The following is a 72,089-nucleotide window of genomic DNA, read 5'->3' as shown; positions in this document are numbered from 1 at the left end:
CACCCTACGCCCGCTGGCGCCCGCCTGGCCTTGGTCGTAATGGCTCACGTCATGGGAACCTCACGAGGTTCCCCTTGCCTTGATCTCTTTGCTCCTCACGAACCTGTCTAGTGAGGTTTCCCCTGAGGAGGTCTTGTGTTGTCCGCCTCGCGAGGCTTGGCCCCTCGCGAGGGTCTTGAGTGTTGGTTGATGAAGATGGGCCGTACCAGGCTGCTAGTGCAGCCACGCCCTGGGCCGCAGGCAGGCAAGTCTGGGTACCCCCATTCCCAAGACGCCGACAAGGACACCTGGGATTACTGTCCTACCCCCGAACCGCAGTCGGTCCGAAATTTAAGAGGGGGGAAAAGTTTGTACTTACCCCAAATTTCAAACACGCGCGTCCAATCTGTTCAAAAAAATCCAAAAACAAGCACGTCCTAGACCGGAACATGGTTCCCCCTTAGCTCCCCCCGCCCCCATACAATTACCCATTCGTACTATGTGGGCGCCAAAACTACCTGTCCACCAGCCACGAAATCCCGACGTCGTCCGTCTGCCACCCCATCCCACCCATCAACCGCGACCCTCCTCCATCACGCTGGAGCCGATACCCCGACGTTGTCGTCCACCGCAACCGCAACGCCCTCCACGGCTAGTAGTTGAAGCCAAGGCCGAGCTGCCTCTGGGACGCCGACGTGCACCGCACCCGAGCCAGTTCAACCACGCCGTCCTGCGCCTCACCGCTGCCACTCCAATGTCGCCACTATCCACCGCACTAGAGTTGTTCCTGCTACACTGTCCTTCACCGCCTCGAATCTGCTTCCCCTCCGCCCACAGACAACACCACAACATAGTCAACAATTTGGCCATGGGTTCGTCCAAGGCTCCACCCTCCTCCAAAACATCGGTTCCCCAGTAAAAAGAAGAAAATCGCCGCGACATCAGGATGACACAACATTGGCAACCAGAAATGGTACTCCTCTTCCCTTATTCATGCAAATCTTACGTGTCTGCTTGCACGATATTCATCCCATAGAAGACACTAGTTGACCACTTCTTCCTACACCTTCTTCCTGATACTAGATGTTCCTAGTAACTCGCGATGCACAAGGTTTCTCCTCATGTACCATTTCACCTTAGCTAGAGGTCCATCGCCCCCTGGATTTCAATTCCTGGTCAGTTGATTCCCAATTAAAGGAAGCATTCGCCGGCGTAACAGGCTCTAGTCCGCCTATTACACCGGGGAAGCAGCGCCTCGGTGTTTATCTTAGGGGTGTGTGGGGCCTAGGAGCTGCTAGCGCCCGATCTGGAGGTCGGACGGGCTTAAAGGGATGATCGGGAGGGCGCTGCCAAGCACGACAGTGGTGTGAGGTCGAGGGGAGGGTGGCGCGGTGGAGGCAGGGGTCTGGGTCGGTGGTCCCTGGCGGTTCAAGAAAGATCTTCAACAGTGACTGGCGGGAGGTAGACGAAGGCCATCTGCCCGTTCCTTGTAGATCGGACGATTCATAACAAAATCGACTGGCCTATTTATTTTTAGTCGACTGTTATTTTGATAGGACCACATGTGGTGGTGTGCTGGTGGAGTACCTACATTTTCCAGCCATCCATGTGCTCATATATTACAAAATCATACGGAGTAGAATCTAATTTTGTTTGCCATGCAATGAGCTGGCGAAAGGGGGATGTGCTGCAAGGCGATTAAGTTGGGTAACGCCAGGGTTTTCCCAGTCACGACGTTGTAAAACGACGGCCAGTGAATTGTAATACGACTCACTATAGGGCGAATTCAATGCCCAGAATACTCCACAAAAATGTTCACTATTTTTGGTTTCGACCCAAAGCCTTGCCAAAATTACCAAACATTGATGAAAACATTTTGGTTTCATTGAATGCCTTTTTTTAAACTGGACCTATTTGGATTTCAAAATGCTAGGGTTTGATCACCCCCATTTCAAATTTCAAATAAATTTAGACATGATGCAGCAAGCAAGCTAGTCCAAGTGCATAGCAAGGTTAGGGATATTACAGTTGTAGAGCTATCATATGTCTCCTGTCATTTATTTTTTAGCCAACTGCTATCTGCTACTTTTACAGTGCACTAGTTCTGCACACACTTCACCCATACTCTCACTATTGGTTTTTTATGCATGGGTATTTCAGACTCTGCCAAACTGTTGACAGAAGCACGAAATAAAAGAGAGAAGCCGCTGTTGTTTTCTTTGTTGGCAGGCAAGACACATTCCAGCGTTTTAAAGGTTGCATGTTCAATAGATGGAGACGGTAAACATAGCTCTGGAGTTGATGATCTCGCTCGCCATGAACCACCATCCCAGGTGCTTGATTTAACTTCGCGGTGTCATATGTGGTTCCATTTTGCATACGTTGTCTAGCTTGTATTCGAAAGGCCGAAGTCGGTCTTTATTAAGATAAGGAAATATATTTTTTACATGAACCACCATCCCGGGAGCACCAGAAGACAAATAGCTAGTCAAGGCACTTGCCGAGCCACTGACAAGCCCAGCACAGACAAACATCACCTGCAAGCCAACTGAAAATCCATGATGGTGGCGAAGAAGCTCGCCTCCCACCAGGCTCTCAGGTCCTCGATGATCATGCTCACCACTCCAGCCAGATGTCTAGATTGTATTACTTCCAATTTGGTTAAATTGCATCTGCTTAGCTTACACATTATACCTTTGAATATGACATGCCTTCCTGTTTTTGGTACATACTAGTACATCTGTCTACTAACCAAGTTCTTACATCAAACTAATGTTCTTGTGTATCCCTCGTCAATCACTTATGATGATACAGTCATGCCGGTGGGTTACTGTGAGAAAACATGCTCTTTTAAAGAACGCAGTGTCAGCCTCCCATACACCAGCATCGCAGGTGCTTGCTCTAACTTGGTAGCGTGATATGTGGTTGCATGTTGGATATGGTGTCTAGATTGTAATTCTTCCAATCTGGTTAAATTGCATGTGCTATTCTGCTTAGTTTATACATTATACCTGTTAATATGACATGCCTTCCGGTTTTTAGTACATAGTACATCTATCTATTAAGCATGTCCTTACATCAAACTATTGTTTTTTTGTATCCTGCATCTATCAGTATGACGAGACACCTTTAGTATATGCAGTGTGATATTGGTTGCATCTTTCATATGATGTATAGCATGCGCTCCTTCTAATTTGTTGAAACGCCATTTATGTTGGGATGCTTTTAACTTGGCAGAGTCATATTGGTTGCATCTTTCATGTGGTGTCTAGCTTGCATTGCTTCTTATTTCTTGAAACGGCTTCTGCTTAGCTTACACAAATAGTTGTGAATATGCCATGCCGTCTTGTTTTTCATACATATTCCATCCTCGTATCTTGTGTTTGCCTTACATCAATGTAGTGATTGTCAGTATCATGCACGAATGAGTTCTGAAGAGTGAATTTTATTGTTTTTTCTTGTCGGTTTTCCTTGGCAATTCAAAATCCATAAAGCAGAAGGAAATTAGCAAGGTAGTGGATAAATGTGCTCCTTCCAAACGGAGGGCCTCTACAGATTCTACTCCGCCACTCCCCAAGAAGATATGCAAGACAACACATGCATAGACATTCAACGTAGTTGTGTTGATGATGAGCACGTCTCCCCTAGTGCACCATCACAGGTGCTCCTAACTTGGCACTGTTATATGTGGTTGCATGTTATGTATGATGTCTAGCTTGTATTTCTTCTAATTTTGTTGAATTCCATCTACTTACTTTAAACATTATACTTGTGAATAAGACATGTGTTCCTATTTCTAGAACATACAATATATGTCTATCACACCATGTTCTTACAGTTCTACTGTTGTGTAACCTGCAACAATCACTTGTCATAAGACACGTTTGACTTGGGAGTGTGATATAGGTTACATCTCACATTCTTTTCTAGCTTGTACTACTTTTAATTTGTTGAAATGACACTTATGACGAGACAGTTTTAACTTGGTAGAGTGATATTCATTGCATCTTTCATATGGTGTATAGCTTTCTTTGCTTCTAATTTGTTGAAATGCCTTCTGCTTAGTTTACACATCATAGCTGCGAATATACAATGCTGTCCTTTTTTCTTACACATTCAACCGTCCTATCATGCGGTCGCCTTACATTAAAGTAGTGCTCGTCAGCATCCTGCATCAATGATTTCTGACAAGTGAATTTTTATTCATTTTTCTTGTGGGTTTGACTTGACAAGGCAATACAATTAAGAAATAGGAAGGAAAAAATAAGGCAGGGACTGATGGCTGTCTTCCGGCGAAACCGGCACCCCAGCTGCTTTTTCTAGCTTGGTAGTGTGATATTGTCTTGCATGTTGCATACGGTGTCTCACTTGTATTGCTTGTAATTTGATTAAATTACTTATGCTTAGTTTACACAAATAGTTGTGAATATGCCATGTTGTCCTGTTTTTTCATACATATTCCATCCTCGTATCATGTGTTTGCCTTACATCAAGGTAGTGATTGTCAGTATCATGCATGATGAGTTCTGAAGAGTGAATTTTATTGCTTTTTCTTGTCGGTTTTACTTGACAATGCAAAATCAATAAAGCAGAAGGAAATTAGCAAGGCAGTGGATAAAGGTGCTTCTTCCAAACGGAGGGCCTCTACACATTCTACTCGGCCATCCCCCCAACAAGATTTGGAAGACCACACATGCATAGACACTCAAAGTAGCTGTGTTAATGATGATGATGTTCCCCCTTCTCCACCATCACAGGTGCTCCCTCTAACATGGCATTGTTATATGTGGTTGCGTGTTATGTATGATGTCTAGCTTGTATTGCGTCTAATTTTGTTGAATTCCATCTGCTTACTTTACACATTATACTTGTGAATATGACACGTGTTCCTGTTTCTAGAACATAGAATATCTATCTATCACACCATGTTCTTACATCAAAGTACTACTGTTGTGTACTGTGCAAAAATCACTTTTCACAAGACATGTTTAACTTGGGAGTCTGATATAGTTTACATCTCGCGTTATTTTCTAGCTTGTACTACTAACTTGTTGAAATGGCACTAATGACGAGACAATTTTAACTTGGTAGAGTGATATTCATTGTGTCTTACATATGGTGTCTATCTTTCATTGGTTCTAATTTGTTGAAATGTCTTCTGCTTAATTTACACATCATATGCTCTGAATATGCAATGTTGTGAATATGTAATGGCACTAATGATGAGAGGCCTTTAACTTGGTAGTGTGATGTTGTTTGCATCTTGCATATGATTTATTTCTTGTACTGCTTCACATTTGTTTAAACGCCAGTTATGATGAGACAATGTTAACTTGGCAGAGCAAGATTTGTAGCATCTTTCATATGGTGTCTACCTTCCATTGCACTGCTTCTAATTTATTGAAATGCCTTCTGCTTAGTTTACACATCATAGTTCTGATTATCTCATGTCGTCCTGTTTTTCATACATATTACATCCTCCTATCATGTGGTTGTCTAACATCAAAGTTCAGTTCGTCTGTATCACGCATCAATTTGTTCTGAAGAACTAATTTTTTATTCCTTTTTTCTTGTCGTCTTGACTTAACATGGCATAGAGAAAGAGGAAGGAACATAGAATGACAGGGGATGGTGTTAGTACAAAGGACACACGGAAATGGAAGCCGAAGAATTATGCAGATTCTGCTAGTACTGATGGAGCAATAGAAGGTCAAAGTCCACCGGAAAATTGTACAAACGTGGTATCCCGTGCTACACGAGCTGCAAAACAAGCCAAACAGAAACTAATAGCTGCGTCCAAACAAGCAGCGACAACCCTAGTTGTTGCAACACCTTCCACAGTACCACCAGTTGCACGAGTTACTCGTTTGACAACTCAGCTAGCAGCACGTTCCCAATCTCCCTTGCCACCTGACACTACTTTCGACACACTCTTGACACAAGATGAGTTGGCAGGATCAGATGAACTTTGTGAGCTTCAACAGCAAGAAGGTAGCTGATGGAGTCAAGTTACAGTTGCCTGCTTCTTTATATGTAGTCTCACAGTTTGATGTACACTAAGACTTCCTATGTTCGCTGTTGGACTAGCACCTAGGCGCAAGAGGAAACAAACATCAGGGATAATGCTCGATAGGTTAACTAAATCTAGAGGAGGAAGAATGGAGATCCATTTTGAGGCAGATTTAAAAAGGCCACGTGATGCTACAGAGTTAGCCAAGTCAGTATCAGAGGCAACGGTTGCCGTTAGGTGTCATGCACGTATCCTCCCAACATGGATTCAGTACAAGAATGACAAAGACGAAACCCAGTTCAACACCTTCCTCGACCATTTATCTATAAGTATGGTTATTTATGGAAACTAGTAATATCGTCTTGCTCTGTCCTATACTTTCTAGGTTGCTGATAATGATACTCCCATAATTTTCAACAAATGAGGTTCAAGTTGGATAGCCATGATGATGCAACCAGACAAGCTTGCACCCATGTTTTCGAGTCTGCTCTGCGACAGTATCGATAAAACTTGAGGAAAACTCACTTTGAAGGCAAGGCTAATAGTGAACTTGCCCAAACATCTCTAGTGGAAAATATATCGGATGAAGACTGGAGAAGCCTCGTTAAACACTGGTCTGATCCAAAGTATCAAGTATGTTATATATATGCGATCAGATCACATGTTTAACTCCTATTTACACATGTGCCTCACAAATCTAACTTCCTGTAGGTGAACTGTTCAAAGAACAAGGTGTAAGTGCATCTAGTGCCCCTTAGTGATTTTGGTGTATTGAAGACTTATAGGTTAAGGGACTGATGCGTTTATGAGTGTACACAGGTGATAAGTCTATGAGGAGTTTGATATTAACAAAGAAAGTCGACCCCTAAAAATGAAGTTCTTCGACTAAAGACTTCGGATTTCTGAAGACTTTCTGAAGACTTTGAAAGTGAATAAATCGGTGTAATACTGAAGACTTGGTATTCATTCGAGGAACATGGAGCGTGAAGACTTTTGTTTTCATAGTTTCTTTTTATCTTTCTTGAGTCATAGGAAACACCGTACTTTTAAAGGGGGTCGAGGAAATACTTAGGAAAAATTTCCATGTGATGCTCAACTCAAATCCTACGTCTACCAATCCCTTCGAGTGAAGCCATTGGAAATCTTGTACAGTTCAGTCAAATTTCTTCAGTGACAGAGATGAAGTTCTTCTGGTCTTTGAGGAATTTGTTCTGACTGAGGAGTTAGGAATTCGCAAGTGCGGATTATCTATACAGTGAGGATCATGATAGCCCTAAGGAATCTGATACTGAAAATTCCGACCATTGCTATGCTATGCGCCATCTGTCCCAAAATATCTACCCACCTAACAGTCATATAATTGAACGGCATTTATGTCTTATGATGTTGGGCTGCTCCCTAGGCTATAAATAGCCGCCCCCTACAACCACTAGCTGGTTGGCTGCTCCGAGAGAAACTAAAACTTGTCATTTGAGAGCATCCCATCCTCCGAGGACTTTGAGTGAAAATCATCAAGTGAGGAAAACCCAAACCCAAACACCTACAAACCCCAAGTGATTGAGCATCACTAAAGAGATTGATGCTGCGTGGATCCGACGCTTGTTACCTTTGAAGACTGTGCATCTTCCAGACGGTTAGGTGTCATGGTCTAGAGCATCCAAGAGGAAATTGTGGATCGCCGAGTGACTAAGTCTATGAAGGTTTGGAAGTCACCTGAAGACTTACCACGAGTGATTGGGCGAGGTGTGTGTGACCTTAGCTCAAGGGGAATACGGTGAGGACTAAGTGTCCTGAGCTGTGTGTTTAGGACTGGGTGTCCGGGACTGTGTGTCCTCAAGTTTAAATACCTAGCCGCCCTAACCAGACGTACAACTGTCACAGTAGTTGGAACTGGTCTACCAAATCATTGTCTTCACCGAGCTAACTGGTTCCATTTCCTCAACCCTTCCATTTCCTCATTTCTGTGTTGTGTGCTTGTTCATATATGTTTGAAGACTTTGACTGAAGACTTTCTCAATTTCCTCACTTCAATTTCATCAGTTTGTTTGTCTTCATTCTGTTTATCCTGTGTTTACGCTTTCTGTACTATGTGCTTGTTTTCATTTTATCATGAATACCATGCTCATGTTCTGTTTTGTTTACTTCTGAGTACTTATTCTGCTGCAAGTAGTTCTTCATTCAAGAATTTCCTCACCCTGAAATTCCTCAGTGAAGAATTCATAAAAATCGCCTATTCACCCCCCTCTACTCGATATAACGCACTTTCAATTGGTATCAGAGAAAGGTACTCCCCTGTTCTGTGTGATTTTGGTTTAACCGCCTGGTGTTTTAGTTATGTCGACCGCAGGTATGATCAAGGTTTCTGCTGGGTGTCCTACCTTCGATGGGACAGACTACCCCTATTGGAAGAATTAGATGCGCATGCATCTTGAGGCAATTTATAATGATCTCTGGTATGTTGTGGAAAATGGCGTCCCCTCTGTCACACCTACCATCAACGCTGCTGATGTGAAGAGATTCAAGCAACTCGACTCTCAAGCGAAGAACATCATATGTGGCCATCTGAGCAAAGGGCAGTATGGCAGAGTGAGTGCTTTGGAGACAGCTAAGCTTATCTAGGACAGGCTGTCCAAGGTCAATGAGGGAGTCTGAACACAGCGTGACTCTCGAGTTGACGTTCTTCGCAATCTCTTCAACCGCTTCAAAAGACTCGACAATGAAAATGTTCAGCAAACCTTTGATCGCCTCACTGACATCTCAAATGAGCTTCAAGCACTTGGTGCCACTGATATCACCGACCATGAGGTGGTGAAGAAATTGCTGAGATCGCTTGATTCCTCATTTGATACCTTGGCATTGATGATACAAGAACATGGAGACTATAAGTCACTTGATCCCGCTGATATCCTCGAGAGACTAAACAATCATGAGTTCCAGCTTGCTGAGAAGAGAGATCTCTATGGACCAAGTTATGGTAGATCATGGGCTCTGAAGGCCAAGGCAGTGTCTGAATCTGAAGGTGAAGATTCTGGCAGCAGCCTTGGTGACCCTGAAGAACTGAGCCAGGAGCTAGCAATGCTCGTGAGGAAGTTCCAAAAGTTCTCAAGACGTGGTCGCTTTGGTAAATCCTCAAGAGGTGGTGACTTGAGATCAGATTCCTCATCCCATGATTACAAGAAGAGACTCTGCCACAAATGCAAGAAACCTGGACACTACATTCAAGATTGTCCTAAGTGGGAAAAGGAATCAAAGAAGAAGAAGTGCCAGGATTATAGTTCTGATGATTCAAAGAAGAAGAAGAAATCTTCAAAGTCCTCGTCATCAAAACCTTCAAGGTCCTCATCTCACAAGAAGAGCAGCTCCAAGAAGGCTCGGGCATTCATTGGCAAGGAAATGGACTCTGAGGCTGAATTTGAGGAAAATGAGGAAGAGGAGGAATCTGAGGAGTCAGATGCTGGTGTGGCGAGCCTAGCCCTCACGACTGCGTTCGTCAGCAAGTCCATCTTCAACTCTGAAGAAAAGGACCTCTCGAACACTACTGATGACGGTGTCGAGGACTACGCCCCCACCTATTGCTTCATGGAAAAAGGCTCAAAGGTACTCAAATATCCCTCCTCTGAATCTAGTGAGGATGAATCTGATGAAAACCTCAAACCCAGCTATTCTAAACTTGCTAAGATTGCTGTGAAACTGCAAAAGGCTCTTGAAAAAGTTCAAAACATGCTAGATAAAAGCGATGATATGTTGGGCGAGGAAATGGATCGCATTAAAATTTTGACTGAAAATCTTCAAAGACTTCAGTCCAAGTTTGACAATCTTCAAGGTCATCACAACACTCTCCTATCTGATCATGAGAAGCTTTCTTTTGAATTTCTTCAAAGAAAGCAAGATCTTGAGCAGTTAAGAGTGATTTATGAAGATCTTCAGAAGGAGCGTGATTCATTACTTTCTCAACAGATCAACGCTACTCAGGATGAATTTGTTCCTCCATGTTTGAAGTGCATTGAACGTGAAACTGCTAATTCTTCACCTGAATGCTCAAATACTTCCATTGCTGCAAATTCTTTAACTGCCTCTGCTATCACTATTTCCTCATCTGAGGACATTGCTAGTATCACTGATGATGCAGGGCTGAAGGAATTGTATATGACAGGCATCTACAAAAGCCTTAAAGGGCATCAGGCTCTTTGTGATGTGCTTAAAAAGCATATCCTCAACAGGAACCCTAGGAAAGAGGGTATTGCCTTTGAGAGGAAACTTAATGCTAATGGGCCCTACTGGAAACCTGAGCAGTATCCCAAAACCTCATGGGTTGCTGCAAAGGGACCTTCAGTGGATCCATTTACTTTATCTGGCTTTATATGTGAATCTTCATATTCTTTTGATGAGTCATTTGACTCCAATTATAAACTGTTCAAAAATCAGAATGGTGAAGTATTTGCTAGATATGTTGGCACCAACTGCAGGAACGGTTCTCCTATGAAGAAAATCTGGGTTCCCAAAAGCTGCCTTGAAAATCTTCAGGTGAATGTCATCATGACACCACCTGTGAAGAATAGGAACCCCAGATCAAATTCTTCATATGGATCCAAGTCCTCATACAGACCAAACTCCTCACGTGGATCAAATTCCTCAAAAGGATCAAAGTCCTCATATGAACATCATCGTGCTAACCCATCTATTTCGTAGGGAAGATCTAAGGATTATGGACATGTGCATTATTCTTCAAATCATTATGTTCATAAGTCCTCGAAGAATTTCTCTGCTTACTCTTATGCTTACCCTAATCCCTTTTTTGTGAAACAAAGTGGATTGGCATCTATGCCTCCTTTCTCTTATGGAGCTCGCAGAATGATGAAATCTTTGCCACCAAAGTTCTAAATTTGCACCGAAAGCACATGAAGGTTTTATGCTTGGTTATGGTAAGGACTCGCACACCTACAGAGTCTTCAACACCTGTCACCACAAGGTTGTTGAAACAGTAGATGTGCGGTTCGATGAGACTAATGGCTCGCAAAGGGAGCACCTACCTCCTGTGATAGATGAAATACCTCCCAAGGAATCTATTAAGTTCAAGGCTACTGAGGATGTCATTCCTACCAAATCTACTGAAGAAGTCATTCCAGAACATGAAGAACGTCATGCTGTTACACCTGAGGAAAATGGTGCTAAAGGAAATGCTGACCAAATTCCTCAACGACAACCCGCTCATCAGCGACATCTACATTCCAGATCCTCTCACATGCTCAAGAGCTTCACATTTATCTATCTTTTGTGGGCACTTTGCTTTCGTATCTATCACAGAGCCCACTAAGGTAGATGAAGCATTTCTGGCGCCTGAGTGGATTCAAGCTATGCAAGAGGAATTACATCAATTCGAGCTCAACAACGTCTGGGAATTGGTCAAACGTCCAGATCCTTGCAAGCACAATATCATCGGCACAAAGTGGATCTACCGCAACAAGCAAGATGAAAATGGCCTTATGGTGAGGAATAAGGCACGACTTGTAGCTCAAGGCTACACACAGGTTGAAGGAATTGACTTTGATGAAACTTTTGCACCTGTTGCTAGACTTGAAGCTATTCGCATATTACTTGCTTATGCTAACCATCATGATATCATCTTATATCAAATGGATGTGAAAAGTGCATTCCTCAATGGTAAGCTTGAGGAAGAAGTATATGTTGCTCAGCCCCCAGGTTTTGAAGATCCAAAGCATCCTGACAAAGTCTTCAGACTCAATAAGGCCCTTTATGGCCTCAAGCAGGCCCCACGGGCATGGTGTGATACCTTTAAGGAATTCCTCATGAATAAAGGCTTCAAACCCGGTTCACTTGACCCAACTCTTTTCACTAAATATTATGATGGTGAACTGTTTGTGTGCCAAATTTATGTTGATCATATCATTTTCGAATGTACTGATCAACGTTACAGTGATGAATTTGCCTATATGATGAGTGAAGAATATCAAATGTCTATGATGGGAGAATTGAAATTCTTCTTAGGTCTTCAGATTCGTCAACAACGCAATGGCATATTCATATCTCATGAAAAATACCTCAAGGATGTACTAAGGAAATTCGGCATGCAAGATTGCAAAGGAGTCAAATTCCCTATACCCACTAATGGCCATCTATGCACTGATGAAAATGGTATTGACTTCGATCAAAAGGTATACTGATCCATGATTTGTTCTTTATTGTACTTGTGTGCATCTAGGCCAGATATTATGCTTAGTGTTTGCATGTGTGCCCGATTTCAAGCTACACCGAAGGAATCACACCATAAGGCTATGAATTATATTCTTCGATATCTAGCTCACACACCAACACTTGGATTATGGTACCCCAAGGGCTCGGCTTTTGATCTCATTGGATTTTCAAACTCAGACCATGCTGGTGATCATGTGGACCGCAAGTCAACATCTGGTACATGCCATTTCCGGGGACGATCCTTGGTCTATTGGTCCTCGAAGAAACAGAACTGCGTATCACTGCCTACTTCTGAAGCTGAGTACATTGCTGCTGGTTCTTGTTGTGCTCAACTATTATGGATGAAGCAAACTCTCAAGGACTACAGCGTCAATGTGAAGAATGTGCCACTCTACTATGACAATGAGAGTGCCATCAAGATTGCTCATAACCCAGCTCAGCACTCGAAGACAAAGCACATTCAGATTCGTCATCATTTTCTTTGTGATCATGCGTTGAAGGCGACATCTCTATTGAGCATGTGAAGACTGAAGAACAGCCAGCCGATATCTTCAGTAATCCCTTGGATGAGAAGAGATTTAGAATATTCGAATGTTCTTTGAAAAGGACACTCATCCTAACACTTATGTAAAATTGATGACTTAGATGTGCAACACATGAAGAAACGTTTTTCTTCAATCAATGAAGAATAACACTCTAAGTGTGAAGAAATCAACGAAGAATTTGATTCTCAGAACCCTACGACAATTGTACGCGGTGTCTGAAATCATCATTCTTATATGGTGGATCACGCCATCACCAAATGTTGAAAATCTTCAATTTGAGTTTTTCCTCAGCTGTGCGATTGTCTTCATCTTTGCATTGTCTTCTCTATTTCTGTCGTTTTTCTTCATTGGCTATATATATATATTTGAGTTTATGTCCTCTACAGCATTCACTTATTGCTATTTGTAGGATCGAAAGTATGTCTAGAGGGGGGTGATTATACTACTTGACCAAATAAAAATCTAGCCTTTTCCCAATTTTAGTTCTTGGCAGATTTTAGCTATCTTAGCACAAGTCAAGCAATCTCCACACAATTCAAGCAAGCATGCAAAGAGTATATGAGCAGCGGAAAGTAAAGCATGCAACTTGCAAGAATGTAAAGGGAAGGGTTTGGAGGATTCAAACGCAATTGGAGACATAGATGTTTTTGTCCTGGTTCCGATAGGTGGTGCTATCGTACATCCACGTTGATGGAGACTTCAACCCACGGAGGGTAACGGTTGCGCGAGTCCACGGAGGGTTCCACCCACGAAGGGTCCACGAAGAAGCAACCTTGTCTATTCCATCACGGCCGTCGCCCACGAAGGACTTGCCTCACTAGCGGTAGATCTTCACGAAGTAGGCGATCTCCTTGCCCTTACAAACTCCTTGGTTCAACTCCACAATCTTGTTGGAGGCTCCCAAGTGACACCTAGCCAATCTAGGAGACACCACTCTCTAAGAAGTAACAAATGGCGTGTTGATGATGAACTCCTTGCTCTTGTGCTTCAAATGATAGTCTCCCCAACACTCAACTCTCTCTCACAGGATTTGGATTTGGTGGAAAGAAGATTTGAGTGGAAAGCAACTTGGGGAAGGCTAGAGATCAAGATTCATATGGTTGGAATGGAATATCTTGACCTCAACACAAGTGTAGGTGGTTCTCTCTCACAAAATGTGTATTGGACGTGTAGGTATGTTCTGATGGCTCTCTCTACGAATGAAGAGTGGGTGGAGGGGTATATATAGCCTACACACAAAATCTAACCATTACACACAATTTGCCAAACTCGGTGGGACCGAATGGTTAAACTCGGTCGGACCGATTCAGCAAACCTAGTGACCGTTAGGATTTTTGGTGGGACTGAGATGCAACTCGGTAGGACCGATATGGTTAGGGTTAGGGCATAATGTAATCTCGGTGTGACCAATTACACAAACTCGGTGGGACCGATTTTGGTAATAAGCTAACCAGAGAGTTGGTCAAGTAAACTCGGTGGGACCGATTCGCTCATCTCGATGAGACCGAAATGTTACAAAAGGGAAACAGAGAGCTTACATTGCAATCTCGGTGGGACCGATCGCTCATCTCGGTAAGACCGAAACGTTACGAAGGGAAACACAGAGATTACAGACCCATCTCAGTGAGACCGAGATCCCTATCGGTGAGACTGATTTGCCTAGGGTTTGTGGCAGTGGCTATGACATTTGAAACTCGGTGGCGCCGGATAGAAAGAATCGGTGGGGCCGAGTTTGACTTTTGGTTTAGGTCATATGTGAATGTGGGAAGTTAGTTGAGGATTTTGGAGCATATCACTAAGCACTTTGACAAAGCAAGCCATTAAGCAACACCTCATCCCTCCTTGATAGTATTGGCTTTTCCTATAGACTCAATGTGATCTTGGATCACTAAAATATAAAATGTAGAGTCTTGAGCTTCACGCTTGAGCCAAACTTTTTGTCCTTAGAATTTTGAGGGATCCACTTTCCTCATCCATGCCATGCCATTCATTGAGCTTTTCCTGAAATATTAATCTTGGAATAATGTTAGCTCAATGAGCTATATGTTGTTAGGAATTACCAAAACCACCCAAGGATAGTTGCACTTTCAATCTCCCCCTTTTTGGTAATTGATGACAACATATAGATCAAAGCTTCGACAAATGATAATAAGAGTGAAAGATATTGTCGCTTTGAGAAGTATGTGAAAAGCAAGAGCTCCCCCTAAATTTGTGCATATCTTAAGATTTGCTTTGGACTGCAAATGCACAATGAGTTAGGATCATGGGTTACTCTTCCATGTCACATACATCTTGGTGGAGCGCTCAAAATGATAAGAATTAAATACATGCACTCATCACCAAGCAAAGTGACTGATCATATAAGGATAAGTAAGATAATATCATCTAACAAGCATAAGTGTAGCTTATGATCAACCACATGATCATCAATGTCTCACAAATAATAGCATAGTATCTCAGGCAATCAAAAGACAGACAAAGTTCAACCACCAAAGCAAGAGAGAATAAAAAGCAACGCTCTCTCCCGAAGCCTATGATCTATACATTTTTCTCCCCCTTTGGCAACAAGTTACCAAAAAGTTCATAGAGAATGCATAGCACTAGAACGTCTCTCAAGCTTGGTCTTCAGGTGGTGGTGTCCGGAGAACGCCAAGGACGAAGGCTTCAGTCGAAGTAGATGGAGCTGATAGAGTTGGTGCTAGAGCTGGTTGCGCTGGAGCTCTAGTGTCTGGAATAGGCACTGCAGCAGATCTCTGAGCTTGAGGCACTCTGGCAAATGCATCAGTGGTTGTCTTGCCCTTCCTCTCCTGCATGTCATCCTATAGCTGCTCCACAACAGACTGAATCTCAGTTACATTGACATCTAAATCATAGAATTTTTGTTCCACGATTCTTTCCAGGCTCTCCTGGTTTTGAGTTAGGGTGGCCAACCCCTTCTCAATCCTTAGAGTTGATGCTATCAAATAACCAAGCTGGTCCTACTTGCTTTTCAAAAAGTACTCAGATGCCTCCTCTTGAGTTGGCATCTTGGCAGCCTTCTCTTTCTTTGCTTTCTCCTTCTTCTCTTGAGCTTGTACTGATGATGGTTCATTCTCATTCATCACAACTTGATTGTCCTCAAAGTCAGGATAGATAGGCAAGTGTTCCTTATCCAACAAGTATGTGCCTGTGCCCATCTTTGAGTTTATCAACTCCTGGATCTGTGGGGCATATCCACAACTTCTTTTCTGGTCAGCTGCAGTCCTCTTGATAGTCTCAACTATATGGCTCATGACCTTGAACTTCTGTGGCACATCAAATATATGTAGCAAGTTAATTGCATGGCCTCTGATCATTCTGTGATCACCAGACTTGGGCAAGAGAGTGTGCCTAAGGATCCAATTGATTGTAGGCAGCCCTGACAACAAGTGTTTTACTGACCCAAACTGGTGAGTTTCAAGATCATCTTCAGGAATCTCCTTGTACATGTTTGCCATAGAGTTGTGATCCATCTTCTTCTTGGCATAGACATCCAAGTCATCTTCTTCTTCCTTAGGAGCATTGATCAGATTTGCCCATTCCTCAATAGTTGAGTGGTACCTTGTACCTTCAGACATCCATACTATCCTGCCATCTGGATAGAAGTGTGCTGTGGAGTAGAATTGCATTATGAGCTCCTCATTCCACTTTGTGAGCTTCTGCCCAACAAAGTCTGCAACTCCACAAGCACTGAAGCTGTCAAACACACCAGGATAGTGTTCCTCATTTTCCTTGATATACTTCCAGTCGACCCACCTCATTTCACATACTATAGGCTTCTTGTCCAAGAACACTGTCTCATAGAAGTCCTGCTGTTCCTTTGTGTGGAACCTGTAATCAACAGCAGTCCTTCTCCTGGTAGCATATGGATCTGTCTCTCTCCATAGCCTCAACCCCGAGTCTCTCCTGATCTTCATGTTCTCAGCCATAGGATGAGCATCATTGTGGTCTGGAATCTTGGGTTTGAGCTTTCTCAAGACTTGTCCTTCATCATCTTCATCAGCAGCAACTTCAGGCACTGGGGCCTTGTTCTTCTCAGCAGCTGGTATACTCCTGGTATTCCTCTTAGGTGCACTCTTGGGCTTGGAGGCTGCTTTGGGTGCTTCTTTGGGCTTTGATGAAGCAGCCCCTGTCCTGATAGCATCACCCATAAGCTTCTGGGCCTTAGGTGCTGGTGCAGCAACCTCTTCTTCCTCTTCCTCTTCAGAATCTCTCATGATTGAGGATCTCCCAAGCACTCTAGCAGTGGTCTTTTTGATCCTCTCCTTCCTCTTCTTCCCTTCTGCAGCAGCCTCTTTGGGTTCAGATCCCAAAGGGACTTGAGTAGATGCTCTGGCCTTAGACATTGGAATTCTATTTGCAGGAACCTTTTGCTTCATGCCTGGCTTGGTGGCAGCAGCAGTGCTATATTCCTTCTTAACCACTTTCTTCTTGGAAGTGGCCTCATCCTCAACTGCCACATAGTCTTCATCCTCAGACTCTGAACTTTTCTTCTTCCTTGTTCTGGTGGCAGCTTTGGGCAAGTTGCTGGGAGTGCTCCTGCTACCATCATCTGAACTGCTAGAGGGACTAGTGCCCTCACTCAGGTGAACCTGCTCCTCTGACCTGTTCTGTCTGTCACTCTGATCAGACATATTGCAAACACTGACAGCAGACCCTGTGAATAGATATAGATGAGATAGAGTGGATGAGCATCACAAAATGTAGAGGTTTTTGCAAAAGAATGAGTCAAAATCTTAGTTTTAGTTTTCCACAGAAAGCATTTCGGATCAACCGATTTGTAAACTCGGTGATACCGAAGCAGCTATTGGAACCTAAACTAGTGAACTCGGCCAGACCAAGTCACAGTTTGGTGGCACCGAGACTGCTAGGGTTTCACAAAGTCCTGAACTCGGTCACACCGATTTGCAATTCTCGGTCAGACCGAAAATTACATGTGCAATGGCCTGAGCCGAATCGGTGGTACCGAGTTCCACAACTCGGATGGTCTGAGATGGTTTCGGCGGAAACCTAACCCTAAATTTTCAATTCAACTCTAATCTATGGAGTGTTCTGACTAGATAGAAGGGTTTCAATCGTGGTAAGAATCATAATAAACACAATGTGCTAGGAATCGGACAGGGATAGCACTGTGATCGTGTCCTTACCCTAGTTCGGCGATGAACTCGCTACGGCGGCAACGGCGGGGAAGAATTCCGTTGACGGCGGCGGAGACCAGCGATAGGAGGCGGCTGGCGACGAAGAAGACAATCCGGAGACCCATGAGGCAGAGCGAGCTATGCGCGGGCGAAGGGGTTTCGGAGAAATTTCCAAAATTTTGCCTGTGAGTATATATAGCCCGACCCTGTCGGTGTGACCGAGTGGAACAACTCGGTGGCACCGAGATTCATAACTGCAAGCAGTTACTGAAACTCGGTGTGACCGAAAGGTTCAAATCGGTTGCACCGAGATTGAAAACCTAGATCGACTTAGTGATCTCGGTATGACCGAAATGGAGGAATCAGTCAGACCGAAAAGCACAAAGAAGTTTTTGGAAGTTTAAGTCTATGACGAATCAGGGACTCCGAGTGCTCCTCACACAGAGTGGTTCGAATCTGACTTGATCAAATTTTGTGAGGTAGCATGAATAGAGTCTGAGACGAGAAAAGCATAGATAGCTACAGAGGGTTCTTAGGCATTCTTGTCCATCCACTTGGCAAAAGAAAAGAAAACCAATCAATCAAAACAACAAGTGGATGTCCTCGAATGAGTAAAATATGCAATTAACATGCTCACACAATAAAATGGCAATTGAAATATGTGGCAAAGCATGCACAATCAATTCTAGCATCTATCAAACAATTTGCGATGACTAGGTCATCTATATATGAGTATATTGACTTAGGAGTCAAATGAGAACATTTGATCATAGGTCATACTCATCGTTTAAGCACAAGTGGGGTTACCACTTTTACATAAAGCATTGTTGTGTTCACACCATTAGAGTTGCTTTAGCTCAATTCTTAGAGTAAAGCTCCCCCTAGATGTGAGATCCCCCCTAAGAGGGATGAACTAACCTTGGGTTTTGTTGATGATGACTTCATGTAGATGTTGAAGATGTGGATTCTCAATGTTGATGTAGATCATTTGGAGCTATCCATTGGAGTGAGTTGCACTTTCAATACCTACACGGGTTAGTCCCACAAGGAACAAACAAGGATATCCATAGACATAGAGTGATGCACACACAAGATGATGTCTATGAAAGCTTTTAGGTTACCTTGTCCCTTGTCTTACCAACAAGAGGGTTTGTGACTCCTTGAACTAGTGCAAGATGTGGAAGTTGATTGCACTTGTTTTTGCCAAGATGATAAGAGTGAAGTATGTTGGCGGAGTCACCCTCAAGAACTCTCTAGTTCTTCTTCTTCGGGATCCACACCATCTTGATGGGAATCCTCGGTGTTGTAGTTGTACTTGATGAAGTGGAACTTGAAGTAGTCTTGGGAACCCACTTGACCAAGGCCTTATGAGCTTCTTCAAATGCATCAATTTCCTCTTGAAGCTTGTCCTTGCCTTTTTGCTTGTGGTCTTGTGGTGGAAGATCATCTTGAGCTTGTGTCCCTTTGAGAGAAGTAGGATCATACTTCTCTTGTTGAGGAACAAACTTCGTCTTGGGGTATTGATCTTCTTCCCACTCAACTCCATTGGCATTGAACTTTTGTTCAAAACCAACACCTTGATTCTTCCGGTGCCTTCCTTGCTTGTGTACAATTTCCTCGAATTGCTTACTTCCGGCAAGGCTCTTGTAAACACCTTTCTCTATAATTCCCTTCAATAAGCTATTTTCTTGCTCAAGTGTAACTTGGCTAAGAGAATCATTAGTGGAATCAAGAGAAGTACCAGAAGCAACAATATTGGGTTTAGCATGATTATTGTTACTACTAGAGGAAGAATCTTTCTTGTTCTTGTTACTAGACTTGACTTGAGGCATGTAAGTGGATAAGAGTAAACGCTTGGCAATGTAAGAAGAACTTTTGTTACGAAGATCATCATTGATTGCTTTTAAGAACTCATGCTCTTGCTCAAGGTTGAGCTTTTCAAAGCGCAATTTCTCATGAGTCCTTAAAAGTTCTCGATGATCTCCTAAGATAGTTTCATGAGCTAACTTAAGAGTGTTTAGTTCTTTAGTTAGAGACTCAATCTTCTCCTTATTATTGTCATTCGTTTTATCTTGATTAGCATGATTAATTGACGTTTCATCATAGTATTCATCACTAGAGTTGTCAACAAGTAAATCATCATCACCTAACAAGTCATCTTCATCACTATTGAAATCAACATACTCGGGGTGTGATACCTTTGGGCCTTTAGCCATGAAGCATGTTCCAACTCCTTCATTTGGTGAGTCAAATATGTCGTAGGAGTTGGTTTTCACAAGTGCTAGACCGACAACACCTTCATCTTGAGTATATTCGGAGTCGGAGTGATAGCTTCTCTCGGAGTGGTTGTCGGAGTCGGAGCCGGATACCCATTCACCAACATGAGCTTGATGTCTTCATTTTGTGTAGCTCCTTGATGACTTGTCCTTTCTTTCCGAATCCTTGCTTCTCCGTGAGGGTCTTCGTTCATAACGATCATCTCTACTCCTTCTTTCTCTAGATGGTGATTCTTCTCTTCTACTTCTTCTCTTGGGAGAATCTTCTCTTCTCTTGTAGGGGGCCGTACACTCATTGGAATAGTGTCCGGGCCTTCCACAATTGTAGCAATTTCGCTCTCGACTAGAAGATCTTTTGTCATTGTAGGACCTTGACTTGGAGCTTCTCTCTTTGCTTCTACTCTTGTAGAACTTGTTGAAGTTCTTCACCATTAAGCTCAATTCTTCATTGAAGGTTTGTTTCTCACTCGATGATGTGGGGGCTTCACATGAGGCTTTGTAAGCACCACTTGATTTGTTGTGAAGTTCCTCTTTATCCTTGAGTGACATCTCATGAGAAACAATTCTTCTGATGACTTCCGTTGGCTTGAGATCTTTGTAATTGGGAATCATTTGGATCAATGTGCACACGGTATCGTATTTTCCATCCAAGGCTCTTAGGATCTTCTTGATGATGAATCTATCGGTCATCTCTTCACTCCCTAAGCCGGCAATCTCATTTGTGATAAGAGCAAGCCTAGAGTACATTTCAGCGACACCTTCACCATCCTTCATTTTTGAACTTGTCAAGTTGACTTTGAAGCACGTCCAATTTGGATTCCTTGACGGAGTCGGTACCTTCGTGCATATCAATCAAAGTATCCCAAATTTCCTTTGCATTCTCAAGACGGCTGATTTTGTTGAATTCTTCGGGGCACAATCCGTTGAAGAGAATATTACAAGCTTGAGCATTGTATTGCAGCATTTTCAACTCTTCCACGGTAGCTTCACGGTTCGGTTCTTTCCCATCAAAGAATTCACCTTGCAAGCCAATACACACAATAGCCCAAACGGCGGGGTTATGTCCAAGAATATGCATTTTCATCTTATGCTTCCAACTAGCAAAATTAGTGCCATCACAGTAAGGACCTCTATGGTGATAATTTCCCTCGCTAGACGCCATACTCTCCTAGGTTGTGAAACCAAGGCTATGATCACCAAAAGCTATGGAAATCAAAGCAAATGGAGACCAAAGCTCTGATACCACTTGTAGGATCGAAAGTATGTCTAGAGGGGGGTGATTATACTACTTGACCAAATAAAAATCTAGCCTTTTCCCAATTTTAGTTCTTGGCAGATTTTAGCTATCTTAGCACAAGTCAAGCAATCTCCACACAATTCAAGCAAGCATGCAAAAGAGTATATGAGCAGCGGAAAGTAAAGCATGCAACTTGCAAGAATTTAAAGGGAAGGGTTTGGAGGACTCAAACGCAATTGGAGACACGGATGTTTTTGTCGTGGTTCTGATAGGTTGTGCTATCATACATCCACGTTGATGGAGACTTCAACCCACAGAGGGTAACGGTTGCACGAGTCCACGGAGGGCTCCACCCACGAAGGGTCCACGAAGAAGCAACCTTGTCTATTCCATCACGGTCGTCGCCCACAAAGGACTTGCCTCACTAGCGGTAGATCTTCACAAAGTAGGCGATCTCCTTGCCCTTACAAACTCCTTGGTTCAACTCCACAATCTTGTTGGAGGCTCCCAAGTGACACCTAGCCAATCTAGGAGACACCACTCTCCAAGAAGTAACAAATGGTGTGTTGATGATGAACTCCTTGCTCTTGTGCTTCAAATGATAGTCTCCCCAACACTCAACTCTCTCTCTCTCACAGGATTTGGATTTGGTGTAAAGAAGATTTGAGTGGAAAGCAACTTGGGGAAGGCTAGAGACCAGGATTCATATGGTTGGAATGGAATATCTTGACCTCAACACAAGTGTAGATGGTTCTCTCTCAGAAAATGTGTATTGGAAGTGTAGGTATGTTCTGATGGCTCTCTCTATGAATGAAGAGTGGGTGGAGGGGTATATATAGCCTCCACACAAAATCTAACCGTTACACACAATTTGCCAAACTCGGTGGGACTGGTGGTTAAACTCGGTCGGACCGATTCAGCAAACCTAGTGATCGTTAGGTTTTTTGGTGGGACTGAGATGCAACTCGGTAGGACCGATATGGTTAGGGTTAGGGCATAACGTAATATCGGTGTGACCGATTACACAAACTCGGTGGGACGGATTTTGGTAATAAGCTAACCAGAGAGTTGGTCAGGTAAACTCGGTGGGACTGATTCGCTCATCTCGGTGAGACCGAAATGTTACAAAAGGGAAACCGAGAGTTTACATTGCAATCTCGGTGGGACCGATCGCTCATCTCGGTAAGACCGAAACATTACGAAGGGAAACAGAGAGATTACAATCCCATCTCGGTGAGACCGAGAGCCCTATCGGTGAGACCGATTTGCCTAGGGTTTGTGGCAGTGGCTATGACATTTGAAACTCAGTGGCACCGGATAGAAAGAATTGGTGGGGCCGAGTTTGACTTTTGGTTTAGGTCATATGTGGATGTGGGAAGTTAGTTGAGGATTTTGGAGCATATCACTAAGCACTTTGAGCAAGCAAGCCATTAAGCAACACCTCATCCCTCCTTGATAGTATTGGCTTTTCCTATAGACTCAATGTGATCTTGGATCACTAAAATATAAAATGTAGAGTCTTGAGCTTCACGCTTGAGCCAAACTTTTTGTCCTTAGAATTTTGAGGGATCCACTTTCCTCATCCATGCCATGCCATTCATTGAGCTTTTCCTGAAATATTAATCTTGGAATAATGTTAGCTCAATGAGCTATATGTTGTTAGGAATTACCAAAACCACCCAGGGATAGTTGCACTTTCACTATTTCTTCAAGTTGCTTGTTCTGCTAAGTGAATGTGATCGGACCCTTTCCCCCTGTATGCTTAACTCAACCTAGTCTATTCACAAATTCTTCATGTGCGTTCTATTTGAAACTCTTTCGAAATCTTCACTGTGTCCCTGTGAGCTATAGAAATTGCGAACTGAACTTTAAACTTATCTTATCTGAATTTTCGGCTTTTGCCGCTCAAACTGTTACACCTTCCATGATAATACTTATCCTTTTCACCCACGATAACACACGATCGCCACCTCTCAGTATGTGGGTGACACATGTCACGCGAATGAGAAGGGTTAGGGGCACGTTCATCCAATTTCCTCGTGCGAGCGGTTTTTCAGTTCGGCTATAAATACCCCTCTCCCTTCATCACTTCGTTTTTACTCCGCTTGACCTCACTCCCTCGCTCGAGCTCTCAAACCCTAGTGCCGCCGCCAGTTCCATCATCGCCAGTGAGGAAGAGCTTCACTGCCTCAACCTCGTCGCCATCGTATTCACGTCGGACGCGAATTTCTTCACTCTGCCGCTGCCGTAGCTGTCTTCCTCAGCCAAGTTAGGGCATGGAAGATCTGAACCGACGAGCTTCAAATCTACACTTCCCAGTTTGTCATGTTCTTCGTCCAGGGTAATTAAATGTTACTTCTACTACCCTTGTTGATTCGGATGTTTTCCTCAAATCTTCAAAAGGTGTTTATTCCTCAACTCCTCACACACTAGACACCTCACATATCATCTGTTCTTGATCTGTTTCTCTAAGCAACATTTTTCTTCAAGATTCCTCAATTGTTTGGATTTTCAAATCTATACAACTCTGGAACCTAAGCCAAAGAACGCTTAGTGAAATTCCTCAAGATTCATCTGGTCAAATTCCTCAAACTTGTTCTTTTTGCAAAAACTTGTGAGAACGCATATGACCTCTCCAAATTCTTCGCACCTATACTATGTTCACAGGTACACATGTCCGCTGCTGAATCTCTAGGTTCTCATCATCTTAACTCATTTGTAGCGTTCCTCGAAGAAAAGTTGCATACCTCTTCAGAGAACTCAATCATTCAAAACCCTCAGCTGAAGAAAATGGCAGATGGCAAGAAACCACAGAAGGGAGGAAAGAAGCTGGAAGTCAACACTGCTTTCGAGATTCCTGATGACATATACAAAGATTATTGCACTCCTGATGATGCCAAATTTGGCAAGGAGGACAAAAATCGGCGCAAGGTGCGCATACAAAGGATAGCGAGGAGATGGGCACGAGAATGGAGGGAGTACAGATATGTTACTACCAAGTATATGAAGAAATTCGCTCTTAATCCTCCATGCCCAAGACCTCCATTGGCACCTGGCGAAGAAGCTGATCCCACCAGTCTCAAGCGTGGTGAGGACTATCCTGATGAATGGGCCAAGCGCCAGGCCAAGCTAGCGAGAATAGCAAAAGAAGCTGTGAGGAAATTCAATGAAGACTCTGCTGGTGCTGGTGCTGCTGCTGCAGCTGCTGAGGCCTCGGCAAGCAAGCCCAAGAAGGCCATGGCAAAGAAGTCGGCTCATAAGCCAAGTTCCTCTGCAATGCCCTCACGGCCAGATGCTTCAAAGCCCTCACGGCCAGTTGTTTCAAAGCCCTCACGACCATTTCCTCAAGCTGCACCAGCTCCTTCAAAGTTCTCAGCTCCACCTTCCAAGTCCTTAGCACCTGCGCATCTTGCCTCGTGCCAAAGGACAAAAGGCATCTCTATTGCCTCAGGAGCCTCTGCAAGTTCATCAGCTCCTCTGCATTCGTCGACTGGCCCCACCCTGCTGAAGACCAAGGCCACTGCTGGACGAGGCTCTCGATCAAGTCCTCAAAAGAAGCAGGTCGCTTTTCAAGTGCCGTCTGATGAAGACGAAGCTGATGATGAAGAAGTTGCTGAAATCATTAGGGACAGGCAAGTCAGGGCCGCTAGAGCCAAAGGCACAAGTGTGCCTCTGCTTTTGCATCCAAAATTGATCCTTGATTATATTGATCTCTGGCACAAGGACCCCAACACTCCCATGCCTGACTTCAAGTTGACTCTTGGCCAATGTCATATGTTGAATCACTTCATTCAGGAAGAGAAATGGAAATTTGAAAAGGCCAGGCAATTGAAGAAAGCGCAGTACAAAAAGGAGCGCTTCCTGAAGAAAAAAGTTGTCTCTATGAAACTGAAGAACTAGTCACTATTCAATCTGAGATCAAGAAACTCAGTGATGAATTTGACGCATACTGCGCTGATTGGCTGGGAGCCAAGGTTCGCTTTGTGAAACTAGCTGACAATTTCACCTCCAATGTTGCAACTCCGATGCAACAAGAAATTCCTCAGGCTGAAGCATCTGCTCAACCTACTGAAGAAGATGCCAGCACCGCTGATTTTACTCAGGCTACTAAAGCATCTGCTCAGCCTACTCACAGGTGATCCTAAAGATATCAACACTTGGGTCTTGGACTGGATGACCGATAACACTCATTATTAGGCATCGTCCTATGAATTACTTCACACCCTGCCCATCAGTCCATCCAATGAAGGAGCTCGCTTCCTGTACCAAGAACCTGAACTCACTGCTCATTACATGCAAGTGCTAATGAAGCCTCTGAAGCCCGGTCAAGCCCCAAGGACCGAATTCCTCGTGAAGGACTTACTATATGTGCCCAGAACAGTCTATCGCATTCTGACAAGGACAATGAGTCCTATCAAAGGCCATGACTCATCTGATGAGGAAATAGTTGGCACCATGAAGAATCTGCTATTCAACATCATACATAGCATTCCTGTCAATTATTATGATTTCTTCATGAGGCTCTGGCAAATGTTGCACTCTCTCCGTTTGAGTTGAAGCCTTATGCTCCTTGGATTATGAGATTCCTCAGAACAAGGTCTTCACTCAACTACAAGGCTGATTTTCAAAATCACCTCAGCTACTTGCCCCCGATTGAAGTCCTCAAGCAGACTTATACCTCAGCTGATGAAAAGGGCAAGGCACATGTTGTCATTGATGAAGGCATTCGTCCATTGGATGGTCGGTTTCGCAAAGCTGCATCTTATTCCACCAATGATGACTCTGCCACTCATGATTCTGCTGCAAATGCATCCAAGCCAAATCCTCAAGCCACAGCTCCCAGAGTGATGACTGGTCGTGAGCTGCTTCTTAGTCTTCACCAGAAGGTGGATCGAAACCATAAATGGGTTAAGCATCAGTTTGGTTCTCTTCTTCACAACATGACTGCTACCCATAATGCAGTGAAGAAAAACCATTAATACCTCCATGAAGTTTTTGGTCGCACCTGGGCTATCTTATCACATCTATATGGTGAAGAAAATCTGAAGAAAATGGGTCTCAAGGAGGACTTTGACTGGTCTGCACCTCCAGCGAAGAAATTCAAGAAGGTGAAAGTTCCTTCCTTGGTGGCCAGCTCATATTCTTCATCCCGCGACACCAACGAGTATGAAGACTTGGATGACACTGCGGCAGGCCCTACAACAAAAAACGACCCCAACAATGCTGGTGCTCCTCCATCAACTTGATATTCTTCAGGGGCGTTAGTCCTCATTTTCGATCCTTTTTGTCATTTGATGACAAAGGGGGAAAATTTTGAGTTAGTCTTCAAGCGAGTCTACCTATATGGGCGTTTTTTCTCTAAGTTACAACTCCCGTTCTTTTTGAAGACTTTGCTGGATCGAGTTGTAATCTTAAACTCTATGGTGGCCTGATACTTTTGCGATGATTTTCTGCATGCTTATTCCTAATTAATGTTAATGCATGCATGCTGAATTACATCAGTCACCATATTTCATCATGCATTTCAAATTCTTCATATTATATGTTAAATGTGTGTATGAATTACAAGATATAGGGGGAGATCTCCATGATTCTACTCTTCAAGTTTGCATTGCTTCAAAAGCAAAATCCTCACTATGCACATCTTTAGGGGGAGTTCTTCTATATCTTGCAATCAAATTCCTCAATATCAGTATTTACACTTCATATGTTTATCCCCGTTGAAAAGTTAACCTATATCAGTCCAGCACATTTTTGTTGTAGACCATGATAGAGATATATCTCCATGTCTACTCTTATATTATACTCCATCCGTTCCTAAATATTTGTCTTTTTCAGATTTCAAATGGACTACCACATACGGATGTGTACGTAGACATATTTTAGAGTGTAGATTCCCTCATTTTGCTTCATCCGTAGTCACTTGTTGAAATCTCTAAAAAGACCAATATTTAGGAACGGAGTGAGTAGAAAACAGAGTTGGTGATGATGGTGTGCGTGCCATCCTGCAATATAGGCCGTCGGATTTATATCTAACAGATAGGAAGGAAACTATGGAAATTTTGCAAAAAGATACCCACACCCCTCTCCACATTTTCAAATAAGGCCTTCCCTCGTTCATCCTTTTCTATACTCTTATAAAAAACAAAGTTGGTGTTGATGGTGTGCCTGCCATCCTGCAATATAGGCCGTCCGATTTATATCTGACGGATAGGAAGGAAACTATGGCAATTTTGCAAAAAGATACACACACCCCTCTCCACATTTCCAAATAAGGCCTTCCCACGTTCATCCTTTTTCTCTCAGAAGATAAACTACACATCGGAATGCATCTTGATGTTCCGTGGAACGCATGGGCATCTTGCTAGTCTCTCACATGATAAACTACTCATACAAATGCATCTTAATGTTTCGTGCAACGCACGGGCATCTAGCTAGTTTGTTTTAAAATAGTTATTGTGATGATTGGGTTGAAGTGATATATTTTATGTCTGCCCCGAATGATTTCAGATTCACTAGTAGTAACAAAGAAAAGGTTGCCTGGTTAATTAACAGAAAACAGGGTGAAAACTATCACATGAGGCCGGTAAAAACAAGGCACACTGGGTTCAGTGTCATTGTCACTACAGCTGTGCGCGTGCGAGAAGTCTACATATCGAGGGGGCTATGGAGGAAAAGACATATCGAGTGTGTATGAGCGAGGCACATAGACACAATGTTTGAGAGACAAACCAATTGACAGATTAAGATCAGATCGAGTTGTCACCCTTCTGCTATCATTGTTGGGGTTGGGGGAGGAGGAGGGAGAGAAAGACGTACCGAGAGTAGGGGTGGGCATAAAAACTGACAAACCGAACACCGGACCGAAGCCGAAACCAAAAAAACCAAAATTTCGGTTTTTGTCAATAATACAGGAAATTTCGGTTTCTGCTTGTACTAACCGAACTAAGTTCGGTTGGTTCGGTTTCTAATGTGGTTAACCGAAACAAAACTGAACACTACGCGTACGTGAGAGAGTCAGAACGCAGACGCAAGGCTGGCGTGGAGCGACGGCGCTATCCTTTTCGCCTCGATGTTGCTTTTTTATAGGGCAAGGCCTGAACGTTCCTACTGGACCAAGCCAGCAAGCCACTAGCCCATGTGCGTGCCTATTAGCAAACTTGGGCGTTGTTAAAAATATGCAAACTTTCTTTGACCATGGGCCAACCATGTTCATGCATGCTAGCCTGCATGTGAATAGACATCCAGAGACACCTTATTCCTTTAGTCGCACCTCGCCTGGCCAAAGACACGAGGCAAATTTTATTGGCTATAAGAATGTGTCGCTCAAATTCGTTCGGTGTAAACCGAGAAACCGAAACGATTATTTGGTTAACCGAATTTTTGGTTAGTTATTTTGGGCAATTATTTTCAGTTTTTGATTTTGCTACCCAAATTTGTGAAATAACCAAATGGTAGAAACCGAATTTTTGGTTTATACCGAACGCCCAGCCCAAATCGAGAGTGTGCGAGGCACAACCAGGGAGTGTGTGTGTATGTGTGTGTGTTTGAAAGAGGACTAGATAGATTACTATCTAGACCGAGGTGCCACCCTACTCCTTCGGTGTCGGGTAGTGTGTGTGTGTGTGTGTGCTTGAGAGAGAAGCCAATCGGTAGATTAGAATCAAGATCGAGGTGTCACCCTACTCCTTCGGTGTCGGGAAGTGTGTGTGTGTGTGGATGTGGGGGGAGGGGGGCAGTGACACTTACATATATCTACTCTTATAAAAAACATAGTTGGTGATGATGGTGTTCCTGCCATCCTGCAATATAGGCCATCCGATTTATATCTGACGGATAGGAAGGAAACTATGGCAATTTTGCAAAAAGGTACCCACACCCCTCTCCACATTTGCAAATAAGGCATTCCCTCGTTCATCCTTTTCTCCCACAAGATAAACTACTCATACAAATGCATCTTGATGTTCCGTGCAACGCATGGGCATCTTGCTAGTAGGGAGAAGGAGTTTTTGTGAAACATATCTATATTAAGGGATAGGTAGATAGCATATATGCGAGGCATACTTAAAGCATCACGAAGATAAACAAATGGTGTGCATGCAAGTGCTGGAAAAAATGAAGCGAGAAACAATGTCTAAGCGTGCGCGTGTCTGTGTGTGTGTGTGTGAGAGAGAGAGGGGGAAGAGAGAGCGACATCTCAATACAAAAGGTGCTCTGCTGGAATCCCATTGTATGTATTCATATGGTTCCGGAACTCGAGTTAACCTTAGGCATATGTCTGAGAGACATAATTATACTTTGAGACATTAGTAGCTGTGGGTGGGCGGAATTAAAGGGGTGGGTGTGTTCGACAGAGAGAGCGTGTTTGTTTCTATGCGAGAGACTTGTAGGACAGGGTAGAAAGACGAATTCTAACCTTGATGGAGGGAGAGAAATACAAGAAGTCCGCGTGTGTGATTCCAATGCCCACGGGGAAATGATATATGTATGCGTGCGAGATAGATTGCACAATTCATTCATGTATCACTATCTAGCGATCGTGGCCGTGCATCGCTTGAACATAAATCAATATCTACTTCGTATCGTGGCCAAAGGTACAATATCGATTCAATGCTATAAAGATTGTACACTCACAAATGACATTTTTTCTATCTAAATAAACCTTTTCAATTGTGCATGCCAAAGTTACAGTGATGTTTCTTCAAACGACCAATGTAGCTATCATGTACATGCACCATTGTTACTCTTACATTCAAATTCATTAGTCTTGGATGATTTAAGGTTCTATTATGAAGTAATATATGTAAAATTCATATATGAATTCAACGGGTATGCAATTTATGAAATGGAGGCAATGTAATCATATGAGGTAACACTTTTAAGTAGCGGACTACAATATCCATTTTTTTGTGGGACTACAATATCCATTTCTTTTTGTGGACCTCTACACTAACACGTCAACGTAGTATGTTTAAAGTAAATAACCAATGGCACTAAATTATCTATTTACACGAGAAATACATAGGCTGAGCGTTTGATCCTTTTTTAAATGCCTCTACATTCGTACGATTGGTCGTGCCCGTGTGAACGCCCAAGTTATCGGCGCATCATCCCGAGTTATTGTCTTTTTTCTGGGGTGGACTTCACACCAGTTATTAACTGTTGACGCGTGCCCCGTGTACACAGTCTCGCATGACCTTCCCGCTAGCACGGTCCAAAATTAGTTGAAATTGGATACGAACGATCCCGCGGGCGGCAAAATCTCCCGCCTCCTTCTAAAATTTCCGCCACCTAGTCTTTAGCATGCGAAATTCCCCTTTTGTCCTTGGTGCACGGAGAACAACAGTTATAATACCGCCATCATCTACATAATAGGTCGGGGCTGCTTTGGTAACTTCCGGTTCCCCCCACCACACGGCACCCCCATTTCCTCTCCCCTCCTGCAAAAACGACTAACTCCATAGCACCAGAGCATCTTACATGACGTCGTCCGTACTTCATCGTCCTTTCTACCCCTCCCCTCTCGAAACCCTAGACTGCTCATCCACCAGCGTACCAGAATCCATTCACTGCCAGCGGCGTCCACCTCGTCGTATCTGCTTCTGCGGCCGCATCTACCCCTCCCACCTGCACTAGAAACAAGTAGACTGCTCATCCACCACTGTACCACAAGCCATTCAGTGTCGGCCTTGTCCACGGTGCCGGATCTGCGTCGCCGGTACTCTCGTCAACCGCAGCGCATCTGCAGTGGCTCATTCGTACCCCCCACCGGAGACGCTTCATCCACCCCCCGGAGCCACCCCACCGATGGCCCCGTCGACGGCCTCTGATCCTCTGCGCGCAACTCCTTCCTGAACCCTACCGGAGCCGCTTCGCCGACACCATCGTCAACCCTACCGGAGTAGCTTCGCCTATACCATTCTCAACCCTACCGGGACCGCTTTGCCAACTCACAAGTCCACAACCTCAGATCCGCTTTGTCGCACCCTCATCTAACCTACCGGAGCAGCTTCTGACGCCACATCCACGGCCGCAGATCCGCATCGTCGACACCATCCTTAACCCAACCATCGGAGCAGCTTCACCGACGCCCTCGTCCACGACCACAGATCTGCTTCGCCCACAACGTAGTCCACCCTACCGAAGCTGCTCCACAAACACCCTACTCGACGGTTCTAGATCTCCTTATCGGACCCCGACAGCCAGCGCAGCTTCATCACCCTCGACTTTCTAACCTAATTCCCACCGTCTGGCAAGATGCCAAGCACCCGCCATGGCAAGGTACTTGTGACCTTTAAACCCGTCCAGCATCACCTACCCGATGCAATTCAAATATACTAACAGGTCGCTGTTACCTATTATGCAGCTGGCAAAAACTACAAGGATGATATTTCTTCTAGATCTAACAGCTTGGCCAACCAAGATCCTGGACTGAGGCATTGCTATGATCTTGTAAGTGCGTATCTCTCTCTCTTGTATTGTTTTGTGCCTGCCAGCATGCTTCACTAGGATTTTCGACTAGTAATCCCTTTGTGCAGACAATATTTCTACTACTGGCTGCTAAATTAGATATGTGGATGTCATACATGATACTACCTCGCACCTCCATTCCTAAATATAAGTCTTTCTAGAGATTCCACTATAGGCTACATACGGAGCAAAACAAGTGAATATACACTCAAAAATGCATCTATATACGTTTGTATGTGGTCCATACTGGAATCTCTACAAAGACATATATTTAGGAACAAAGGTAGTACATTACACAAAATCATAGGTGGCATGTAGGAATTCCAGTGCACTACATTAGGCTCCTTTAGAGTGCCTGCTAGTCCGGCACACAGAGTCATGGCTAGTTTATGCTACACACACAATCATTAATTGGTGGTTTAAATATGCGCAAGGGATATGCAATGTATTATCATGTAGAGATGTCTGAAATTAGCTGTGTCAACTTGCAGATGGGGTTACACAATGAAAAAGTACAAGATGTATGTGCAATTTCATGGAACTTCGCAAAAAAGGAGAGCCAGCAGTGAGCCTATATATTGTCCTATGATAGGTCACTCCTCCATTGCAATCATCGTGACATGTGATTTGTATGTCAGTTCCATTGGCCAAGTTTCTTAGGGACTGTTTTACGAGTTATTCTAAGAAAATAAGCACCTGTGAATATAAGCTCCAGGTAATAAGCCAACCAGTTATTTTCATTGCCTTCCTTTTCAGCTTATCTTTGGTATGATCAGTGAAAAGTATAGATTGCATTATATTTTGTCATTTTGCTTCCCATATGAAAATCAATTTGACTTGCAAACATCACAAATTGAACCTAGTGCAGTAATTAATATGATAGGAAAATAGACCATCACTATTTGTTCAAAATGCAAATACAAAGATACCATCTACTTGGCACAATCTACTTTGGTCAATGTCTTCCATAGAGATCCCATTGCCTAATTTAAACAAAGAACACATGACCCACACTTAAATGAAGAACAATTATTTATTGAAATTCGATGGTCCAAGTGGCTGGTCATTATCATATAGTAGCACCACCTGAAAGCATCATATAGCAGCAGCAGCAGCTCATAGCAACTCATCATACGGCAGCAGGAGCAGTGTGCAATTCATCATATACCAGCAGTAGCTCATAGCAATTCATCATATAGCAGCAGCAGGAGCAGCTCATAGCAATTCATCATATAGCAGCAGAGGAGCAGCTCATAGCAATTCATCATATAGCAGCAACAGGAGCAGCTTGTAGCAACTCATCACATAGCAGCAGCAGCTCATAGCAATTCATCATATAGTAGCAGTAGCTCATAGCAATTCATCATATAGCAGCAGCAGGAGCAACTCATAGCAATGCATCATATAGCAGCGGTAGAAGCAGCTCATAGAAATTCATCGTATAGTGGATTAGAATGAAAATTTAGTACAAAAATCAAAGGAGATCCTCACCTTGTTGGATGAGCTCATCCTTCAACAGCACCTCAAGGCCACGCCCTGGGAGGAGGGGAGGGGTAATAAGGTGCCTTCTGCCGCAGTGTGGCATCAGCCGTACTTGTGCGGCGCCCGCCGGAGTAGTGTGTTGGACGGACCATAGTGGAGAAGCTGCTGGAGACCATGAGAATGAGGGCAGCACCATAGGGAGGAGCAGCCGAGGAGATTTGGTCCTACCTGCATGTAGCCCAGCTGGACAGAGCATCATCGAGGACCAGGCCAGATGGGACTTGCGGCGACGGCTCGCTGGATGAACCCTAGCGTTGCAGGTAGGGGATCGAGGTAGAGGGAAAGGGATGAGGAGATGCAAGCGGGCAGGGAAATGAACGCTTGCGTGTTTGTTTTTACTTGAGGGTCAGGTGTGACGCAGGCGTGAGCAGTTGCATTTTGAGTGTAATATAGGTAGACAACAGAGTCATTTCACTATTCCCCTTCCCTTCAATTTTCAGTGAGCTTCTACCCGAAACATCCCCCTCCAAAGCGAAATAAGTTAAGCCCAAGCCCATAACTCAAAAATGACTTCTATACATCTTTTATGGCTTATTTTGACAATAAGCTCTGAAAAAGCGGAATAGAACTGGCCCTTACCCTACAATTCAATTGTGCGTGCAATGATGAATCACTCATGCCTACTATAGTGTACATTTAGGCATCATCATACATGGCATAACCTAATACATGAGCATTCCATTGTAGAATGTGGAATATGCAATGTTTATGTTAGTTCATACGTTGCACAAGATGTTTAAATGCCCCTTAAATCTAGTCAGTCAAGTGATGGTCTTTAAGCCTCCTTCTTTGCTTTTTTTCTCGATACTCCCTCCTTCCATCTATATAGGGCCTAATGTGTTTTTCGAGACCGCCTTTAACTATTGATAGGACTAATAATACATGAGATGTATAATGTGAAAATTATATCATTGGAAGCTCCTTTCACGTACAAATTTGACAGTATGCTTTGTGTAACTTACATGTCATATTTTATTGCTATAACACTTGGTCAAAGTTAGCCTCAAAAAATGATTAGGCCCTATATAGATGGAAGGAGGGAGAATGTAAGATTTGCTCACACATCTGTTTAATTGCTTGTTTGCATCAGCCAGCCATACTAGGACTGTTTGCTTTGATTACTTGTTGTTCTTGACCTAACACTCTAACATAGCTTGTCAATGATTTAAACACCAAGGGCTGTTGTAGTGGGGCCTTGTATAACTCATAGGTGACATAAAGGTTTGGCTGTACACTAAAGTAGGCTCTCCAAGAGTACCTGGAGATCCAGTTCGAAGGTATGCCTAGTTTTTACATAGTGCACACATAGCAAATGCTCATTTTATTGTGTGCAAGTGCAAGAGATGTGGCATGTTTTATTATGTGGTGTTGTTTTGTTATGATCTCATCCTTTTGTGTTGTTGACAGACTGAAAAGTATGCATATTTATCTTCCAAGGAGACGAGTAACTAGTTTGTGTCACCTTGCATAGGGGGTGCAATGAAGATAATATTGAGGATTTCCAAGTACAAGATGTTAGGAAGGAGCCTTGCAAGATAAGTAGGAGCAGCGCTGAGCCTATTCAACCAATTAAGGTAAGTCACTGTATCCAACTCAATAGTTCAATTCCTTGTTTGTTTCAGGCATAGTTAATTTGCTCTTTTCAATTGCTTTATTTGTCCTTAGTTAATGAGATGCCCAAACAATGATGCCTGATGTTGGGTACTTGTATAACTATTAGTTGACATAATTAAAGGCCTTACCATTTAATTACTCTGGTGAAGTGTGCCTGAAGCTTTGAAGTCTATTAACAACCTATTACTGCATGAGGCTCACAATCTAGTTTATACTAGGCTAATGATTGCATAGTTTTGCTTGTTTTAGTAGGTTTGTATGAATCCCTCTGCTGTTCATTATGCTCCCTAAGACTTTAATTGAGCTACAGAATGCCCAACTGCTTGCTTACTTATATGCAACATGTTGTCTAAATTTGTAACTTGTCTGTGTTTTGGATTTGGCCCCAACATCATGCTCCTCTAGTGACCTAAGAGAGATTTCTGTATGCATGCTGCACAGACTACCATTTTTATAATTTTAAAAAATATCACCTGCTTATGCTTCATGATGTGTAGCATTATTGTTAGTCCTGTTTTGCCATGTACAAAATAGACTGTCTTGCTCGCTTCACTGTTGTAACTATATTTTTGCCCTAGTCATGTGTACTTACAGAAACATTTCAGGATGAAGTGACATCAACACAAAGATCTACGAGCAGTGCGGCATGGCTGTTACCGAATGATTATGGATTGGAATTGGAATGTGCTAATGTTCTCGAGCATCAACTAGAGGTGGCAAGACAACGTGTACATGATTCTCAACGTACAATCAACAAGTTGAGATTAGACATGCATGTATTAGATGCAGGAGTAAAAAATGAAACAATACACTGCGGTAACCATGAAGGAATTGGAGATTTTGCAGACTGATATTTGTGCTATCGAAATCTGGCCAATCCTATTTTCTGAAGAGATTATAGTTCAAATGGTAAGTTATGTTGATGCGTGTCCATGATGTATGAGCTTTATTTGTCCAGTGTATGTAATTTGCTGTTTGTGTATACTTTATTATCACTGGTGCTGAACTATAATGCCCAGTGGGTATATTCGACTGTAATGTCTTTATTGTATAGTGTAGGATTATTCTATGTTTCTATGCCTTATTGTTTTTATTGGACAGTGTATGTTTTTAGAGGCGATAGTATGTCCAACACACCCAAACATTTCCTGGATGCCATACAAACGAACAAACATGTGTAGTCAAAGCGGGCCTTAACTGGGTTGGTCAAAATAATTTTAAGTGGATCCCAAATGATGTGGCCCACCGAAACAACGTCTCTTAGCAGGCTGTTAACAAGCCAAAAGCTCGATAGGGCTGCATAAATGGAAATGGCCTGCGGGCCTCTAGCAGGACGAAATAAATGTCAATTTTTTCTCGGCCCTTTTACTTTACGGGCCAGTAAGAGGCCGAAAGTGTTATGGGCTAGAGGAGGCCCAATTTGCAAACTAGGCTTTTAACAGGCCGAAAGTCGCATTGGGCTGAATTGATGCCCTGCAGAATGTGGGCCCCTAATGGATCTAAAGTCAAAGGCCCAACTGTTGTGCGGGCCGTTAACAGGCCGAGAGCAAAATGGGCTAAGAGTTGGCCCATTTACCCAATGGGCCGAGGACAGGCCTAAAGTCACAGCGGCCTAGAATTGGCCCAACTACAGAATGGGTCGGAAAATGGCCTAAAGATGTTCCGGGCCATTAACGGGCTGGAACTAACGATGGGCTGCTAACAGACCGAAAGAAGCTCGGGCCGCAATTGGGCGTAAAGACGTAGCGGGGCTATAACGGGCATAAACTAACGATGGGCTGAAAATTGTCAAATCTAGAATAGGCCTTTGATGGGCTAATTCTGTGTAAGTTGTATGGGCCGTACTTGCATATGGGCCTGACTTAAGTAGGCCGCTAATGGGCTGGCCCGCTTATTTTGACAGGCCTAGCCTTTTCACTGGAATGGGCCTCTATAGGGCCGTGCCATGTGTCCACCTGTCATAGGTGCCTACTATCCAATGAATGGATGACATTTGTCCCAATGGTGAGCCAACACGTGTTTCCTCCGGCCAATGACAATTTTACACGTGGAAAATCCTCATTGGTCCGGGCTGTTAACGGGTTATCGGATCCAAAACCAAACTGGATAGCTTAAGAGCGACCCGTTATGGTGGATGCCATGGGTCGGTCACCCTTGACGAAAGCACTTCCATGACGCACAATTTATCATCATGGAAGTGGACACTTCCGTGATGATAATTTTGGTAATGTCACGGAACACTTCTAAGATAGCAAGGTATGACTATCTTGATTATGTCATAAATTTGTCACGGATGTACATGCATGACAGAAAGCGTGGCCTACTGTGACAAACACATATCATCACGGAAGTGTATTCTTTTTTGTAGTGCATCCCCGCTTTCTTCCAACGACCATCGGTATTTTACTCAAAACTATATTTTTATTCGTCACATGCTATGTGTTTTGCTTGGAGCGTCTTGTATGATATGAGTATTCGCTTGTTTTATTTTGTGTTTTAAGTCATCATTCCTTGCTGGACAGACCTATTTGAAAGATCCAAAATTATGTAATGACTTGTTAGAATTGCTCTCTATGCTTCACTTAAATTTTTACGAGCTATGGACTTGCTCTAGTGTTTCACTTATATCTTTTTGAGCACGGTGTGCTTTAGTATTTTTGAAGAAATGCTCTTTTGCTTCACTTAGATTTATTTGAGAGTTAGTGATATTTTCAAGTAATTCTCTCTTGCTTCACTTAAATTAATTTGACAGAAATAAAAATCCATCACTCTCATGATCTTCACTTATATTTGTTGGAGCTTGTCAAAAGCAACACATGAAAATTAGTCCCAAAGTGATAGATATCCAAGAAGGATATAATAAAAAAATCATGAAGATCATTGGACATAATAAACTTGATTCTTAGTAATAGTTTTGAGATATGATGATGTGATATGTGAGTTATGTTGGTGAGTAATTATGATTTAGTAAGAATATTGGTGTTAAGGTTTGTGATTCCCTATGCAAGTATGAAAGTCAATAGTCGTGCAATGAAATTACATCCTACTTGTGGTGCATTATTCGGTGTTATTTATGCTTAATGCTTGCTTACGAGATTATCCGTTTCTTGGTTGGTCGCTTCTCAATCTTTTGCTAGCCTTCATCTTGCACTAAGTGTGACCTCTACTTGTGCATCCAAAAACGTTTAACCCAGTTTTGCACATGGGTCCACTATATCTACCTATATGCGGTATTCTTTTGCCGTTCTGAGCAAATTTGCAGGTGCCTTCTCTAATTTTCAAAATAAACTTCTCTTATGTGTGTTTGTTTTGCTCGCGGAGTGGTGAGGGGTGGCTAGTATGTTCCATGCTAGATGTGTTATTCTCAAAAAGAGTGTTTATTCACTTGTCATTGCACGAGACTAAGGCAAAGGTATTAGGGATGCCCAGTCCCAAAATGCAAAAAAATGAATTTACTTTATTTTGTCAAAAAATAAATTCCTTGGAAAGTGTTGGTATGGAGGGCAACCGTGGATACGGCTAGCCATGGAAAGTGAAAGTATGGTGGAAAAAGGAATAAACTTTATATTCTGTTTGGGAACCGCCTATGATATATCTATGCATGGAAAGTATTGGGAACTCTAAGTTGTTTTCATTGGTGGGATAGATACACCTCCCAAAATGTTTTTATATCTAAGTTTTTCGCTTGAGCTCTGGCACCTCTACAAATCCCTACTTCCCTCTGCGAAGCGCCTTTCTTTTACTTTATGCAATTTTTATTTTGAGTCTCCATCTTCTCTTATAAAAGCACCAACTAGGAGGCAATATGATCGTACTTAAGTATTGGGTGTAGCTAATATTCGAGTGTGTTTCATGAATGGATCAATGTTTGAGCATGATGGGCTAGGGATAACTTATTTTAGCGTTGATATTTTGAAAGACATGGTTGATTGTTGATATGCTTCAGTATCTAAATTATCATGTCAAAACTAGACTATTGCTTTGAACAACTAAAAGTCCAAATGTCCATGCTATAAAGAAAAGAATATGATATGACATGTTAGGCAGCATTCCACATCAAAAATTATGTTTTTATCACTTACCTAACTTACCTACTCGACGACGAGTAGGAGTTAAGCTAGGGGATGCTGATATGTCTCCAACGTATCTATTAGTTTTGATTCTTTCATGCTGTTATATTATCAATCTTGGATGTTTTATAGTCATTTTATATCATTTTTTGGTACTAACCTATTGGCATGGTGCGAAATGCTAGTTGCTGTTTTTCCATGTTTTTTAATCACAGAAAATCAATATCAGCCGGAGTCCAAATGCCCCAAAACTTTACGGATAATTTTTATGGGCTAGAAGGAACACAACGGGACCTGGTTGCGCCTGGGGGGGTGCCCCGGGGGGCACAACCCACCAGGGCGCACCAGGAGGCCTAGGCGCCCTGGTGGGTTGGGCCCACCACGGGTGCCCCCCGGACCGCCTCTTTGATCTATAAATACCCCAAAAATCCCAGAACCCTAGGGGAAATGAAGAAATATTCCTCCAGCCGTCGCAGAGTCTAGAACCACTAGATCCAATCTAGACAGCATCTTGGATGGGGTTCACCACCTCCATTGGTGCCTCTTCGATGATGCGTGAATAGTTCTTGGTAGACCTTCGGGTCCGTAGTTAGTAGCTAGATGGCTTCATCTCTCTCTCTCTCTCTTGATTCTCAATACAATGTTCTCTTGGAGATCCATATGATGTAACTCTTTTTGTGCTGTGTTTGTTGGGATATGATGAACTTTGAGTTTATAATCAGTTATATCTTTTTATATCCATGAAAGTTATTTGAGTTTCTTTGATCTCTTATATGCATGATTGCATATAGCCTCGTATTTCTTCTCTGATATTTGGGTTTCGTTTGGCCAACTTGATTATTTATCTGGCAATGGGAAGAGGTGCTTTGTAGTGGGTTCGATCTTACGGTGCTTGATCCCAGTGATAGAAAGGGAAAAGACACGTATGTATCGTTTCTACTAAGGATAAAACGATGGGGTCTATCTCTACATCGATAGATCTTGTCTGCATCATGTCATCGTTCTTATTGCATTACTCTGTTTCTCCATGAACTTAATACACTAGATGCATGCTGGATAGCGGTCGATGTGTGGAGTAACAGTAGTAGATGCAGGCAGGAGTTGGTCCACTAACCTTGGACGTGATGTCTATATAATGATCATTGCCTGGATATCGTCATAATTATTTGAAGTTCTATCAATTGCCCCACAGTAATTTGTTCACCTACCATTTGCTATTTTTCTCGAGAGAAGCCACTAGTGAAACCTACGGCCCACGGGTCTTCTTTCTCATATATTTACCTTTGCGATCTACTTTTATTTGCATTTATTTTCAGATCTATTAATCCAAAAACCCAAAAATACTTTGCTGCACTTTATTTTATTTTTGATCTATTTATTCAATCTGTTACAACTTTCTCCCGTCATGGACCAATTTCTGGCACCGTTACCCGAAAGGGATTGACAACCCCTTTAACACGTCGGGTTGCGAGGATTTGTTATCTGTGTGCAGGGGTTGTTTACGTTGTGTTTCTTGGTTCTCCTACTGGTTCTATAACCTTGGTTTCATATCTGAGGGAAATACCTACAGCCGTTGTGCTACATCATCCCTTCCTCTTTGGGGAAATACCGACGTAGCTTCAAGCCACATCACCTACTATGAGAAACACGATCATCACGGAAGTGTATTTTTTTGTTGTGAATATTTTTTATCATTTGTTTTCATTCTTATACACGCCAACAGGTGGCCCTAATGGTAGTGAGATAATATGATGCAACACTAGAGGTGCCACGTGGAGCGTTTAACTGGTCAACTAGTCGTGTCTTGAGCAAATACCGAGCTGTATGGTGAGCCCGTGACTGTATAATAACCACAAAACGTAAATGGTAACCTTAATGAGTGGATTCTGAAGTCCAATGTATGTATCGTGCTTTCACTTCAAATACAATGATTGTCACTGTATATATCGCGAGAGAAACATGAAACATGCATGAATGTGCTGGGGGCATACTTTTAGAGGACTTGGAGATAGTTTGTGTGCGTACATGAAAGGGGCGCAGAGGGGGTGTATGCGATGGAGAGAGAGATGTCCTTCATTTCTATTTATTATGACTAACTTTATATATAGTATAAAAATATAAAAATTCACAGTGCAGACTAAATATCATTGGGGGCACCATGCAATGCAAATTAACATTCATACTCCTCCATATGACTTTGTAATGTTGTATATATGTAGAAATTCTAAAATATTTTTTGGCCACACTTTGTGTGGTTTTATTCAAAACGAATGTTGTATGAGAAATAAACATGAAGAGATGGCTTTTTAGATTAATGGGGTACGTGATGTAACATGTGTGAATGTGTAGTTGATGTATTTGGCAGGGCCTAGAGAGGTATGTGTATGTATTACGTATTCGATAGAGGCATGGATAGAGGGGCCGACGGGGGGGGGAGATAGCATGAGAAATGAGAGAGGTCTAGAGAGAGAGAGACGAATAGGATGTCACGGCGAGAGATGCCCCTTGAGTGTGTATATGCAAGGGGGTAGGGGACAGTGGCACGAGGAGAAAATATTTTGTGTGGTGTCTGTGTTGGTATCTGTGGGTGTGAGAAGATAACGAGACCTGGGGGCAGAGGGTGTGTCACTGCGTGAGGTCCGGTGGGCCGAGGTGAGGCCCTTGGTTTGGTTTCATCCGGCACCACATTGGTCAGCCCGTGACGCATTTAGGGAGACCCATGGAGGACTAGTCGTACAAGACAAAGATAGCAGAGTCGTGAAGGACTCTGTGTCCACTGACAAAGCTGGCTAGGATTTGTAACCCTAGGTCCTCGGACTAAGGTAACCCATTATCTCTGATACTACTATTCATCCAGCCTAACTTTAAGGGGCATCCTATAGAATGCTCTGCTAGAATCATACTCGTCAATTAGGAAGAGAGGTGGAGACAATGTTTGAGAGACAGGCCTGAATATAATGTGCGTGTAGGAGACACATAGGCAGATCTATGTATATAGAAAGGGTCGATGGGGATTGTGCGTGCGTATGCTTGTGAGAGGAAGAGTGCTTGTGGTAAAGGTTAGTGAAAACAGTCATAAATGGTTATGAGAGGGAGGTAGGGTTATATCGAGAGCATGTCTACAAGAAATACACCTCGGGAGAGAGTGCGTGAGCATGTGTGAGAGACCACCGATGGATATACATCATGTGCGCGTATGTGTGAGAGAGAAAGTCAGCGTGTGTGTTAGGAGGGGCCTATAGAGAGTGAAACTACACGTAAAAGATTGATGTACACATTGATTAAAAATATAAATTGTATCCAAATATTATGATGGGATCATGATATTTGCAATTCCCGTAAGGAACGGTCATTGATCCATCAGACATCTATATTGTATCGAATTTGAGTATGTCTGTGTTATTATTCAACATAATTGATCCACGGAGTTAGTATTTTGAACTCCGGACAATGCATCGCTTTAGCAATTGAATATAAACGTGAGTATAGTTCATGTTGTGTGTGTAAAGCACATTATACATACAAAAGTTACACAATGAACATTATAAATAGCTAGCTATGAACTAGCATACATTTGAATTCAACTTAAGGTGGTTCAAAAAATTGGAATTCAACATGAAGTCCATTCCATTATTTCAATTCGATATCATAGCATTTGTAAATCATACCTAAATTATGGGGGCACCATTCTTTGCTCTGCTTTTTTACATAATAGCATATATAGTCGTGTACAAAATAGTTTCAAATTTACCTCCTCCATTCCAAAATAATCGTAGTTATAGGATTTTTAAGTGTCAAAATTTCAAAAAGAAGCGCACAATTTAATGAGGTATTCAAACATACAAGGTCAAATTTAATGTTGTCTATTTAGGTCAATCCTCAAAGTTCAAGAGTACTCTAAACGTGAATGCTTCTATTTCAAAATTTTGAACGAAGCACCAAAAGAGCCTCTACTCGCCCAAAACCGCATGAGACCAATGTTTGGTAGAAGGAAATTACCTTTATGACTCCGACCCGTGAAACCTACTGGTCCGATGTCCAAAGGTCTAAACCGGGGTAGGTTTGTAGCTTCATCTAGATGCCACGCAACCGCCTCTGAAAAACATTCATACACCATGGTCGCCTAAGCACACATGCGCTCGGCAGAAATCGCTGCCGCCCACTATTTGGGAATGTCGAATTACGAGTTCCGGAAAACCCTTGAGGTTCGAACACTGGGGTGCGCACGAAGATCTCTCCCCCTAGCTCACGCTCTCGCAATGATCTCAAAGCCTAGCTCGCCGAACCCAAGGAACAAGGGACACAAGAGTTTATACTAGTTTGGGCCACCGTTGCGGTGTAATACCCTACTCCAGTGTGGTGTGGTGGATTGCCTTGTAGGCTGGGGATGAAAAAGTACAAGGGAAGAACAACCTCCTAAGGAGAGGTGTTCTTGAGCTCGATGAGCTTGTGTGGCTGGGGATGATCTGAGTGATCCGTATCCAGATGAGCCGATCCGGTCTCCCCCCTCGCTATGGTGGTGGCTAGCCCTATTTATAGAGGCCTGGGTCCTCTCCCCAAATATTAGGCGGGAAGGGATCCCACAATGGCCAGTTTGAAGGGGGACAACGAGTACAAGTTATCCTGACAAAAGGTGGTCTTTGCCTGCTAAAGGCTCTGGTGGTGTCGCCGTCGTGGGCTCCATGATGACCTCCGTCTTGTCGTCCTGTTGGTCTTGGTCTCATTGCACCGATATGGAAACCTTTGCCTAACGCCTCGGGACTCCTTGCCTATGCCTGCCTCTTTAGCAGCAAAGACGAAACTGGCACCCTACGCCCGCTGGCGCCCGCCTGGCCTTGGTTTTCATGGCTCATGTCATGGGAACCTCACGAGGTGCCCCTTGCCTTGATCTCTCCGCTCCTCGCAAGCCAGCCTAGTGAGGCTTCCCCTGAGGAGGTCTTGTGTCATCCGCCTCGCGAGGCTTGGCCCCTCAGAAGGGTCTTGAGTGTTGGTTGATGAAGACGGGCCGTACCAGGCCGCTAGTGGAGCCACGCCCTGGGCCGCAGACAGGCAAGTCTGGGTACCCCCATTCCCAGGATGCCGATAGTAGTGCCCGGGCCCAAGATGCGCTCATGCTTGGCTTCGTGGCGAAGCCAAGGGGCAAGTGTGGTGCTCTGCGGGGCCCAATAGCATGCGAACTTGATTGACACGTGGCGACTGATGGGACGTGGGTGCCTCCACTTCCCCACGCAGCCTCGATTTCCGCCTGGCTAGGAAAGCACCATCGTCTTCATAGCTCCTCCTCCCTTACAGGAAGCACCCTCCACCACTTCCTTATCTCCCAGAAGGCTGAGATCTCTTTCTCCGGCCCAATTTGACAACAACTCCCCCCACCACCATGGCACCAAGCCGGAAGAAGAAGGGGAAGAAGGAGTCCCATACCTCGGCCCCCGCGATGCCGGTCCTCGAACCCGCCATTGAGCGGTCGGTGGTGCTCAACCAAGAGGTGATGGGCAAGATGCGCCCGGCGCTCGCCTCTAACTTCAATGAGTGGGGGCGACGGTGGCCTGGCCTGCTTCCCGCGGTGAGGTTGACATGACAGCCACCGAGGTCCCCATCCATCTCCACGCCCTCTGGGCAGGATTGATTCCCCCCTTCTCCAATTTCTTCAATGTGGTGCTCTCGCATTACAAGGTTAACGCGATGCATCTCGATCCCTAATCCATCATCCTCCTCACCGTCTTCGCCTTTGTCTGCGAAGCCATGGTGGGCATTGCCCCTTCCGTGGCTCTGCTTCGCCACTTCTTCTCGCTGCATCTGACAGACCCTCTCCAGCGCTCTGGGCGTGTATCCTTCCATGCCGTCGCGGCGATGGCCGGCTCGGGGATTAACTTCGAGCTCTCTCCAGTCGTCGGAGGCTTCAGGTGAAAGTGCAACTATCCCTAGGTGGTTTTGGTAATTCATAACAACATATAGCTCATTGAGCTAATGCTATTTCAAGATGATTATTTCGGGAAAGCTCAATGATTGGCATGGCATGGATGTGAAAGTGGAACCCTCAAAATGCTAAGGACAAAGGATTGGCTCAAGCTCAAAAGCTCAAGACTCTTCATTTTATATTTTAGTGATCCAAGATCACATTGAGTCTTTAGGAAAAGCCAATACTATTAAGGAGGGATGAGGTGTTGCTTAATGAGCCTCTTGCTTCATGTGCTTAGTGATATGCTCCAAAACCCTCAACTACTTTCCCATATCCACATATGACCTAAACCCTAAGCCAAACTCGGTCCTACCGATTCTTCCTATCCGGCGCCACCGAGTTTCACTTGTCATTAGCCACTGCCAAACCCTAGCAATTCGGTTCTACCGATAAGGATCTCGGTCTCACCGAGATGGGGTTGCAAACTCTCTGTTTCCCTTTCGTAACTTTTCGGTCTCACCGAAAGAGCGAATCGGTCCCACCGAGATTGCAATGTAAACCCAGTGTTTCCCCTTTGTAACTTTTCGGTCTCACCGAGTTCCACTCGGTCTCACCGAAAGAGCAAATCGGTCCCACCGAGTTTGCCTGACCAACTCTCTGGTTAGCTAATTACCAAATTCGGTCTCACCGAGTTTGTGTAATCGGTCTCACGAGATTACGTTATGACCAAACCCTAACCATATCGGTCCTACCGAGTTGCATGTCAGTCCCACCGAAAATCACTAACGGTCACTAGGTTTACATTTTCGGTCCGACCGAGTTTATTGATTCGGTCCCACCGAGATTGGAAAACTGTGTAACGGTTGGATTTTGTGTGGAGGCTATATATACCCCTCCACCTCCTCCTCATTCGATGAGAGAGCCATCAGAACACACACACCATTCTAACTCATATGTTCTGAGAGAGAACCACCTACTCATGTGTTGAGACCAAGATATTCCATTCCTACCATATGAATCTTGATCTCTAGCCTTCCCAAGTTGCTTTCCACTCAAACCTTCTTTCCACCAAATCCAAATCCTATGAGAGAGAGTTGAGTGTTGGGGAGACTATCATTTGAAGCACAAGAGCAAGGAGTTCATTACCAACACACCATTTGTTACTTCTTGGAGAGTGGTGTCTCCTAGATTGGCTAGGTGTCACTTGGGAGCCTCCGACAAGATTGTGGAGTTGAACCAAGGAGTTTGTAAGGGCAAGGAGATCGCCTACTTCGTGAAGATCTACCGCTAGTGAGGCAAGTCCTTAGTGGGCGATGGCCACGGTGGGATAGACAAGGTTGCTTCTTCGTGGACCCTTTGTGGGTGGTTGCTTCTTCGTGGACCCTTCGTGGGTGGAGCCCTGTGTGGACTCGCGCAACCGTTACCCTTGGGTGGAGCCCTGTGTGGACTCGCGCAACCGTTACCCTTCATGGGTTGAAGTCTCCATCAACGTGGATGTAGGATAGCACCACCTATCCGAACCACGGGAAAAACATCCGTGTCTCCAATAGCGTTTGATTTCTCCAAACCCTTCCCTTTACATTCTTGCAAGTTGCATGCTTTACTTTTCGCTGCCTATATACTCTTTGCATGCTTGCTTGAATTGTGTGATGATTGCTTGACTTGTCCAAAATAGCTAAAATCTGCCAAGAACTAAAATTGGGAAAAGGTTAAGTTTTTATTTGGTCAAGTAGTCTAATCACCCCCCCTCTAGACATACTTTCGATCCTACATCAGGAGGAGGTGGGTGTTTGTGGACGTTGGCGTGCGCAGCCCCCTGCTGCTCCTCCCTCGGGTTCCAGCTGCTCCGAGCTCCGGTTGGGGGCACGCGAAGCTCTTCAATCGGCGGCTCGCCCATGTCTGGCTTCGGTTCATCAGGTTGAAGGACCTTGGTGTGACGGCGCCCATGGTGGTGAAGGAGTTCATCCGGTGTCACATCGCTCCGCTTCAACACCACTCTCGGCAAATGTGTACCTTCTCTGGCTACAGGGACCGCATGAGACTTCAGGCTCCGGCTCTTCCTCCTGAGGTGTGGCGCACGGTGCTCGAGCTCCTGATGGATGACCCGATGCCAGCCAACCTGCCGGAGGAGGGCTGTCTTCTGTACTACTACTCGAACAAGGCGGAGTTCGTGAGGCAGATGCCCCTCTTCGATGAATGGGGACCACACCCAGTTGGCCTTGAAGGGCCTCCCGAGAGCCCTGTCTTTGTGGGCCCCTTCCTTCCATGAGCGCGATGCCTGCCCCAGGAGCGGACACAGGGGCGGTTGCTGTCGGGCGATGGTGATGCTGCTGCCAAGAAATCGACACCACTCTGGGCTCCTGAGGTGCCGTCCCCCGGGACCCTGGAGAGCTGTCCTGAGGAGGAAGCCTGGGGGGCGATGCAGTCTGATGCTCCTGAGGCCGGAGCCCCCGAGGCCTCGGTGAAGCTCCAGGATGTGAGCACCGAGGTCCCAGCGTGGGCCGGCACCCCTGAGGTCACCTCCTCAGGGGTTGCACCATCCGCGCTCGGCCTTGGTGACTGTGCCCAGGGCTTCGGCCGGCTCCGCCCGAACTTCAAGGTGCTCCACAAATGGAGGGGATCTCCAGGCTGCAGTGGTGACTCCTTCCAGCCATTGAAGCAGAGGAAATACATCGCTATTGAGGAGTGAGTACCTTTTCTTTGTAATTTCCTGGGTGCCTCTTCTCCTCCTAACCATGATTCCTTAGGGTCCCTTCTACCAAGGCGGCGAAGTCTCCCGAGAAACAACCTCCTCCTGCCTCGAGTCCTTTGCTGACCTTGAGTGCCTTAAGCCAGCCTACATCACTTGGTGTGAGGTTGGACGAAGAGGTAAGCACGCCGGCTTGGCGTCTCGACTCCACGTTCTTGCTGCCTGCTCTTTGCGGCCTTGCTTGGCGTGCGGAAGGTGTGCAGAGCGCTCCTCCTCTGGTTACTGATCGCAGCTAGGTGGCCTCGGCTCTGGCCTCTCCTTCGAGTAACGAGACTCCGCCCCTCCTGGCCCCTGTCGGGGCCCGAAGGACGGCTGGAAAGGTGCCGGCCTCCAGCCCCCTATTTGGAGGAGGCGAGCCACCTTGAACCTCTTCAAAAACTCCCAACGTGGAGGACGAACCCGGCTGCACATTCGAGCTTGCGTGCAGGCAGGGTGCCGTCCGTCATGAGCTCTTCCAGGAAGCTATGGGTGCGCTGAGCCGGCTCGAGGAAGAACTTGCGGATGTGGACGCTCGCCACGAAACCGAGGCTCTTCGGCTGGTGGATGAATGGCATCAATTGAAGGTGTCCATCAACCTCGGGCGCCTCCAGCGTGAGCGCGCCAACGCGGACGCCGAAGCATCCCTGGCAACCTCGCGTGAGGCCAGCGCCCGAGCCATGGAGGAGGCCAGGAAGGCAGATCGTCGCCGCGAGGTTGCTGAGAAGCGTAGGCAGGAGCTTCAGGCCCTGAATGCCCTCCTGAGCAGCAGGCGGAGGCGCGTAGAGCTGCCTTGGCATCGATGAAGAGGGCGCCGTCCGACGCGGATGAGGTCTTGAAGCGCGAGGAAGCGCTAATGCTGGAGTCCATGGAGCGCAACCTCGAGCTTGAGCGGTTGAAGATGAGGGAGCGTCAATTTGCTCAGGCGGAAGATGCCGTCAGCGTGCGTGTGGCCAGGATCCAGGAGGAAGTGGATCGCAGGACGGAGGAGGCTCGTGCTAACCTTGCCAATAGGTACGACCAGAAGCTGAAGCTCGTGGCAGCCGAAGTTAAGTGCAGGACCACCACCCTCAGGTCGAGGTTGTGAGGCAGAGCAGCGCGAGAAGGCCGCTGCAACTGCTTTGATCTCCATGCAGGTTGAGTTGGTCTCTGCCTGTGCTGAACTGCTTTCACTTCAGCAGCGAGTTACCGCCGCTGAGTCCATTGCGTAGCAGAGCAGGGAGGAGGCGATCCGCCGACAGAGGTTGCAGCGTGAACACGCTCCCATGCTCCATGACCTCAAGGTGAGGGCCAACCGGGCACCGGGCATTATCTGCAATGAATACGCCCCTCAACCTCATGCAGAAGACTATGTCAGCCACCTTCGCTTTTTCAGTGACGTCATGACACGCCTGGAGGACAGGCTAAGAGAGCTCGCGAGCTTGTTGACGAAAAGATCCACGGCCTCCTCGGGCGCGCGTTTTCCCATGTCTTCAACGATCTTTAGAATGCCGAACCCACCTTCGACTTCGACGCCGCCATCGCCCCAGTGCCCGGAGCTATTTGGGGCAACCTGGCCCGCTGGGTGGATGATAACGTGGATGCTTTGGTCAGAGCCTTCGCTTCTGATGACGAGGCCGTGGTGGTCACAGCAGATGAAGGCGACATGGTCGATGATGTCGGATTTCAGGTTCTGGCAAAACCCTTGAGGTTCGAACACTTTGGTGCGCACAAAGATCTCTCCTCCTCTCTAGCTTGTACTCCGTGTGATCTCACGGCCTAGCTTGATGAACCCAAAGAACGAGAGACACAAGATTTATACTGGTTCGGGCCACCATTGTGGTGTAATACCCTACTCCAGTGTGGTGTGGTGGATTGCCTCTTGGGCTGAGGATGAACAATTACAAGGGAAGAACAGCCTCTTGAGGAGAGGTTTCCTTGTGCTTGGTGAACTTGTGTGGTTCAGGATAATCCCGGTCAGATCCGATCTCATTCGTCTCTCGATGAGCCTATCAGTTACCTCCCTATGGTGGTGGCTAGTCCTATATATAGAGGCCTAGGTCCTCTTCCCAAATATTAGGCCAGAAGGGATCCCACAACGCCCAGATTCGAAGGGGGGCAACTACTACAAGTTATCCTGACAAAAGTAGTCGTCGCCTGCAAAAGGCTCTGGTGGTGACGCCGTCTTGGACTCCACGGTGACCTCCTTCCTGCTATCCTGCTGGTCTTGGTCTTGTTACACCGGTATGGAAACCTTTGCCTGATGCCTCAGGACTCCTTGCCTGCGCTTGCCTCTTTAGCACCAAAGAGGAAACGAGGATGCTGTGTGTGCTGGCGCTCGCCTGGCTCTAGTCATCATGGCTTGCGTCACGCAAACCTCGCGAGGTGTCCCTTGCCTTGATCTCTCCGCCCCTCGCGAGCCAGCCTGGTGAGGCCACCCCTGAGGAGGTCTTGCATCATCTGCCTCGTGAGGCTTGGTCCCTCGCGAAGGTCTTGAGAGTTTGTTGGTGAAGATGGGCCGTGCAGGGCCGCTGGTGGAGCCACGCCATGGTTCGCAGGCAGGAAAGTTTGGGGACCCCGTTCCCAGAACGCCGAAAGTAGCCCCCGGGCCCAAGGCGCGCTCGGGCTTGGCTTCGAGGCGAAGCCAAAGGGCAAGTGCGGAATGCCGCGGGCCCCAACAGCCTGCGGCCACGGTTGGCGCATGGCGACTGATTGGACGTGGGTGTCTCCGCTCCCCCATGCTGCCTCGGCAACTGCCCGATTTGACGAGTCCTTGCTGCATGTAGAAAAAGATCATTATTACCTTAGATCGTGGAGGCCGGCGGTTAGCCTCCCCTTGGCTATAAATGGGAAGTGGGGGCGGAGGCTCCATAATCCATCCCCTCCTATGCTTCTTCCGCTCCTTCTTCTTCCTCGTTCCACTGCTTGCCGGCGCGGTCATGGCGCCGATACGGAGGTTCTCAGCGGCGGAGAAGGGCAAGACTCCCCTCAACGAACCCAAGCTACTCCTGCCGAAGAAGAGGCGGTCCCATCGTCGCGAGATAGTCGTGAGGCCGGTGGTGTCGCGGCCGTGGTACGAGCGGCCACCTCCTGGGTATCCGTTGCCCTTGTACGCCTAAGACGAGGGCTCCGAAGGGAGGGGTGCCGAGCGCCGTCGCCCGCGCCAGGGCCATGGTCGCCGCGCCATGCTGGCGTACGCCGTCGCCCTAGCGGTCCATGTCGTGGACTCCTCGTGCGAGTTCGTGCTGTGGGCGGTGATGCCTCCAAGCACTTGGATTTGCTTCCCGTCGTTCTTCACCGCCGAGAGGCCCTCTCGAGCTTTGGCTACAGCACGCTGACTGTGACGCCCTAGCGATTGGAGTAGAGGTTGAAGTCGTCTACTCCAGGAGGATCTTCATGACTCGAGGCTGGGGCAAGGTCGCTCGAGTCTGCCGCGCGAAAGGCACTCTCGCCATCCACTTCGAGTACGATGGCGCCTCCATGCTGTTCTTCAAGGTCTACGACGAGGAAGGCCGCCACTTGGAGTGCTGCCCTAAAGGGGTTGCCAGGACGATGCAGCGGCTGACGTCAGACCTGCTGTTGGCCTTGCCCGCAACTCCTCCAGCGATAGCGGCAACTCCTAGTGGTCCAGCGACTCTCCTGAGCCCGTTGAGACTCCGGAGACAAGCGACAATAGCTACGTGCCCCCGAGCTCTCGCCGCACTCGGATCAAGGCCGCAGCATCCGGCTGCCGTTGTTGCTGATCTGGAGGGGGTTGGCGCCGGCCTCTCATGGCCCACTGTTGATGATGGCGTCGGCAACATCCGGCGCTTGTAGATAGAGATCCTAGGAATTCCTTTCCTTTTGTTCCTTGTGAGGAATCGAAACGGACCCCGCGGGGGCGTGTAAAGCATCTGTAATGTCTTTTGTTCATATTGTCCTTGTTACAAAAATTTGTGAGCGCATGTCCTACTGAGGCTCGGTCTCCCCTTTCCAACCCCGCGGCAGCTTGGTGCTCTACGCCAACAGGTCCCGGTCCCCAGGAAGGCTGTAGCTGTCGCTGGTACGCCAGGTCGTGATGTCGTGGTCAAGGCCAGGAGTTGAGCGGCCCGAGGTCCAGTAAGAGCTCCTGAGGCGCGATGCTCAAGAGGTCCCCTTTAGCGCGCAAGCAGCTACCTGAGGATGGGAAAGGGAGGCGACGTTGCCACAGCAGGGCAGTGAAAGGCGAGGATCTTATGCTATAGCGCTGGGTTGATCCAGGCGCGAGACTTATCTTGGTATTCCGGGGCTGGTTCCTCGTTTTGCGCCAGAATTGTGTGTCGGCCACTGTCGGATAGCTTGGTTAGGCCCATGCGAGCCTCCCCCTCTTCTCCATGCTCTCCAGAGTGCTCTGCGTCCTCAGGTCCCGACCCTTGAGCGAGCTCAGCTGCCGCTGTTATGCCAGGTCGCGATGCCGTGGTCAAGGCCAGGGGGTGAGGGCTGGAGAGCCAGTAAGAGCTCCTAAGTTGCGATGCTCAGGAGCCCCCCTTTTAATGCGCAAGCGAATCGCATGGGAGAAAATAGAGATTATGCAGTACCGCCCACTGTAGTCCTCAGGAAGTTGCTGCAAGTTAGCACAAGGAAGGGCACAAATCGCCATGGTGATTGCTGGTCCGCCACTGGTGTGTGGGAGGGGAATCCCTATTCCCGGGTGCCCCTGGGGCGTGTACAGCCCTGGCCTAACACGTGGCTTGCACGACAGGGCTAGACGAGGTGTGTCTGGGCACTCGTGAGCCAGCGCTGGACTCCCGAGGCCCTACCTCAAGGCGGGTTGCGCCTGGTCTTGGTTCTGGATGGCTGTGGCGTTCCCGTGAGATGGTTAGACAACCTGCGTCGAATGAATTTCCTGAGGTTATCGCACGAGAAGGCCAAGCACCAACGACCCCAGGAGGTGACGTGAACGGGGCCGACCCGCCAGACAGAGCTCAGCCGTTGGATTTATTGACAATGCAGGGACAGGCCCGAGCACACACGCTGTGCCTAGCCTTCTTATGTGAAGGATCCTGGAGAAAGACGATCGGCGTGCGGCTCCCATGGTGGGTGACAATCAAGCAGGTGATAGCCATAGATAGATTATGCATGAGAAGCAAACTGGCTTAGGTAAATGCGAGAATGATACATGCCACTAGGTCGGACCCGAGCGGCGTGGGGATGATGCAGACCGAGGGGCGCCCCCAGCAAGGTGAACTAAAGATGCAAGCGGATACATGCCGTAGGGACCCGAGCGGCCTGGGAATGATGCAGCCCAGGGGGCGCTCCCAGCTAAATGAACTTGGAAAAATGTCACCTGGTTTGGTTGTCGAAGGAGTGTTGGGGTAGCTGAAGACGCACGCTGAAGTAGTCGCTCCTCATGAGCCGTCGAGGCCCTGAGCCTTAGGAGTCTCTGGAGGCTCGGGTGGCCTCCTAAGGACCGCCTCCATATCCGCCAGGACTACGTGATGCCTAGCCTCCTGACCTGCTAGGATGCTCCGCAGATTGCACTGGAAGGCGGCAGCCACGCTCGTCAGGCCAAACGGCATGCGAACATAGCTGTGAGGCGGACCCTCACACCGGCCAGCATGCGAAGGCCAGAAGCGCTCCTGAGATGCGACCCTGTTGAGCCCTGGGATGTCGATGCAGACGCGCAGCTCACCACCCTCGCCTGGGTGGGGAGCAGCCATGGTGGGTGAGTGCCATGAATTTGGCTAGCGCCGGGTATCCGAGGATGGCATTGTATGGTAGGAGGATATGGGCGACGTCAAAGTCGATGAGCTCGGTGTGGTAGTTGTCGTGCTGACGAAGGTGACAGGGAGACGAACTTGCCCTATCGGGGTGGTGCAGCCGTCAGTCACTCCTGAGAAAGGCCTCGTGGGCTGGAGCTGATCATATGGCACTTGAAGGCTGTCGAATGTCTCGACGGATAGGACACTGTGCCCTGCGCCACCGTCGATGAGCATCTTGGTGACTTGGACCTTGCTAATGAGGGGTGAACAGAGCATCGGGAGAATGCCAGCGGTTGCCGCGCACTTGAGCTGGTCCGCCGAGTTAAAGGTGATGGCATACTTGGACCATCTGAGCGGGCGCATGGCCTCAAGCTTGGGGAGAACTGCATTCACCTCGCGAGAGAATTGCTTGAAGATGCGCTGGGATGCTGGGGCCTGAGTGCCACCCAAGATGCAGGCGATGGCGCGCAGCTCCAGGAAGCCCCCAGCCCCTTCGTCCTGTTGATGGTCGTCGTTCCTCCTTGGCGGCGGTAGCGGAGCGAGACCAGGGTTGCCCTGAGAACGATCCTCACGAGGCTGGTCCCTCGAGGCGCCCTCACGAGGCTGGTCCTGCCAACGATCCTCGCGAGGCTGGTCGCGCCACTCCTGGTGGGGCCCACGGTCATCCCAACGTCATCCACCTAGTCCGCCTCCTCCGCCATAGCCCCGGTCGTTGTGCTCGGGGCATCGACCGAAGCGTCCATCTCGAGTGGCCCTGAGCTCTTGACAATCGTTGGTGTTGTGGGTGCGCACGTTGTGGAAGGCGCAAAACGCATGGTTGCCCTTGGACAACTCAGGAAGATCTCGGCCACGCTTGGTGTCTGGTTCTGCCGCGAGCACGGCCACCCCTTTGTGCTTCACGTCATTGACCTTGGCCTTCTTCTCCTCTGGATCTGCAGCAGAGAGCTCGAGGAGGGAGAGACACCCCTCCTCGGCTCTTGCACACTTGGTTGCTATGTTGAGCAGCTCCAAAGTTGTGCACAGCTCCTCATGGATGGCGAGCTCCTCCTTCATCTTGATGCCGCGGACGCCGTCGGAAAACACTAAGATGATGGCCTCGTCCGTCACCTTGGGGATCTTCATGCGCACGCCATTGAAGCGGTGGATGTACTTCTGCATGGTCTCCAGCAGCTGTTTCTTGATGCGGCGAAGGTCACCCGCGGCCGGGGGGCGGTCGCGAGTGCCCTGGAAGTTGGCGACGAAGCGGTCGCGCATCTCTTCCCAGGAGGAGATCGAGCATGGAGGCAGGTTTAGGAGCCATGAGCGAGCGTCGTCCTTGAGAGCCATGGGAAACTAGTTCGCCATGACCTTTTCGTCGCCGTTGGCCACCTCGATGCTCAGCTCGTAGAGCTGCAAGAACTCCGCAGGGTCGGGGGTGTCGTCGTAGCGAGGAGGCAGATCTGGCTTGAACTTGCCTGGCCAGATGATGCTACCCAGCTCGGGAGTAAAGGCGCGGCAGCCTGCTGTGGCCACTGGGGCCCGTCGCGGAGGCGGGGCTTGATCTTGGTGTCCCTACGCCATCATGACAAGTGGCGCATGGCCCTGCCACAGCAAGCGATCCTGACATGGCGGTGCTGGGAGCGGTGGAGCGTTTTCTTGCGGACGGGGAACCTCTTGGCAGCTTCTTTCCTCATGTGCGGGCACGTGGCGTGGTGGGTCATGCAGCGGGACCGCACGCCTTGGAGCGAGGATGCCGTCCTAATGCAGAGGAGGCGGGGGCACTCCATGCGCCGCGCGTCTCGGCTCGAGGGCGCCATCTTGTTGTGGAGGAGGCGGAGGCGCCCCATGAGCCACATCGCCCGCAGCCGGGGGCGGGCGAGGCAGCGAGAGGGATGGTGCAGGAGAGCCCCCACGGTGCTGACGAGCTCGGCGATGCGGTCCAAACAGTCCTTGTAGAGGTCGTCGACCGGGCGGTAGCATAGGAGCTCGCGTGCCATGAGCAGTGCGGCTTGCGCGTCCGTGGGGGTGTGGCAAGCGTGGGATTATGAGCCGGCCAGAGTCAGCGACGGGGTGGCGGTGCGGCCATCACGGTGCATGGAGGGGTGCAGTGAAGAGGCTTGCTGCTCGTTTGCCGCCGGGCCGGTGGCGGCGTTGGCAGCGGGTGATGGAGAACGACGAGGAGGTCCGCCGACAGGGGCTGTCTAAGCGATGCGGGTGGCGAGGGCGGCCCGGCGCTCAGCGCGGGCCCGTCGAGCATCGTCCATGAACTTGGTGGAGTGGTGAAGCGCGGATTGACAGAGATGAACGCTTAAGCGCACCCCTACCTGGCACGCCAAATGTCGGATTTCGGGTTCCGGCAAAACCCTTGAGGTTCCAAAACTGGGGTGCGCACAAAGATCTCTCATCCTCTCTAGCTTGTACACTCCGTATGATCTCACGGCATAGCTTGACGATCCCAAAGAACGAGAGACACAAGATTTATACTGGTTCGGGCCACCGTTGTGGTGTAATACCCTACTCCAGTGTGGTGTGGTGGATTGCCTCTTGGGCTGAGGATGAACGGTTACAAGGGAAGAATAGCCTCCTGAGGAGAGGTGTTCTTGTGTTTGGTGAACTTGTGTGGTTCCGGATGATCTTGGTCAGATTCGATCTCTTCCATCTCTCGATGAGCCGATTAGTTGCCTCCCTGCGGTGGTGGCTAGTCCTATATATAGAGGCCCGGGTCCTCTTCCCAAATATTAGGCGGGAAGGGATCCCACAACAGCCAGATTCGAAGGGGGACAACTAGTACAAGTTATCCCGATGAAAGTAGTCTTCGCCTGCCAAAGGCTCTGGTGGTGACGCCGTCTTGGGCTCCACGGTGTCCTCCTTCCTGCTGTCCTGGTGGTCTTGGTCTTGTTACACCGATATGGAAACCTTTGCCTCATGCCTCGGGACTCTTCGCCCGTGCTTGCCTCTTTAGCACCGAAGAGGAAACGAGGACGCTACGCGCGCTGGCGCCCTCCTGGCTCCAGTCGTCATGGCTTGCGTCACGCAAACCTCACGAGGTGTCCCTTGCCTTGATCTCTCCGCCCCACGCGAGCTAGACTGGTGAGGCCACCCCTGAGGAGGTCTTGCGTCATCCTCCTCGCGAGGCTTGGCCCCTCGCGAGGGTCTTGAGTGTTTGTTGGTGAAGATGGGCCATACAGGGCCGCTGGTGGAGTCACGCGGCGGGTCGCAGGCAGGCAAGTCTGGGGACCCCTGTTCCCAGAACAGTGACAGATGATGGTGAAGATGATGCCGGCGACGCCGCCGCCGACGCCGCCGGTAGCGTGTCCGAGAGCGGTTCGGAAGATGTTGCGAGCGACATGTCCGATTGAGCCCGCGCTCCTTGTTCTAAAACTGTGTGCAAAAACCTCGGGCATCGCCCCCGATGACGTGAGTGCATTTTTGGGAGGCGGAGCTCCTCGTGTAACCAGACTATTGTTTTATTCCCTGAGCCTGACTTAAGGCATGCTTTAGCGAGTTCCCAAGTTCCTCCGCGAGCTCGCCACAGTAACTTACCTCGGTCTAGGCGGGCCCCAGACTGGCCGTGTAGTGGTCGATGCATAGTTCTCCTAGGGGGGTCTTCCGTGGACTCGCGAGATTTTAGGTTTCTGCAGATCCCATAGGTCCGCCTGAGAGGGCCTCGTGAGAGACGGGCGTTAGATCATGGTGAGATGTGCGTGCATACCACGCCCAGCCCCCGCCTGTGAGGCGCTCGTGAGGAAGGGGCAGCAGGCGCCGGTTTCAAACAAGGCACGGAGCCAGAAAACTCAAGAAATCAACAAGAACGAGAAAAGATACCCCCCATGCTTTGCCAATGAAAGTACGACTGCGAGTTCAAATGCAAAAGGCGGTAAATCGAGCGACAAAAAAAGGATGGTTGAAAGCAAATGGCCGCGTCCGACACCTATCTAGTCTTCTTGTCTTCTCACCAGCGCGGAGCCTAGTGCTTTTGCTGGCCGTGAGCTTAGTCATTGGGGGTAAGTGTCGACGGCCAGCGCTGAGCATGGTGCTTCCACTAGGATGTGGGCGGGAGCCCCCGAGGCCCAAGGGCAGCAATACTGAGACTCTGGGGTGTGTACAGCCCCACTCATTATTATGTGAGAGTGTCACGGGCGGAGACCTTCATAGGTGCGAGCCTTGCTTCATATTGCCAGACGAGGGCCCTGCCTTGCGCCACCCTCGACCACCGTTGGAGCGTCTGGAAACAGGGACCAGACCAAGGGGCAAAGGGGATGGCAGCGGCGCCCTCGGTGACCATGGGCCCTCTGCCGGGGGGAGGGCTCGCCGGCGCCTACAAGGCAAAGGACCTACCTCTGGGTTACACCTTGCCCCGCGCGACATGAGGGAGGGCCTTGCTCCGGACCCCTTCTGTGTAGCCCCCAGTGCGTCGCCCCTGACTGGAGTGGGGCTGCAGCGCTGGGGTCGCCATCCACTGCCGTGGCTCGGTCCACCTGCGACCCATGGTTAGCATAAGCCTGCTCCTGAGATATCAGCGGTACCCTGGGGTGGTTGTTGTCGGCGGGGTCGGCGAGGCTCCTGGGTGGCTCATTGAAGGCCTCGGCCTCCATCATCTCTTCTTCCTAGCCCGGCTCATGGAACGTGTAGGGGTCGTTCTCTGGCGTGTACTCCTGGTCCACCATGCGGGGCACATAGGCTTCCTGAGCTGCCTCGCCGGAACCTCCGCCAAGGCACCCTGTGTGTTGGAGATATGCCCTAGAGGCAATCATGTATGATGATATTTCCTATGTGTTTATGAATAAAGATAGTCCTTGGACATTATCAATGATGTGTATCAGCAAGTACGTGACTTGTTTGTGGGACTATCCATTGTATGATGACTGTCATAAAAGGTCCCTAGTCGAAAGGGCTGTGTGGACACGCAGCGAACTAGACTAGCATATGACACGGTCGATGGCTTGGTCTCACTAGCCATGGAGCACTGGACGCTAACCGGATAATATGGACTTGGAAGGATCCGGTCGGATTCGACATAGTCGGATCCGAGTCGAGATAAGGTCCGAGTCGGACAGACCCAACTATGAGACGCAGCAATATTTCATTTGTGAGTCTCTAGTACAACATACGTTCTATGTCCTAAGACCTGAGTTGGCGCATGTACTCGGGATGGTAACAGACTTGCTTTGGGCAAACCAAACTCTACTCCGTGACTGGGTAGTTACAAAGGTAGGTTTCGGGCTTGTCCACACCCATGCTGCGAGACATGGTTGAGCAAGATGGGATTTGCCCCTCCGATCAGGAGAGATATACTCTGGGCCCCTCGTGTGATCCGACCAGGATAAGCATGGCCATGCGACAAGGATTATGAGATAATCCGGTTTGTGGTCGGCATCACTGGAACGAGAAAGAGGTCGGGCTAGCACAAGGATGGCAGACTCGCCTTGAGCCCGACAACATATATTGTGTGGCAAAAGGAATGGAAGTATGATGTACAGGTTCGCCTAACCAGCTTCATCGTCTGCTTGGTGGTCGGCATGCCTTGCTAGAGGCCGCTACCAGCCATGTAGTCCGGAGGTGATCCGAACCACGACCAAGCCGGCTTGAACCTAAGGGGTCGCGCATTTAAGGGAAGGAACCTACGAGGACGGATCCGAGGACACTGGTCGGATGTGATCTGAGCTGTATTCGCATTGTGGCCGAGTAGACTTATGGGCTTAGGGTCCGTGCGAGGCCCAAGTATTGAGCCCGTGATGGATGCCTATATAAAGTGGGGTGCGACACACTCATGCGGTTGATCGCTTTGGCGCTGTCGCTAGGGTTTGCATGTGTTGCGAATACACACCTCCACTCGCCGCCGGTTGTGTGATCGGACCTAGTAGTCCGGCCCCACGACGTTCCTCCTGCATGCACGGATACCGTTAGAGGCAGTGCACTTGCGCTGCTCTGGTGAACCTGTACGTGGGAACCGACTACCGGCTATACGAGGGAGATCGGACGAGGAGGAGATGATCCACACGAACGCGCTGCCCCAACTCTTCTTCCGCTGCACGGCACTGCGCGTCTAGTGGTAACGAACTGTGATCCATCTCCCGTAGCATGTTCTTGGTTGTTCTGTGAGTAGGATTTTTTTAATTTGCAGTCGACGCACCCTACCATAGAACCCAACAGTCGTATTAGAGCCTGTGCTATAGGATTTGGATTCAGATCATATGCATATTAGATATGTGGAGGCGATAGTTGTGATCTGTTGTCATTGATAAGATCGGCTGTGTGCACGGTTGATGAGATCAACTGCACATGGGGATCGATGTGGCTATGTATTCTAATGATCGGAGTCGATGAGGTCGTGACACAACCTACCCCTACCGGTCGCTATCCGCCATCGGGGACCGCTTGTGCTTACCGCCTTGTATTTCGTACACGATCACTCAAAACCGGTAGAATGCGGTTTGATGCATAACTTTATTTTGCAGGGTTTGATGTGAATAGTATGGCTCATGTGTATGTGATGCATGTGTGTAAATTATACATGGCCTGCGTGTCATGTTTATCAGTCGGGAGGAGCCAAAGTGCTATCATTATATTGTATAACGACCTGCGTGTCGACTTATGACTCTATGTAAAATTCATTACTAGTTGTAGTAGTTGGATAATAGAGATCAGGTTGGCGGCTTGGCGGCCCGGTGTGACAAACAAGATGGACTTTCTAGATGGTCATCGGAGTTGGAGCCGACCTAGAAGAACATCCATGAAGGAGCCATACTATTTCACAATATATGCTTTACTTGTGATTGTTATGCTTCTTTGTTTCTATGCATGTTAGAATGGTAGAAAGATCCATCATGAATATCAAGTAAATTACCATTCCTGATGTTGCACCTTCGCACGTCAAGTACGTCTAGTAGTGGGCTCATAAAATTGGGGTGCTGCTAGATGTCCTTGAACTGAAGGGTTCCTGTCGGACACGGACATGCACTGCATTAGGTTAACTTGACAAGGATATCAAAACGGTTTTGGGCCTTGTGGCAAAAGAGGTCAGGAGCCGGGGTATGAGATACCTACCCGACCGACAGGAATCGTATGGAGATACGATTAACAAGGAGTTTCTTACCAGATAGGCATGTTGCCTAGCAGTGATGCTAAAGCTCACTAGTCACATGTGCTAGTCGGATCCTGAATCACTGAGAGTTTGCGGAGGGATGATGACTTCAGTGGGAGTATTTCTGTTTAAGGCTAGAATTACTCTACATAAACACATTGCTTAGTGATTGCATATTTTTCTGTTGTAGATCAATGGAGCCACCTGCTCAACCCAACTTGTCATTGAAATCAATTATGGAAAAGGATAAACTGAATGGAACAAACTTTACTACCTAGTATACAAATTTGAGAATTGTTCTCAAGCATGATAAAAAGGAACATGTTCTAGAGGATCCGCTTCCAGAGGAACCTGCCCATAATGCTAGTACCACAATCAAGAATGCCTACCAGAAACTCATTGATGAATCTAACGAGATCAGCTGCCTCATGCTGGTTTGTATGGAGCCCGATTTGCAGCAGCATTTCAAAGACATTGGGGCTTTCGATGTGATCGAGAGTCTCAAGAGCATGTTTCAGGTGCAGGCTAGGACTGAAAGGTTCAACGTCTGGCGATCCTTGATGGATTGTAAGCTGAAGGAAGGTGATCCACTAAGCCCGCATGTGATCAAGATGATCGGATATGTGCAAGCTTTGGATCGGTTGGGCTTCCCGCTCTTGGATGAGCTGGCTACTGATGCAGTTCTGGGTTCTCTTCCGCCCAGCTATGGGACGTTCATCTCGAACTATCATATGCATGGCATGGATAAGAAGCTCACTGAATTTCATGGGATGCTCAAAGTGGTAGAGCAGGATATTAAGAAAGGCACGCATCAAGTGTTGATGGTGCAGTGATCGGCTAAGTTCAAGAAGAGTTGGTCCAAGAAAAAGGCTAAGGCAAAGGGGACAGAGACGGTAACCTCAGCCGTTGCGCCGAAGTCTGGACCGGACTTAAAGACCATTTGCTATCATTGCAAGGAAACTGGTCACTGGAAGAGGAACGGTAACAAGTGGCTTGCAGAGCATGGCAAGAAGGCCGGGAATGCTGCTTCACGCAAAGGTACACTTGTTGCATGTGTTATAGACATTTACCTTACTGACATACCTAGTAGCTCTTGGGTATTTGATACCGGATCGGTTGTTCACATTTGCAACTTGATGCAGGGGCTGGTAAGAACTAGGCGTGTGGCCCAAGGGGAGATTGACATCAGGGTCGGCAACAAAGCAAGAGTTGCTGCGTTGGAGGTCGGCACGATGCAGCTCCAGCTTCCTTCTGGATTTATTTTGGAATTGAATAATTGTTATTACATTCCTGCACTTAGTCGGAACATTATTTCTGCCTCATGCTTGATGAGTCAGGGTTATGAATTCAATTTAAAGGACAATGGTTTTTCAATTTATTTGAATGGTATGTTCCACGGCTATGCACCCATTGTTGATGGGTTATTTATATTGAATCTAGAACTTGAACTGGTCTATAACGTGAATGTCAAGAGGCATAAGCCTAATGAGATAAATCCGACATACTTCTGGCATTGTCGGCTTGGACACATTAGTCTTAAACGCATGAAGAAGCTCCATGATGATGGACTCCTAACTTCGATCGACTTTGGGTCGTTCGAGACATGCAAATCATGCTTGCTCGGCAAGATGACTAAGTCTCCTTTCGCAAAGAGTTGTGAGAGGGCATCCGAGCTGTTGGAACTGATACATTGTGATGTGTTTGGACCAATGAGCACAACTGCCAGAGGTGGCTATCAGTACTTTGTGACTTTTACCGACAACTTGAGTAGATATGGATATATCTATTTGATGAGGCACAAGTCAGAGACTTTTGAAAAGTTCAAAGAGTTTCAAAATGAGGTTGAGAATCAGCTCGGCAAGACTATAAAACTTCTACGATCTGATCGTGCAGGAGAGTACATGAGCCAGGAGTTTGATAATCATCTGAAAAGGAGAGGTATAGTACCTCAGCTCACACCTCCGGGTACGCCACAGAGAAATGGTGTATCGGAATGGAGGAATCGTACCTTGTTGGACATGGTTCGGTCTATGATGAGCAAATCGGATTTACCCTTGTCATTCTGGGGATACACTCTGGAAACTGTAGCTTCCACACTTAACAGGGTACCATCAAAATCTGTAGATAAGACACCACATGAGATGTGGACCGGGAAGACTCCCAGTTTGTCTTTTCTAAAAATTTGGGGTTGTGAAGCATTTGTCAAGCAACTTATGTCAGACAAGCTTACACCCAAGTCAGACAAATGCATATTCGTGGGATATCCGAGGGAAACCTTGGGATACAGCTTCTACAACTGGGAAGAGAACAAAGTGTTTGTTGCTCGAAACGGGGTTTTCCTTGAGAAAGAGTTTCTGAGTCGGGAGGCCAGTGGGAGGACGGTCCGACTTGAAGAAATTCGAGTACCACTCGGGGACGGCTCGGCGGGTGATGAGATCATACCGTAGCCAGTCAGGGAACCCGTAGTGGAAGCGGCACAAGAACCACGCAGGTCAGAAAGATTGCACAGAGTGCGTGATGTATTGTTTCTAGAAAGCAACGAGCCGACCACGTATGCGGAAGCGATGGTGAGCCTGAATTCCGAGGAATGGTTAGAGGCCATGAGATCCGAGTTAAAGTCCATGGATGAAAATCAAGTCTGGGGCTTGGTTGATCTGCCACCTGGCGTAAAGGCCATTGGCTGCAAATGGGTCTTTAAGAAGAAAACCGATGTGGATGGAAATGTTCAGATCCACAAAGCTCGGCTTGTCGGTAAAGGTTATGGACAAGTTCAAGGAATTGACTACAATGAGACTTACTCGCCGGTAGCGAAGCTAAAGTCGTTAAGGATCGTACTAGCTATAGCTTCATATTTCGATTACGAGATATGGCAGATGGATGTCAAAACGGCTTTCCTTCATGGAAATTTAACCGAGGACGTGTATATGATACAGCCCGAGGGTTTTGTCGATCCAACTAGCACTAGTAAAGTATGCAAGATCAAGAGATCCATTTATGGGTTGAGGAAAGCATCTCGGAGTTGGAACATTCATTTTGATGAGGTCGTCACTGGTCTCGATTTCATAAAAAGCAATGAGTTCGCTTGTTTATACAAGCAGTTAAGTGGGAGCTCGATTGTGTTTTTGATCTTGTATGTGGATGACATACTACTTATCGAAAATGATGTTTCGATGCTGAACTCGGTCAAGGAATCATTGAATGGCAAGTTTTCAATGAAGGACCTTGGTGAGGCAATGTACATTTTAGGCATTAAGATCTATAGAGATAGATCAAGGAGGTTGCTCGACTTAAGCCAGAGCACGTACATAGATAAAGTGTTGAAGCGGTTCAACATGAGTGGGGCAAAGAAAGGGTTCTTGCCACGCTCACATGGTAGAAGGCTAAGCGAGACTCAGAGTCCTTCGACATCTGATGAGCGAAGCAGGATGAGTAGGATTTCGTATGCCTCCGCAATCGGATCCATCATGTATGCCATGATATGTGCGCGGCCCAATGTTGCTTTTGCAATAAGCCTAACAAGTAGATACCAGGCCAACCCAGGTGAGAGTCACTGGGCAGCGGTAAAGACTATTTTGAAGTACCTGAAAAAGGACTAAAGAGATGTTCCTAGTTTATGGAGGTGAGGAAGAGCTCGTCGTAAGGGGTTACGCCGATGCTAGTTTCCAAACCGACAGAGATGATTGTCGATCACAGTCCGGATTCGTGTACGTCATGAATGGAGGAGCAGTGAGCTAGATGAGTTCCAAGCAAGATACGGTGGCCGATTCTACTACAGAAGCCAAATACATTGCGGCTTGTGAAGCTGCAAAGGAAGGTGTTTGGATCCTGAACTTTCTGGATGATCTTGGTATTTTCCCAGCCTCGGTAAAACCGTTGGACCTTTATTGTGTTAATTCTGGTGCCATCGCACAAGCCAAGGAGCCGAGGAATCACCAAAAGGTCAGACACATAGATCGGAAATATCACCTGATACGAAAGATCACAAAGAGTGGTGATGTAGAGTAATGCAGAATTCACACGGATGCAAATGTTGCGGACCCGTTGACTAAGCCGCTTCCACAACCCAAGCATGAGGGGCACGTTAAAGCTATTGGCATTTGATGTCTATTTGATTGACTCTAGTGCAAGTGAGAGACTGTTGGAGATATGCCCTAGAGGCAATCATGTATGATGATATTTCCTATGTGTTTATGAATAAAGATAGTCCTCGGACATTATCAATGATGTGTATCAGCAAGTACGTGACTTGTTTGTGGGACTATCCATTGTATGGTGACTGTCCTAAAAGGTCCCTAGTCAAAAGGGTTGTGTGGATGCGCAGCCAACTAGACTAGCATATGACACAGTCGATGGCTTGGTCTCACTAGCCATGGAGCATTGGATGCTAACCGGATAATATGGACTTGGAAGGATCTGGTCGGATTCGACGTAGTCGGATCCGAGTCGAGGTAAGGTCTGAGTCGGATAGACCCAACTATGAGACGCAGCGATATGTCATCTATGAGTCTCTAGTACATCATACATTCTATGTCCTAAGACCTGAGCTGGCTCATGTACTCGGGATGGTAACAGACTTGCTTTGGGCCAACCAAACGCTACTCCGTGATTGGGTAGTTACAAAGGTAGGTTTCGGGCTTGTCCAGACCCATGCTGCGAGACATGGTCGAGCAAGATGGGATTTTCCCCTCCGATCAGGAGAGATATACTCTGGGCCCCTCGTGTGATCCGACCAGGATAAGCATGGCCATGCGACAAGGATTATGAGATAATCCGGTTTGTGGTCGACATCACTTTAACGAGAAAGAGGTCGGGCTAGCACAAGGATGACAAACTCGCCTTGAGCTCTACAACATATATCGTCTGGCAAAAGGAATGGAAGTATGATGTACAGGTTCGCCTAACCAGCTTCATCGTCTGCTTGGTGGTCGGCACGCCTTGCTAGAGGCCGCTACCAGCCATGTAGTCCGGAGGTGATCCAAACTGCGACCAAGTCGGCTTGAACCTAAGGGGTCGCGCACTTAAGGGAAGGAACCTACGAGGTCGGATCCGAGGACACTGGTCAGATGTAATCCGAGCTGTATTGGGATTGTGGCCGAGTAGACTTATGGCCTTAGGGTCGGTGCGAGGCCCAAGTGTTGAGCCCGCGACGGATGCCTATATAAAGTGGGGTGCAGCACACTCATGCGGTTGATTGCTTCCGCACTGTCACTAGGGTTTGCATGTGTTGCAAATAGACACCTCCACTCGCTGCCGGTTGTGTGATCGGACCTAGCAGTTCGTCGCACGACGTTCCTCCTGCACGCGCGGATACTGTTAGAGGCGGTGCACTTGCACCGCTCTGGCGAACCTATACGTGGGAACCGACTACCGGCTGTACGAGGGAGATCGGACATGGAGGAGACGATCCACGCGAATGCGCTGCCCCAACTCTTCTTCCGCTGCACGGCACTACGCGCCTAGTGGTAACGAACTGTGATCCATCTCCCGTAGCATGTTCTTGGTCGTTCCGCGAGTAAGATTTTTTTAATTTGGAGTCGACCCACCCTACCGTAGAACCCAACACTGTGCCCCACGACTCCGAGCCCGGCGCGCCTTCCTAGTGGTTGTGGGGTGGTGCTCGATTGGGACCGTGGGGAGCAACGCTTGTGCCTACGCCACCCGAGGGAGGCAAGGGCGCGGCCGGATGTCCGGTAACGCCGGTCGTGCTGACGCTGGCGAGCCCTCCTGGTGCACCTAGGAGCATGCAGGTGCAACGAGGCCCGTCGTGTGACCTGGCCACAACTTGAGATGTAAGTAGGAAGCAAAAAGGCAGTGTACCCCTAGCTGCAGCATCCAACAACTCGGCAACGCGTTCCAGCAACGCGTCACTGCCGCTATCCATCAGCCGGCACCACAGCAGCTCCCGCGCCACCACGAGTGTGGCTCGCATGTTCGCCTGTTCCCATTGGGTGTGTGGTGCCGTCGCTGCTGCGTAGCTTGTGGATCTTGCGACGGCCCGGGCACACCATGGCGTGAGGGCGGCGGACGTCGATCTGCGCTGCCCTCACCCGCTGGCGTTGGGCGACGCGCGGGCCGTTTGGAGTGCGGAGTTGAGGTCTTCTGGAGCGGATGGAGGTGCTCGAGCTGGCCGGGCAGCCCAGCGCTCGGCCTGGGTCCTTGGGTCGTCGGATGCTACGTCTTGAGCTTGCGTTGGTTTTCCCCGAAGAGGAAGGGATGATGCAGCAGAGTAGCGTAAGTATTTCCCTCAGTTTTTGAGAACCAAGGTATCAATCCAGTAGGAGCCCACGCTCAAGTCCCTCGTACCTACACAAACCGATAGCTACTCGCAACCAATGCGATTAGGGGTTGTCAAGCCCTTCACAGTCACTTACGAGAGTGAGATTTGATAGATATAATATTTTTGGTATTTTTTGATATAAAGATGCAAAGTAAAAAGTAAAAGCAAAGTAAATAGCAAAACAATTAAAAGTGATAGAGATTGATATGATGAGAATAGACCCGGGGGCCATAGGTTTCACTAGTGGCTTCTCACAAGAGCATAAGTATTCTACGGTGGGTGAACAAATTACTGTTGAGCAATTCATAGAATTGTGCATAATTATGAGAATATCTAGGCATGATCATGTATATAGGCATCACATCCGTGACAAGTAGATCGAAACAATTCTTCATCTACTACTATTACTCCACTTATCGACCGCTATCCAGCATGCATCTAGAGTATTAAGTTAAAAACAGAGTAACGCCTTAAGCAAGATGACATGATGTAGAGAGATAAATTCATGCAATATGAAATAAACCCCATCTTGTTATCCTCGATGGAAATGATACAATACGTGCCTTGCTGCCCCTTCTGTCACTCTGTAAGGACACCGCAAGATCGAACCCAAAGCTAAGGACTTTTCCCATGGCAAGAACTACCAATCTAGTTGGCCAAACCAAACGGATAATTCGAAGAGACTTGCAAAGATAACCAATCATGCATAAAAGAATTCAGAGAAGATTCAAATATTCTTCATAGATAGACTTGATAATAAACCCACAATTCATCGGTCTCAACAAACACGCCGCAAAAAGAAGACTACATCGAATAGATCTCCACAAGAGAGGGGGAGAACTTTGTATTGAGATTCAAAGAGAGAGAAGAAGCCATCTAGCTACTAACTATGGACCCGAAGGTCTGAGGTAAACTACTCACACTTCATCGGAGGGGCTAGGATGATGTAGAAGCCCTCCGTGATGACGGCCCTCTTCCGGCGGAGCTCCGGAACAGGCCCCAAGATGGGATCTCGTGGATACAGAAAGTTGCAGCGGTGGAATTAGGGTTTTGGCTCCTGTTCTGATCGTTTGGGGGTACGTCTGTATATATAGGAGGAAGGAGTACGTCGGTGGAGCACCGAGGGGCCCACGAGGTAGGGGGGCGTGCCCCCACCCTCGTGACCACCTCTTTGATCCCTTGCAGTAGGGTCCAAGTCTCCTGGATCACATTCGATGAGAAAATCACGTTTCCGAAGATTTTATTCCGTTTGGACTCCGTTTGATATTCTGTTTATCCGAAACACAGAAATAGGCAAAAAAAAACAGCAATTCTGGGCTGGGCCTCCGGTTAATAGGTTAGTCCAAAAAATAATATAGAAGTGGAAAATAAAGCCCAATATAGTCCAAAACAGTAGATAATATAGCATGGAGCAATCAAAAATTATAGATACGTTGGAGACGTATCAGGCATCCCCAAGCTTATTTCCTGCTCGTCCTCGAGTAGGTAAATGATAAAAAGAGAATTTTTGATGCGGAGTGCTACTTGGCATAATTTCAATGCAAATCTTCTTTGTTGTGGTATGAATATTCAGATTAGAAAGATTCAAGACAAAAGTTTATATTGACATAGAAAATAATAATACTTCAAGCATACTAACAAAGCAATTATGTCTTCTCAAAATAACATGGCCAAAGAAAGTTATCCCTACAAAATCATATAGTCTGGCTATGCTCCATCTTCCCCACACGAAGTATTTAAATCATGCACAACCCCGATGACAAGCCAAGCAATTGTTTCATACTCTTAGCTTTTTCAATCTTCACGCAATACATGAGCGTGAGCCATGGATATAGCACTATAGGTGGAATAGAATGGTGGTTGTGGAGAAGACAAAAAAGGAGAAGATAGTCTCACATCAACTAGGCGTATCAACGGGCAATGGAGATGCCCATCAATAGATATCAATGTGAGTGAGTAGGGATTGCCATGCAACAGATGCACTAGAGCTATAAATGTATGAAAGCTCAACAAAAGAAACTAGTGGGTGTGCATCCAACTTGCTTGCTCACGAAGACCTAGGGCAATTTGAGGAAGCCCATCATTGGAATATACAAGCCAAGTTCTATAACATAAAATTCCCACTAGTATATGAAAGTGACAACATATGAGACTCTCTATATGAAGAACATGGTGCTACTTTGAAGCACAATATATGAGACTTGCTATATCATGGTGCTACTTTGAAGCACAAGTGTGGAAAAAAGGATAGTAGCATTGCCCCTTTTTATTTATTTATTTTTTGGGCCTTCTTTTTTTTCTTTGGCCTTTCTTTCTTTTTTTGGGGACAATGCTCTATTGAATGATGATCATCACACTTCTATTTATTTACAACTCAATGATTACAACTCGATAGTAAAACAAAGTATGACTCTATATGAATGCCTCCGGCGGTGTACCGGGATATGCAATGAATCAAGAGTGACAAGTATGAAAGAATTATGAACGGTGGCTTTGCCACAAATACTATGTCAACTACATGATCATGCTAAGCAATATGACAATGATGGATATGTCATGATGAACTAGATGGTGGAAAGTTGCATGGCAATATATCTCGGAATGGCTATGGAAATGCCATAATAGGTACGTATGGTGGCTGTTTTGAGGAAGGATATGGTAGGTGTATGATATCGGCGAAAGTTGCACGGTATTAGAGAGGCTAGCAAGGGTGGAAGGGTGAGAGTGCGTATAATCCATGGACTCAACATTAGTCATAAATAACTCATATACTTATTGCAAAAATTTAGAAGTTATCAAAGCCAAGTATTACACGCATGCTCCTAGGGAGATAGATTGGTAGGAAAAGACCATCGCTCGTCCCCGACCGCCACTCATAAGGAAGATAATAAATAAATAAATCATGCTCCGACTTAATCACATAACGGTTCACCATACGTGCATGCTACGGGAATCACAAACTTCAACACGAGTATTCTTTAAATTCACAACTACTCAACTAGCATGACTTTAATATTATCACCTCCATATCTCAAAACAATTATCATGCTTCAATCTTTTCTTAGTATTCAACACACTCAAAAGAAAGTTTCAAAAATCTTGAATACCAAGCATATTATTATTAGGCAAATTACCATGCTATTAAGAGACTCTCAAATTAATTTAAGTGAAGCATGAGAGATCAATAGTTTCTTTAAAATGAATCCACCACCGTGCTCTAAAAGATCTAAGTGAAGCACATAGAGCAAAATTATAACACTCAAAAGATATAAGTGAAGCACATAGAGAAAAATTATCTAGCTCAAAGGATATATGTGAAGCACATAGAGTAAAATTATCTAGCTCAAAAGATATAAGTGAAGCACATAGAGGAAAATTATCTAGCTCAAAAGATATAAGTGAAGCACAAAGAGTATTCTATCAAATTTTAACTCATGTATGGCTCTCTCAAAAGGTGTGTACAGCAAGGGTGATTGTGGCATACTAACAAACAAAGACACAAATAATACAAGACGCTCCAAGCAAAACACATATCATGTTGGTGAATAAAAATATAGCTCCAAGCAAATTACCGATGGAAGTGGACGAAAAGAGGGGATGCCTTCCGGGGCATCCCCAAGCTTTGACTTTTTGGTGTCCTTGGATTATCTTGGGGGTTCCGTGGGCATCCCCAAGCTTAGGCTCTTGCCACTCCTTGTTCCATGATCCATCAAAAGAATTCACCCAAAACTTGAAAACTTCCCAACACAAAACTCAAGATAGAAAACTCGTGAGCTCCGTTAGCGAAAGAAAACAAAAGACCACTTCAAGGTACTGTAATGAACTCATTATTTATTTATATTGGTGTTAAACCTACTGTATTCCAACTTCTCTATGGATTATAAACTATTTTACTAGCCATAGATTCATCAAAATAAGCAAACAACACACGAAAAACAGAATCTGTCAAAAACAGAACAGTCTGTAGTAATCTGTAGCTAGCGCAAAATATGGAACCCCAAAAATTCTAAAATAAATTTCTGGACGTGAGGAATTTATCTATTAATCATCTTCAAAAATAATTAACTAAATATCACTCTTCAAATAAAAATGACAGTAGTTCTCGTGAGCGCTAAAGTTTCTGTTTTTTTACAGCAAGTTCAACAAGACTTTCCCCAAGTCTTCCCAACGGTTCTACTTGGCACAAACACTAACTAAACACAAAAAACACAACCAAAACAGAGGCTAAATAATTTATTTATTACTAAACAGTATCAAAGAGAAAGGAATAAAAATAAAATTGGGTTGCCTCGCAACAAGCGCTATCGTTTAACGCCCCTAGCTAGGCATAACGAGCAAGAATAGATCTAGGTATTGCCATCTTTGGTAGGCAATCCATAAGTGGCTCTCATGATAGTTTCATATGGTAATTTTATTTTCTTTCTTGGAAAGTGTTGCATGCCCTTTTTTAATGGAAATTGAAACCTAATATTCCCTTCCTTCATATCAATAATCGCACCAACCGTTCTAAGGAAAGGTCTACCAAGAATAATAGGGCAAGAAGGATTGCAATCTATATCAAGAACAATGAAATATACGGGAACATAATTCCTATTTGCAACAATAAGAACATCATTAATTCTTCCCATAGGTTTCTTAATAGTGGAAAATCCGCAAGATGCAAGTTTAGAGACCAATCATCAAAATTACGGAAATCTAGTAAATCACACAAAGTCTTGGGAATAGTAGAGATGCTAGCACCCAAATCACACAAAGCATAAAACCCATGATCTTTAATTTTAATTTTAATAGTTGGTTCCCACTCATCATAGAGTTTTCTAGGGATAGAAACTTTCAACTCAAGTTTTTCTTCATAAGATATCAAGGCATCAACAATATGTTCGGTGAAGGCTTTATTTCGACTATAAGCATGTGGAGAATTTAGCACGGATTGCAACAAGGAAATACGATCAATCAAAGAGCAATTCTCAAAATTAAATTCCTTGAAATCCAATATAGTGGGTTTAGCAACATCTAGATTTCTATTTCTTTCCATCCCACTTTCATCAATTTCATCATTAAGATCTAAACACTCCGAATTTTTAGAACGCCTTCTAGGTAAAGGAAGATCATATTCAGTTTCATCAAGATTCATATTGCAAAATAAAGATTTAATTGGAGACACATCAATAACTTTTAGATCTTCATCTTGATTTTCATAGGAATTAGAAGAACACGCTTTAATAAAGGCATCTTTGGAAGCACGCATCCTAGCGGTTCTTTCTTTACACTCATCAAGTGAAATTATCATGGCTTTTAGAGACTCATTAATATC

Source organism: Triticum urartu, chromosome 3 (genome assembly GCF_003073215.2).
Source record: "Triticum urartu cultivar G1812 chromosome 3, Tu2.1, whole genome shotgun sequence".
Lineage (NCBI taxonomy): Eukaryota > Viridiplantae > Streptophyta > Magnoliopsida > Poales > Poaceae > Triticum > Triticum urartu.
This window is presented reverse-complemented; position numbering follows the sequence as displayed.